Genomic DNA, 72,089 nt, shown 5'->3' with positions numbered 1-72,089 from the left:
ATATTACAAATCATACTCCCATTTAAACTGTGGTCCTAAATTCACTTTTCTCTTTCCCTTCTGCTTCTGTGGGGTGAGCTTGAATCTGCGCAGGGCTAAGCACACCACAGCATAGCTTGCCTAGGGCTGTGTGTCAGTGGTTCTCGTGTGAAGGATTAATGCTTAAAAATGTAACCAGAGTGTCACTTATAAACACATTATTATGAGTAATGAAACATTAATTGAATGACTGAAAGAATGATCAATTCCTAGTTCTCTTCTGGAACTTTGTTTTTTTCCAGCAGGTTATTTTTGACCATTTTCAAATCCAAGATCAAAGTGTCTTTCTCAAAGACACATAGAAATTTTAAAATTCAGTGAAGTAAAAGAATGTAAGTTTGTTTATGTCCTCTGGAATGAGCCAAACATTATTTACATTAAATTGTGTGTATGTCATATATATGTATTAATTACACGTATTGTATTTGTAGTAAATAATAATCCCCTTACAAGTACTGTAAAATCAAATAGAAGCATTAGTCTCCAATAAATACCTTAAATTCTCTGCATCGATCCAGTTGGTTATCAGAAAATAATTTTTAAAAATTGCATTATAAAAAATACATTTACATGGCATCTTACCCTTCAAAGCAGCAAATCTCAATGGAGGGCAATTTTATTTCCCCCTTCCAGGGGACATTTGGCAATATCTGAAGACGTTTTTGGTTGTCACAACTGTCATCTAATGGATGGAGGCCAGAGATGCTGCTAAACATCTTACAGTGAAAAGGACAGCCCCCCACAACAAAACATCAATAACACCACTGTTAAGAAACGCTGCTTCTTAAATTTTACTGTAAATGATACTTATGGTGACTGAATACTTATGAATTTGGAAATATCTCTGGGAAAAGTGGAGTTTTGTTTCTGTCATATTGGAATCTATGTTCTTTGAATAATTGGTGGGATAGAAAACATTGTTTGAAAGTTATTGTTCAGTCCATCTCCATTTTACAAATGAATAAAATATGAAGACCAAAGAAGTTAAATGATTACTCATATTACACAACTACTAGTTAGTTGTAGAGATAGGTTTAAAACACAGATTCAAACCTCTACTCATTATATACCTTGCTTTCCCTACCCAAGGGAGATGGTATAATTCCAGTTCAGTTTGAGGCCAGAGGATCTGATCACACCTGAGTACTTATTGGTGGTTGCCTTGTGTGAGGTCCTGTGCTGTTTCCTGTTGCTGTGACTTTCAGAGTTTGGTGCACTCAAGTTCATGGATCTCAGAGAGGCTTAAACTATTCTGGGTCTTGTCAAATGGTGCACACTTGCAAGCCCTAAAAAGTCCTTGAATCTCAAATGTGGCTCTGGGACTTCAGTTATCTTTTTTAGGGGATGGGAATGTTGGAGTCTGATTTATTGAAGACATTTTTCTGAGTTACCACACAGTATACTAGCAGAAAATAGAACTGAATCCGGCCAGTTGGAGAGGAGAAGATTGGATTTGGGCTGCTGTGAGGCTTGGTTTAAGTAAAAAAGAAAAAACCCTCTGAACTCTTTTGTCAAGTCTTTCAAAAGAATAACAGTGATGCTCACTAGCATTTCTATAATTAACAAGCTGTCAACATTTCTATTACCACCACAGAAGTAAGTCTATTACAGACCACAGAATTGTGATAAATGTTTCTTTAGGTCTGAAATGCTAGCCTTCATCTTCTTTTCAGCCTAAGGGCAATTTTTGAAACCAATTTTGTTTCAATCATTTTGGATCAGTTGTGTGGTAATTTTGGAAGTGCAGATGCTCTAGGCCCACCTATTGAAATAAAGATTTTTAAATGGAAACACACAGAGGAGTCTGCTTAAGCCCCAGTAGGGACCAGCTGCCAAGCTCTGGCAGGGAATTACATAGGCAGACAGTGGGAGTAGATTTAGACAAAATTAAGGGACAGAGAAATGTGTGCATGTTTCCTTTAACAGCAAATTTTTTCTCTCAGATCCTTCAAACTATGGAATTTTAATCCTCCCTTTTTTCTGTTTTGTATTTTGTCTATTATTACTTTCTCTATTATCCCTAGGTTTTTGTGAAATTAATGAAAAAGAATTTCTCATAATAGCAACTAAAATTTGGAGCTGAATTAATTTTTTTGAATTTTAATATTTAATTTTTACCCTTCATTTAGTTAATTTTTCTTTCTACTTCTCTCATCTCTTTTCTGCTTGTCTACCTTCTTGTCTTAATCAATTCTTTTTGTAGACTCTGAAAGTTCATATTTCCCAAAGACTGTAGTTCTCTGTATTGTAATAATTTGTATTTATTTCCTCTCTGTTCTTTTCTATTTGTTGTGACTCCATGACTTCTTCCTTCTGCTCCCCATTTTCCATTGCCAAATACCTCCTCACTAAACTAAACTTTGTTAAAATTGTGGGGTAGACAAAGACAAACTGCTCACTCCTGAAAGTAGGTGGGGGATGAGAGTGGTTCTCAGTGAAGATGAGTATAGTGTCACTATCATGATGTTTTAGAACAATGATGCTTCTCAAACTAAACTTTATAGAAAGAGATAAAATAGTGGAAACAACGAGGACTCTCGATAATTATGCTAACTGCATGGTTTTAGGCCCCAGTTTCCTTATCTGATAAATAGTAGAATATTTATCATACAGAGTAATATAGGGCTTAAATGAGATTATGAATGACTATTCCTTGCATAGTGCCTGGCTCAGTAAATTCTCAATGAGTATTAGTTCCCCTGTTGTGGAAAACCATCCACTTAATCTATTAGTTCAACACTCTGTAGCAGTGATCGCTCACTTTCCATCTGGTCCTTGGTCTCATAATCCTTTGGTGTTCTGCTTAAGTTTCTTGAAACTGTCCAAGAAATAGGTTCTTTGGAAATAGGCCTGCCTGTTCTGTGGACCACTGTTCTTACCATAAGTTAGTCTAAAGAAGTCAATAGGTAGCTTACATGAAATTCCCCAAATGCTTACTGTATTAGTTTCCTGTGGCTGCTGTAACAAATTACCACAAATCGGGCAGCTTAAAACAACAGAAATCCATTGTCTCGCAGTTTTGGACGCCACCAGTCTGAATCACGGTGCAGTGCTCCTTCCAGAGGCTGGGGCGGGGGGTGGGGGGTGATGATGATCAGTTCCCTGCCTCTTTCAGCTTCTGGTGGCTGCCAGCATCTCTCAGCTTCTCAGGCCACATCTCTCCGATCTCTGCCTCCTTCTTCACATAACCTTCTCATTCCTTCCCTTCCCTTCTCTCCCCTCCCCTCCCTTCTTTTCTCTTCTCTCTCACTGTCTCTGTGAAAACTCCCTCTGCTTATATTTTATAAATGCGTGTGATTGCACTTAGGGCCTACCTGTATAATCCAGAATAAGCTCCCTCTCAACATCCTTAACTTAATCATATATTTTTTTTTTTTGCCAGATAAGGTGATATTCACAGATTCTAGGGGTTAGGAAGTGACTATTACTTTGGTGGGGTTTTGTTTCACTCTTTTATATGACCAAGGTATAGTCTCAAATGTTTCTTGGGAGTAAATCGGAAGAATAAAATATTGTAAGTGGTCAGTCCACAAGTAGGAAAATAATTCTTTTGGCTTTATTTTTATAAATTATAGACTTTTCATCTCAACATTATTTAATGTAAAGATTGGCAAGATCTCAAACAAAGGCAAATTTTCATTAATTTCTTCATTTTCATATTCAGCTTTGCTTTTAAAGTTTCCCTTGGGATGTTAACTGAAATGAACAGCTAAAATAGTAGATTTATGTCATGGGGTAAGATAAAAGAGAAGATTTCATCTCTTCTGCGTGTGTTTACTGTAGTACAGAGTGAAGACATATTATGCTATTATGTTGAAGTACAATTCACAGAAGAAATTTGCAGTTTATTTGTATTGTTCTTCATTTCAGTGAGTTGAAATAATAATTTGGAAGTTCTGAGTATTTTCTAATGGTTATCTTTCCTTTCCCTGCTCTCTTAAGTGTTACATATGACTCTACAATTGTTTATAAACAAGACACTTAATATTTCCCCCATCAAGATGCATTGTTTTTCCTACCATGACATTACTTTCCCCAACTAAACAGGACTTTAGAGTGTTTTCATTTACCCACTTTCCTCCTCCTCTGTCACCCCAATACCAAAGTTTTCCGAAATGGTGTAGTACCTAGAGTTTTTCTTGTAGTGTGTTCCTTCTATTTCAACAATACTTATTTAACAATACGTCACACAGTTCTAGACTGTCTATTCTTATTACACACACACAGACAGACACATACATACCTCTTCACTTTTCCCTCTGCTCTGGTTCATTTATTGATATTTAGATTCTTTTCTCATGTATTTTCCTCATCTGTAGTGCTGGGATTTTTCCTTACTGGAAATATCTTTTGTGTTTTGCTCCTTATAAAAACAATACATGCTCATTGCAATAAATATCCATATACGAAGGTTATATGGAGTCAAAAGTGAAAGTTTTTTGTAATACCTTTATTCCAGAGATAATTGCTGTTAGCGTAGGTACATATCCATATAGACCTGTTTTTCTACACACACAAGTGCACGTTTTTTCTCCTTTTGACAGAAATGCCATCATATTATCCATACTGTTTTATAAACTCCTTTTTCCCATAATGTTTTGTAAACATTTTTCCTGATAATAAGTACACGTTATCATTTTGAGTGGCTGCATTGTATTCCATAGCATACATATCATAACTTATTTAATCAATCCCTATTGATGTTTGTTTAAGTTGATTCCAGTTTTTAACCATTATAAACAATGAAGCAATGAATATCTTTATGCACAGTACAATTTTTTCCTTCAATTTCCTGGAAGTTAAATGAATGGGTTAAAGGGTTAACACATTTAAAAAATTGATAACGTATTTCCAAATTATCATCCAAAAGGATTTTTACCAATTTTTGCCTCTACCCAAACTGTATGAGTGTGCCATTTCCATCTACACCCTGGCCATTATTCTTCTTTTAAATATTTGCCAGCTTCTGGGGCCGGCCTGGTGGCACAGCAGTTAAATGCACACGTTCTGCTTCTCGGCGGCCTAGGGTTCTCCAGCCCAGATCCCTGGTGCAGACATGGCACCGCTTGGCAAAAGCCATGCTGTGGTAAGCGTCCCATGTATAAAGTAGAGGAAGATGGGCACGGATGTTAGCCCAGGGCCAGTCTTCCACAGCAAAAAGAGGAGGATTGGCAGTAGTTAGCTCAGGGCTAATCTTCCTCAAAAAATAAATAAATAAATATTTGCCGGCTTGATAGGTACAAAGTGGTTTCTCATTTTTAAAAATAGACATTTCTTTGATTATTAATAAAATTATGTATTTTCACGTATTTATTGGTCATTTATGTCTCTTCTTTTGAGAATTTCCCAATTACATCCTTTGATTGGGATCTTTGTTCTTTTTATTCATTTGCAATATCTCTTCAAATGTTAAGGATTCATTTTGTCCTGTGAATATTTCTTCCTAGTTTTTCACTTGCCTTTTAACTTTATGGTGTTGTTTGGCTAACAGTTTATAATTTTTACATAGTCAAATCTATGGAATGTGGTCCTGTTTTGGGTATCACACTTAGTACAGTCTCCCTTTCAAGTTATAGAAATAACCGCATTTTCTTCTCCTGGTCTCCCTAGATTAGAAACATTTTAAAACTTTTTAATCAATCTGGATTTATTTTGGCGTCTCATGTAAATTTGGAATTTAACAGATTTTTTCCCCTTTGAATCACTTTTTAATTCTCCTGCTGTTATTCATTGATTGGTACATTCTTTTCTCATGCATTTGAAATGCCACCTTTATCACATACTAAAATTCTATGTGCACTTAGATATTCTTCTGGACCTTCTATTGTCTTTCATTGATATGTCTGTTTATTCCTATGGTTTCACTACTGTAGTTCAAATACATTTTAATATATGATAGGAAAGTTATTCTTCAGTATTTTTAAGGAAAATTCTTTGGCTGTTCTGTGAATATTTTCTTCCAAATAAACTTTAAGGTCGCTTTTGTCAAGTGTCTTTTTCACCACCCCAAAGAGTCCACTGGGAGTTTTCATGGAATTGTGTTGGTTTGCAAACTGACCCCATACATGAGGGCAGAGAGAAACTGAAGAAAGAGGCAGACCACTCTAGATTGGTAGGTGGCAGGTTTAATAAGCAAGGGAACTTACTTATGAGGCTTGTCTTGGGCAGCTGCAAGATGAGCAGATCTGTGCACCTGCCTACCAAATGTTAAACTTTATATAGAGGCCTTAACTAAGTTCAGTCACGTATTCAGTCTAGGTGGTCTCAACAACACCTTAATCTCTCAAGGTTACATCCTTGAAAGTGGCTCCTACTGTGGGTATGGCAGGCAGAGTGTACATTTCAAGGACAGGGGATGAGGTGAGGAGCCTCCGATTGCCCAGGTCCAGCTTGCAGGTCAACCAATCATCAGGTCCTCTCCATGACTCCTTCAACACTCCACTCCTGTGACCAGCTCTTACAATCTTACACAACCGTCTCTTCTGCAGTGTGCCCTGAGTGGTCAGTAAGGGGTTTCACTAGCATGGAAGTGGCTAGTTTGGTGGTTGTTTGGCCATCCCAGTGGCACATCCCATTGCAAATTCCAGTAGATGTCGCCTTTCCCAGGCATGGTGGAGCTTTGGTGTTCTCAGCAACATAGCACATTGATGTATGGTGAGAGTCTGGGCAATGGCTGTTTCTCGAAACTTCTCTATCTTAACGGTATTGGGTGTCTTGGCAGGGGTCTCCAGTATGGCATATGGGGCAACAGACCCTACTGGTTGATCATTCAAAGGTATTAAAGCCTAGGACAGTAACTTAGTCCACCTGGCTAAGGTGGTTTTACCTGTTAGTAATTTAATCTACTAATTAAATATTCTATTTTTCCTTTCTACCAATCCTGCTGCTTGCAGGTTATAGGGGAAGATTGAACCTCCATTCAGTGTCATGTTCTTTTGCCCAGTCTTGCATATCCTGAACTTTGAAATGTGACCCTCGGTCACTGTCTATTTGACAAGGGTATTTGTACATGGTACTCTGCTTCTCTAATCCCCTATTGGTGACAGCCAGGTTTGTGTGGTGACAGGAGAAAGCTTGGGTTAGGCCTGACTCAGTGTCCACACAAACCAAGGCATATTTAGAACCCTTACTCAGAGGGAGGGGGCCAATATAGTCAACTTGCCAATCACTCACCAGTTGGGAACTCCAGTGGATGGCCCCCATACTCCTTTGACAATCGCCTTGTGTGTTGTTTAGAACACATAGGAATGTTATTACTACATTAACCAAATCACTGTATTTCAAGGGCAATCCAGCGTCCTTGGTAATATGCCATCCCACCTGAGTGCTACAGTACCACTCTTTCCATGCGCCCAATCTGCTGTATCTACTAAAGAGTCAGTTGCCAGGGCTTGTACCCAAGCTAGGGCATCAGCTTCCTGATTGCCAGAGGGTGTCAGCATCTTATGAGCTGGGGCTCGAAGACAGTGAGGACTGCCTTGGGCTCTTGCAGGTGAACCTGAATGTCTTTCCACATATCCTGACCCCATAATGGCTTATTCATGCTCATCTGCCCCTCAGCTCCTCATTGTCCAAGCCATTGGGTTAATCCCTTTAGAATGTGCAACTGTCACTGCAAAGAGTTAATAGCCAGGACTCATGAGTGAGACCAGCCAAACTGCTCTGAGTTCAACCCACTGGCTGCTGTGATTTGTCCCTGTTTCTAGACATCTGTATACCAGGCATCAGCAGGTGTTTCCCCCATTCCCTCTTTATGGACTCCAGAGGCCACCAGAGGATTAGGGGAAGGGGTATTTGGAAGATCTACATACTCTACAAGACTTAGTATCACCTGCATTTCTAGATACAGTGGGCTGGCAGACAGGGTGCTCCTCTGCTGCAAACAGCCATGCCGCTTAGTCAAAGTGGGAGTTTGAGCCATGGCAGAGGTGAGTCAATGGAACATATTCTCCATCCACCCCTTAATAGCAAAGGAAGTTCTTACCATGATATGCTGTTCCTTCATGATAGGTTCTACCTGAAGGAGCACTGGGTACACTGCCAGGAACTGTTGCTCCATGGGGGGGTATATTGGGTTTCTGCCCCCTTCCACAATGAAAGCTATTGTAGTCCCTCAGAGCTGGGACCACAATCCTAGGGATACTCTCTCATTCTGTTGTCTCTGCCACAGTACCCAGCCCATCCCATACCTTCTGGAGTCATAGACACATCTAGTTCAAATGGCAGCCCTGCTTGGGAGATGCTCAGAGCTTTAATCTGCTTCAGTAGTATTTTTGCCCTTTCAAGGTGGCTTGTGGCTCTGGTCCCCAGTCCCACATATGCCCTTTCTTCACCAAATGATATAAGAGACAGAAGCACTGTGCCAGGTGGGGAATAAAAATCCTCCAAACTCCCAAAATCCCTGCAAAACCTTGCACCTCTTTCACATTCTTAGGGGCTAGGTGGGCTTGCACCTCTTCAATCACAGCTTTTGGGACAATGTGTACCTTATCCGACCAAATAATTCCCCCAAACTTTATGGCAGTGCCTGGGCCTTGAATTTTCTGTGGGTTCACCACCCATCCTCTCCCGCACAGATGTTCCAGCAAAGTCTGCAGAGGCTCCTGCAGCAGAGGTGAATCTTCACATGTTAACATATCATCAATGTCATGGGCCCATTTTACTGATGTGAAGGAAGGAGAACAGGGACAGGTCTCAGGCTACCAGCCTGTAACATATTGGGGGGCTGTGCAGGTAGCCTTGGGGAAACATTTGAGAGGTCTTTTAATAGCCCTCCCACATGAAGGCAAATTGATCTTAGCTATCAGAAACCTGTACTTGTCAGAGTCTTTTTCCATAGATCTCTTTGAATATGAAGCACTTTTGCAGGAACACTTCTATGAATAAAATATATTTATACAAAATAATACAAATAACCTAAAGAAAGTTTAACATCTCTTCTTATTTGACAATGATTCTCATGTAATTTAACATATCAGTAAGCCTAGTTAGTTTAATATCTCTCTTTTATAAGGTGAGAGAACACATCTTTTGAGATATCCCAGGGGCCCTCTTGAAAATCCGAAGTTACTTCAAGGTCAACAAGACTTCATTTAGAATTTGATTTTTTGGAAGTTTGTCAAAAATATCAAAAGGTTTAAAACTCTTGATTAAATAGGATCATAGGTTACTGTGAAGCAATACTTAGTTATCCACTTAAACATAGTGACAGCTGAAGGCTTCAAAGGTAAAAACAGAAAGTTACATAGTTTTAAAAAAAACTTAGCTTTTTAATAAAGAAAACTTAGTTTTCTTGAGTAATCAAAGGCCTGATAAAGACAACATGAAGCATAGGAAATTATTTTGATAAAAGGTAGAATCTTTGTTTTCTAGGTAAATTATTTAAAAGGTAAAGAAAAACAATCCCATCAAGAACAGACCAATAGTCCAAGAAAAATCTGTCCTTTTATCAGATGAAAAAAAGTTGTTTCAGTTTCACATAAGTACACTATTGGTCAGAAAGCCTATTTTTCTTTAAAGCAATTAAATAGAGCTCTTTTACAAGTTAACTTTGGCAATACCCTCTAGAGGTAGAAAAACATCACATACGCATAACATATATTTTATAGACATATAAACATACAGACATACACAGAGACCTCATAGCTTTAATTCCAAAACTTTAGCTATGAATCAGGCATAACAATATAAAACTCACTGCAGTCGTGTGCTGCATAATGCTTCAGTCAATGATGGACCACGTATATGACAGCGGCCCTATAAGATCACAGCTTTAACTTGAGTGTGGATGAAGATGACATCGAGGAGCTGCTAGGAGTGGTTCCTGAGGAACTGACTAATGAGGGGTTGTTGGAACTGGAACAGGAACGCATCGCTGAAGAAGCAGCAAAAGAAAATGAAACTGCAGTAGAAGAAAAAGAACCTCCAAGAAAATTCACAGCAAAAGGTTTATCAGAAGCTTTTGAAGACCTCCTCAAGGTCCTTAAAAAGTTTGAAAACATGGACTCTAGCACCAGAAGGTTTTCGCTAGTAAAGAGGAATATTCATGGTGCATTATCTGCTTACAAGCAAATCTATGATGGAAAAAAAAACCACACACACAAAGAAACCAAGCAAACCACATGGACATATATCTGGAAAGACTGACACCTCTTCAAGAAAAGTCTCAGGTAGGTCCTTCAGGAGGTATTCCAGAATAAGGAATGGTTATCATAGGAGATGACAGCTCCATGCATGTTATTGCCCCTGAAGACCTTCCAGTGGGACAAGACGTGGAGGTAGAAGCCAATGATGATGATGATCCTGACCCTGCGTAGGCCTAGGCTAATATGTGTGTTTGTGTCTTAGTTTTTAAAAAAAGTTTCAAAAGTAAAAAAATAAGCAATTTTAAAAATAGAAAACAGTTTGTAGAATAAGGATAAAAAGAAAGAAATTTTTTTTTTTTTAAAGATTGGCACCTGGGCTAACAACTGTTGCCAATCTTTTTTTTTTTTTCCCTGCTTTAATCTCCCCAAACCCCGCCTGTACACAGTTGTATATCCTAGTTGCTTGCAGGTCCTTCTAGTTGTGGGCTATGGGACGCCGCCTCAACATGGCCTGATGAGCAGTGCCATGTCCACGCCCAGGATCCGAACCCTGGGCCGCCGCAGCGGAGTGCGCGAACTTAACCACTCAACCACGGAGCCGGCCCCGAAGGAAAATATTTTTGTAAAGCTGTACAATGTGTTTGTGTTTTAAGCTAAGTGTTATTACAAGAGTCAATAGTTAAAAAAAATTTAAAAATTTATAAGTAAAAATGTAACGGTAAGCTAGGGTTAATTATTACTGAGGAAAGAAAAATATTTTTTTTATAAATTTAGTGTATCCTAAGTGTACAGTATTTATAAAGTCTACAGCAGGGTATAATAATGTCCTGGTCCTTCACATTCACTCACCACTCACTCACTGAGTCACCCAGAGCAACTTCCTGTCCTGCAAGTTCCATTCACGGTAAGTACCTTATACAGGTGTACCATTTTTATCTTTTATACCATATTTCTACTGTACTATTTTGTATGTTTAGATATACAAATACCATTTATTACAATTGCCTACAGTATTCAGTGCAGTAAGATGCTTTACAGGTTTGTAGCCTAGGAACAATAGGCTACAACATATAGCCTAGGTGTGTAGTAGGCTATACCATCCAGGTTTGTATAAGTAGCCTCTATGATGTTCACACAACAACAAAATCGCCTGACAACACATTTCTCAGAATGTATCCCCATTGTTAAGTGATGCATGACTGTAATTTATAAAACAGTTGAATCCAAATGTGTCTCTGGCAGACAGAACAAGTTAAGATTACCCATTCACATGGCTACAGCTTTTTGCTAGTATTTGTGGGGAAGACTTTTAAGATTTGTTTTTGCCCTTTACCAGTAATCTTATGGAGGCTGTGGACTAGATTTTGGGCAAGGGAGCTTCTATAGCAGCCCATACTTGAAGAATCTTCTTTTCTCTTTTTTCCTTCAGTCGCAGGCAATCATGGGCAGTGTTTTAGTTATCTCTTGGGGTGTTTACATTTCAGACATGATAAGAGTTACAACTTCAAGGGATGGAGAAACAATGAAAGTTTTCTCCTAGGAATTTTGGGGTATATTTCTTTATTATGAGAAGTCTAGGGTAATTGCTATTTAAATTTTCCTTTGTATTAGGGATTGGACAGCATGGGGCATTCCATCCGTTTCATTGTCAATTACCACTCTCTTTTGCTCTCCTCACTTTTCCAGGGATTCTATTTCTTAGCCTCCTAATCAGGCTTTGCCACAAGCACCCAGACTTTTATCCATTGTCACTTGTGACCTCCTAGCTTTGCAAAATGGCATGCTAACGTTTCCAACTTATTATTCTGTTCTTCCATTTTGTCTGCCCAAATCTAGCAGCATAGTGGACTTCTGCATGTCCTTCTCTGACTTCAGCTCTTCTTCCGACTTTCTAACTGGAGCTTCAGCCTCTAGTTGGGCATCAGGGTCTAACCAAATTGCCCACAGTAGAGGCCAGACCACTGTGGCAGCCATTCGTTTCCCTTCTTTGCTGCAGTGCGCTATGCAGAATTTCTCAAACACATTAAAGCAGCCAGTGCTTTGGGGGCATCCCCTTACTCACATGGCAGTCGGTGGCCAGCTCGGGATTTCCCCTGTGGATGTCTCTTTTCTAAGGCCATTTCTTTGATCTCCTGGCTGCCTTGCAGACTGTTGGTTTTCAAACTGGCCCCCATTCACAGAGGGCAAGTCGAGACTGTAGAAAGAGGCAGACCACTCCAGATTGATAGGTGGCAGGTTTAATAAGCAAGGAAACTTACTTATGAAGCTTGTTTTGGGAAGCCACAAGATGAGTAGATCTCTGCACCCACCTACCAGATCTTAAAATTTATGTAGAGGCATTAACTAGGTTCAGTCATGTATTCAGTCCACGTGGTCTCAACAACACCTTGCTCTCTCAAGGCTATGTCCTTGAAAATGGCTCCCACTCTGGGAATGGCAGAATGTACATTCTAAGGACAGGGGACGGGGGGAGGAATCTCTGATTGCCTGTGTCCAGCTCACGGGTCAACATGTGGTCATGTCCTCTTGATGACCTCCTCCAACAAATTGCATTACGTAAATAGATTAATTTGGGATAAATTATATCTTTACAATGTTGAATGTTCCCATTCAGGTACCTGGAACGGCTCTCATTTATTCAAATGTTCTTTTATGTCCTTCAATAAAATTTTATAGTTTTCTCATGTAGGAAAAGCAGACATGAGAACTGAAAAAGCATCATGGTTTGAGATTATGATTGTAAAGGTTTTAAGTCCTATACAACACCGTTGATTTTGAAGGCATCATTGTATTACAGCATGGTACAATAATTAACATTTACTATTGTTTAAAATGAATGAGGAAGTTTTTCCGTTGAGTCTCCCTGAGTTGGTAGATATGGATAATTGGAGGGGGAAGAGGAGCAGAAAATGAGGTTAGAGCTTGAAGAATTGTCTAGAGCAGGGCCATGATAATTGGCTTCTTCTTTCCCCCCTACTCCTGTGAAAGCACCCGGCTGAAGCCTAAGAAATAGTCTTTAGTGAAATTGAGTGATTAGCCTGGGAAGGTATAGGTCTCTCAAAGTGGAGTGTTTGTGCTCACTCTGGGCTTAGAAATTACGCTAGTGCAGTCAGCAATTAGTAAGGAGCCTGAGGGGATTTAACTTATGGTGAAGAAACTTATGATTCTTCTGTAGTGGGGGGAAGTGCAATTAGAAACTACAGAGAAAACAAAACCTGCACAAGAAATCATGGATCAAATATAAAACAAACTAAAACATGACATGATTATAATCAATTGACAGAACTAAACAAAGAAAATTTAATTGACTTTGATGCTTGGAAATTTGATGCAAGTAAATTTTCAAATGGCATGTATAGTGACACAAAATTTCATCATCTCTCCTTTTCTACATTTAAAAGGATTCCATAGGTGCAGACAATATAAACCTAACTTAGACTATCTTGAATTAAAAGGGAATCTATTGACTTACAAAAGTGAAAGTCCGGGGTAGCCGACTCCTCTATATCCTGCTTCTGCTTTCATCTGTGTTACCTTCATTATAGGGCAGGTTTTTCCATATGATGAGATAGTTAACAGCTGTCCCAGTCTTAGAAGGTTTTTGGAGTTCAGTGGCTCAGGGAAACATTTTTCTTCTACCATTCTATGCCTATCGTTTAAGAAAAGACTGGCCTCAGAGATGGAGTGCAGTGATTGGCCAGGCCAATCCTGGCATGGTTCACACGTCCATCCCTGAGATCAGAGCCCTGTGGGAGCTAGATATGTGGTGTTGTTGGTTCCTATTAGGAAAGAGGAGTTCTGTTGTCTGAGAAGGGACTCTTGAACGTCCCGAGCCCTTATTTCTCTATAACTGGTCTTATTATTCTTGTAAGCTTCTACCCTGCTGCATAGCAGGAACCATGGAGTATGCAGGGGGCAACTTTAAACTTCTGAGAGATAACTTAGTTACTGCCATTTTAAAAGTTTCTTTTAGATAACTCAGTCTTTTTCAGATAGATGCCAAGTCTTTTAGATTTTCTCTGCCTTTCTTTGCCTAGCTAAAACGGCATTTTTACATTTGGAGAATGGGGCAAATGTGTCTTCATGGTAGGGTAGTTAGGATTTTGGATACATTTCACATTCTTTGGATCCTTTCTGGTCTCTGCTATGGAATGGATGGTTTTATAGTATGGATTGGCCCCCATATGACCTTTGGAGTGTTGTGTAGGCACCTATTGCTAGAATCTGGGCTTCTAGACATTTACCTTCAGGAGTAAAGTACTACATACTTTGTCCTCTGCCCATACCGCCATAAGTAGTCTCTTCACTAAAGTCTTATAACTTGAATCATCTGGGGTGATTTTGTTTCCTACTGGGATCCTGACTGATACAGAGTTGCTGACTGACTTTGATCTAAGGTCACTGAGGTCATTGATTTAATATCCCCAAACTATTATCCCAATCGTATATGTATATCTCTATTATAGTATTCATAACCATCTCCACTGTCAGTTGGTGAGGTTTTTTTTTTAAAGATTTTATTTTTTCCTTTTTTCTCCCCAAAGCCCCCTGGTACATAGTTGTATATTCTTCGTTGTGCGTCCTTCTAGTTGTGGCATGTGGGATGCTGCCTCAGCGTGGTTTGATGAGCAGTGCCATGTCCGCACCCAGGATTCGAACCAATGAAACACTGGGCCACCTGCAGCAGAGCATGCTAACTTAACCACTCGGCCACGGGGCCAGCCCCCAGTTGGTGAGGTTTTTGAGAACAAGGACTTTCTTCATCTTTATAATCCCAGTGTTTAGTGTACTATGTAATTAAGTAGTACACACAGTGCCATAGACTTCAGAGAAAAGGGATATTTATAATAGTCAGGCTAGGTTTCCTGGGTAAGTTAGGACTTAAACTCTGAAGAATGAATAGATCTTTTCTGAGTCAAGAAGAAGAAATTTTCCAATTGAGAGGAATGTTGAACACTAAGCCATGGAGCCTTAAATAAGCATAGCGTCTTTGTGGATCAGTGAGGGAACTGGCCTGTAAAATGGAGAGATTTTGTTGGGAAATAAAGTCGAGGTCAAATTATAGAAGGTCTTAAAAGAGTGTAGAGGCATTTCTATTTGAAACAGAGGAAAACATAATCATTAATTCTTTTGAATTAGATGAGAACCATGATGAAACAGATGTAAGAAAAATCAGTATTGTTATGGATGGAATAGGAGGAATATAGGTTAGACCAAAGGGAAAAGGTTGTCCCCAGTCTGTTACAGGAATCTGGAAATGAAATGATATAACCAATTTTAAGCATTTCTCATTCATTCATTTATTCATTAATTAAAGAATCTGTTGAGTTTTTATCATGTGTCAGGCACTTTCCAAGGAGCTGGGGATACAGAGATGAGCAAAAAAGGAAGAAAATTAAAGAATTTTATGACATAAAGGATAAAATAATGGGGAGTAAATTAAAATTTAAAATCTAACTTACTAGGATTGTAAAAATATGTAGACATATTGGAGGGAAACAGGCTCGCACCAAAAACAGAATCAAAGGTACATGAACAGTAATCCAATGGGGGGGTCATATTAACATTAAATGGTGTCCGCAAGAACAAAAATGTCTGCTTTTTTCCCCCATTTTCCAAATATTGTTTGCACACACTTAGAAGGAAACCTGCTAGCATTAGGATTATTCTCAAGAAGAGTAGCAGAGCTGTCAGACAACTACCTATATTTTAGTGACTTGGTAATTCAAGGAAATGATGAAGGTGCAAATTTAATTTGGTCAGGAAAGTTAGCAACACTACTTCTAACATGGGGGATCAAATGAGGAAACAAAGAAGGAGTTTTTGTTTTAACATTAAAATGTAAATTTAATAATGTGCATTTGAAAATCCTGGCATATTTTAAGCCTGCTGTTTTTCCCACTGACCTGATTGCCATTTATGTAAATACACTCGTGTTAGCAGATTCACATTTCTTCACTTCCTTTCCTATGACTGTTTTTCCTATAAGGACTGTTCTTAGAATGACATGGCATTTATTACCTTGGAATTGCTTGTGAATTGAATTGAGAGTATAGTCATTGTGGCAAACTACTGCTGTAACCTATTCATTGTGGCTGCCAAAGTGTTTGTGTGTGTTGGGAGCAGGGACATAGAGGGGGTTAGGTCTGTTCTCATAGAACCTACAGTATAGTGGATGACATATTTATACAATAATTACACAAGTAATGTAGAATTATAACCCTGTTAAAGGCTATGAAGGATCAGTACAAGAACTTTATAGTGGGCATTGCTGACGCTGTGATACTTGAGGTTGGGTTTGAAGAAGGAGCAGGAGGTTATTAAAGGAAGAAGGATAAGAGCATTCCAGGCTGAGGAGCCAGCAAACAACATCTCTGTGATGGAAACGGCATGTTAAGAATGGAAAGAAGGTCTGTAAGGCTGGATTGCAGGGAGGATAGAGTTGGTATAATATGAAGAAGCAGAGTAAGAATTTTGTCCTTTATTCTCAGAACAATAGGAAGCCATTAGAGTGTTGTACTGTGTGTGTGTGTGTGTGTGAGAGAGAGAGAGAGAGAGAGAGAGAGAGAGAGAGAGAGAGAGGGAGGGAGAGAGAATATTAAATTTGCATTTAAGAATCACTCTATTGAAGGATGGATGGAGAAGGGACAAGAGGGCCAGAATAGATATGCAGCAAAACCAGTTTGGAAGCTATTACAACAATTTAGGTGAGAGAATGATGGTAACTTGGACTAAGATGGTGGCAATGGAGATGGAAAGAAAAAGGTGGATTTGATAGATATTTAAGAGGTAAAATTGGTAAGGCGTGTGATGGATTAGATATGGGAGATGACAGGAGAGGAAGATTGTCAAGGATGATGCCTAGGTTTCTGGTATGTACAAATGGATTCTGGTCCCATTAATGAAAAAAGAGATAATGAAAAAGGCCCAGCATTAGTGGGGGAAAAGCATGAGTTGTATTTGGCTTATCATGGAGGCAATTAGATAGGTGGGTCTGGAACTCAGAGGATATGTATCATGGAAAGTTGCTATTATTTTTGACTTCCCAGCACTTAAATCCACTTCCTGTGTTTGGAGAATTTCCTACCTTAGCAGTCTGAGAGGAAGAATAGATGGAACATATGACCACACTTCTCCAATCAAATGTGCCCATCCAAAAATTTGAGTAGGGAACAAGTGACACAAGGAAGTGTCTAGGAAGAATCCCCTCTGGCAGTAGTGGCAGTTAACATAAGATCAAATCTGTAGAGCAGTTGTGGTAGTGGTGGTAACCGAAGCATTTCATGCTGGTGGTAGTAGTGTGAGCTGCAGCTCTTGGTTGTGGGTATGGTGCTTTGACCACCAGTTCTATGATATAAGTTTGGGCATTGCTCCTTGCTCTGTTGCCTCTGAGCCTGGGGATTTTGTAATAGCAGTATCCTTTTAACAAATCTGACTTTTTTCTTAAATCAGCCAGAATCAACTTCTGCTGTTTCCCACTAAGGACTTGGATTGATATGAGAAGTCTGGGCTAGAGATATACATTTATGAGTTATCTGTATACTGATTGTATTGGAAGCTGTGGACAGGAATGAGATTACTTAAAGTTGGAAGACAAAATGAGAAAAAGGCTAGGATTCAGCCTAAGAAATTTATAACATTTAATAACTAAGTAGAAGAAGATGAACTTGAAAGAGGAGATATAAATTATTAGAGAGAGGAGAAAAATCAGGTAAATACTGTATCTTAGAAGCCAAGATGATGTTGATTCTCACTTTACGTTTGAGGAGATTGAAGCTTAGGTTAGAAATTTGCTCAAAGTTTTGACTTAACAAATGACAGAACCAGAAGTTGAATTTGTATCTGACTAAAAGACTGTTTATAGAGTTGATTGGATGTATACAAGGGATGTATCAAAGAAAAAAATCAACAAGACTTTGTGAATAATTAGTTATAAGAGATGAAGGGAGTAATGAGTCATATAAGATACCAACTTTTCGTGTATTTATTTTGGGAGAATTATTTGTCACTGAGACAGGTATGTTAGAGGAAGAGGAAGAGATAATTTTGCATTTGGATCAGATTGAACCCAGGTTGATGAAAAGCATGTAAATATAAATATTTGGATAACTCTCAGATAATAGGATAGGACTGTAAATATGGATTTGGGAGTTTTAAATGCAGAAGTCATAACTGAAGTCATTATGGATGTAATATCCGAAGAAAAGAGTATAGAGAAGGGTAGAGTTAAAGAAAAAGCTTTGATACGAATCCATACTTGGGTACTGATGGTGAGAGGGAAAGAAGTAGAAGCCAAAATCAGGAAGGCAGGTAGGAAAAGTAGGAGAACTAGAACAAGTTTTGAAAAATGCTGAAGGCAAAATTGAATTTTGGTGATTGACGCGAGTGCTTTTTACTACGACGTTCAAGTTAATATTAATTTTATTGCTGTTCTCCAAAATACTTTTTAAACTCTTACGTTACAAGAGGAATGAATAGTCAAAAAACACTTGTCTTCGACACAACGGGAGAGCACTGGCGAGGCTCGCTCCTCCCGTCGGGGCCGTGCTGTGCCTCCAGGGCCCGCTCGGGGTCGCGAGGAGCGGTGCCGGCTTCCCGGCGGGAAGGGGCGGTCCCCGCACGGCTGGTCTCGCGGGGAGTTAGATCTCGCTCTCCGCGTGATCTGCCGCTCCCGCCGCGGGCGTCGCGTGGCCGAGGGGGCGTCGGGCCGGTCAGGGTCGGGACCTGTAGTCGCGTCCCCTGAGGTCGGGACACCGAGTGGAGGGAGCCTGGGAGGGCAGGGCGTGGCCGTCCGAGTCCCAGAGGGGCGGTGAGGTGGGACAGGGAGCTGCGTGTGGCGGTTGCTCCCTGGGCAGGGGCTGTGAGGGGCTGGGGGCCAGCCGGCCGTGTCCCTATGGAGGACGGCCGCAGGTCGCGCGTTCTGGGCGCTTCCCGGCGCGTGGCCTCGTCGTCGGCCACGCGGTCCCCCGAAGCTGTGGGCGCCGCCGTCGCGCGGCTGGGGTGTTGGGGGCGGGCTCGGGCGAGGGGACGCGAGTAGCTGTGGAGTGTCGTCCGCGAGCGAGCTGCCCGCTTCAGAGTGCGCGGGAAGGCCCCGCCTCGAACCCGCGGCGGCGAGCGCTCCGCGACCGGGCGGTCCTGTGAAAACTCCGCTGTCTGGATGTTTGGCGGTGAACTCCTAAGTGTACAGCTGCGCTGTCCCTGTAGGGTTTACCTCGCTGTGGGGGTAGGACTTTCTTTACAATCTTGCTACGCCGAGAAAGGACCATTCCGAGTGGTCTTCATTTTGAAGGGCAGATCCTCTTGGGAAATCTGGGCGTCTGTGGAGCCCGGACTACGCGGTAACATTGCAACACCACGTCCCCGCCCCCAGTCTCAGCCGGGCCGCGACGAGTTTAAGTGGGGACCGCTGGCCCGCGCCGGAGGGCCTCCCCCTCCCGGCTCCCCTCCCCCTCCCGGCTCCCCTCCCCCTCCCGGTGCCCCTCCCTCTCCCGCCTTCCCTCCCCCCTCCCCCTGCCGCTCCCCCCTCCCCCTGCCGCTCCCCCTCCCCCTCCCCGTACCCCTGGTCCCCCTCCCCCTCTCCCCCTCCCCCCTCCTGGCCCCGCCCACGTGCGTTTGCAGCGGCACCGGGTTCACAGGGTGGGTGGTGAATAGTAGCTGCTGTGCGTACAACTTCAGAAAATCCTTCCTTATAATTTTTTTTTTTAAACATAGTATCCAAGATGGATGACAACCTATTTGTCAGTTTGGACAGACTTTTGCTAGAATTTGGTAGGTATGAAAAGAAAATAAAGAAATAGATAACTATTTGTATTATCACTTGACATTTTAACAATGAAGTCACAAAAGAATTATTTTAGTTTTCCAGTATGAGCAAGATATAAGTACTAAAGAAGATATGATTCAGCGAATTAATAGTAAGTAGTTTTGCATGATAAAGGTATTTTAGTTTTTAAATTATTTATGGCCTATAAGATAATATGCAGTTGCCTTGTTTAGGGCAACTTATCGTTGGTGTTATAACTTCTGTGCCAGTTCTATCCAGTGACTAATAATGAGCTATTTACCCTATCTGTAGTTTTTCAATAATCAATTTTTGTGTTCAGCATTTAATTATTTTATGTTGAAGAATTTTGCTTTAAGCAGAAATGACCTCTTAAGTGCAATTGAGAATGTTATTTTTCTCAAATTACGCAGATTATTTCAAACATTTGAATAAAAATTTTAAATCTTTTTAGAAATCCCCAGAGGTCAGGAGCCGGGATTGATGGAAGCCACATTTTCAGGAATAATAATTCTGAAAAATAATATTATGAGTGAAATGGCAAAGTATATTACATATTACATAGTTACAAATTATGATTTCTACCTGAAGAAAATAAATATTTCTTCTTTCCAGAATGTGTTGAAGATATTAAGGAAAACAAAGCAACTATTTGTAAGATACATGAAACTATAAATACAACAGATGAAGAGATTGGTCATTACTGTAAACATAGTAAGGAGATCAAAGACAACTGTAGTAAGTAAGTATTTGAAAGAAATGAGCTTTCGGTAATTGTCACTAGATTCTTTTATTCAAGGTTTCTGAGTTTATAGTTGAAGACACTGTTGCTTTAAAGTAGAATTTTGTATTAGAAAAATGATGAATCAGATCTTCAGTTGCCGTGTTACGTGCCACTGTGGAAAGGGATCCTGAGAGGTTCAAAAGAAAGATAGAAGTGAGTACTGTATGATCTAATTCAGATCCAATTAGTCTAAATACATAATTTTGAATAATCTGGACTCAGTATATAAAATTCCTACTAAATAGATAAATTTGAAATAATTTCTGTCTTCGTATTTTCAAGATCTTATTTTTGTTTGGGGAATCTAACCTAAAATTAGTAGCTTTTCAAAATAAAAGTTTTCAATATGTTACGAATTCTTTCAACATGGCTTCAGCTTCTGGATTCTGCTGGTTAAATCTGTTATAAAACAAACACATTTTGAAACAAAGACTTGTTAATGTAACTTTATTGTATATTACAGATACTTAGAAAAATAAAACGTGGCAGTTTTCTATACTTAATTTTATGTGGACCATTGTCTTTGTATTTAGTACTATACTTTAGAATCATACTTGTTTCAAAATATTTTTTTACTCTAAATTTTAGTAAGCCTTTTTGGCTTTTCCCCATTACCTTTTTTATACTGGTTTAAAAATTTTATAAAAGTAGCACATACCTAGTATAAAAGTTTAAAAACTATACAAATATATGGAGTAAAAAGCTTTTCCCTGACTGCAATCCCCATCCCCACCCTGTCTTCTTCCTTAGAGGTGATCACTCTTAATGGTTGTACCGTTTCAGAACTTTTTCAATGAATATTCAACACCATTATTACATATACTTATATACACATCTATTTACATAGCTATCTTTCCTTTTTACCAAAGTGGGATCATACCATACTTATTCTTCAAATTGTTTTTTTAATTTAACAATATACAATGTAAATGATACTGCATGTATAATGATTATGTATAGATTTCATTCTCTTTTAACAGCTCCATAGTATTTTATTCTGTTGATGTATCGTAAGTTATTTAACTTTGCTCTTATTAACAGACATTTAGGTTGTTTCCAGTTTTTCCCTGTTATAAGCAACATGTACAGGTAATCCTTCCACATTTATAGACCTGTTGCTACAGAATGAACTCCTAGAAGTGAAATTGCTAGATCAAAGAGTATGCACGTTTAAACATTTGATAGATAATGCCAAACTGCTCTCCAAGAAGAGCATACCAATTTATAGTCCCACCAACAGTGTGTGTTCCTATTCCCTCACACCCTTGCCGACAATGGAGTTATCAATGTTTGCATGTTTTGGGAATCTGATCAACAAAAAACTATATATTGTTGAACTTTTCCTTTTATTTTCATTTAGATTTTATTGTAGTAGGTTTTACTAGTGGTTTCTCTCAATTAGCTGCATTGGGTCCTGGAAAAGTACTGATGGTTTCCACTTAGAACCTGCTTTGTCCAAATGCACTGTACTTTATACAAGCTTAATCTCTGCTGGGTTCTGAGGACGGTTAGTAGGATCTGTTCATTTTAATACCACGAATAACTCTAGTTCATGATTTCAGCATGCTGATTAAGAGATTTAAATGAGAAATATGGATTTATGAAAGTACTAGAGGAAAATATAGGTGACTATATAATTTTTGAGAGGAGAAGGCCTAAGTATGTCACCAAAGGTAGAAACCACATAGGAAACTGGATAAACACGGCTATATACAAACTAAACAGAAAAACATCCCAAAATGATATAAAAGGCAAAATGATAAGGTAGGAAAAATGTCAAATAAGGGCTAACTTTTAAAAATATAAAGTACTGGTGGAAATTAATAAGAAAAAACAAAAGCCCCATTAGAAAAATGAGCAAAGACAGTAAACAGGTAGATACCAAAATGAAGAGATGTATGTCTAATAAACATGTAAACCAATGCTCAATCTTAAAATCAGACACCCAAATTAAAGCAATAATAAAATGCTGTTTTTTTGCCTTTAAGTTTTGCAAAAATTTAAATTAAGATAATACTCAGTGTTGTCCAGGGAGTAAGAAAATTACCTCTCTCATACGCTGTAGGAATATACAGTGGTGTAGACTTTTTGGATGACATGTCAGTATAGTTTTTAAAAAGTTATAAAAAATAAGCATGACTTTTGATTAAATGGTTTCATTTCTGATAATTTTTCCTAAGGAAATAATTAGGCATTCTCTCAAAGATGTAATGTACAATAAGGTATTTGTTTCAGCCTTTTTTTTCTGATAGGAAAACACTGGCAGCATCTCTAATGTTCAACATTAGGTGATTGGTTAAATGAATTTTGGTGTATCAGTATGAATAAACAGTAGGCAGCCAATAAAATTATGATATGTCTATATTTATTGACATGGAAAGATGTTAACAATATATTACAAATTGAACAAAGCAATAAAACAACATTCATAGTATGAGCCCAATTTAGTAATTGTATATTTATATATAATTAGAAAAAGTCTAGAAATATGTATATCAAAATGCTTACAGTGAATATCTTTTCAGTGAACATGTATTACTTATGGAATTTTTTAATACTCGGAATATATGTATGTATAACCTTTGACCTTACAATTCCATTTTTGGGGAATATTTTCTAAGGCAACGATTAGATTAGACAAATATTTAAGTTCTGTTTACAATAGAGAAACTTAGTTTAAACAAAAATGGCCAAGAATAGGGCCAGCCCCAGTGGCCTAGTGGTTGAGTTTGGTGCACTCCACTTTGGCGGCCCAGGCCTGGTTCCCAGGCGTGGGCCTATGCCACTCATCTGTCAGTAACCATGCTGTGGCAAGGGCTCACATACAAAAAGGAAGACTGGCAACAGATGTTAGCTCAAGCGAATCTTCCTCAGCAAAAATCAGCAAAACAAAAAAGAGGCCAAGAATATGAGTATGGTTAGATAAATTATGGAACATAATGTATTTATTAAAACCTTTACAATGAATTCTTAGTGACAAGGAAAACGTGTATAATTTAAAAGCAAGTGATAAAGGAGGCTATATTGTTATATGTGAATATGATCTCAAAGATGTTAAAGTATATACTTATAGTAAAATCTGGAAATAATTTATTAAAACAATAGTAATTATTGTTTAGTGTTGAGAATATGGATGATAGTTATTTTCTTACGTATACTTTTCTGTGCTTCCAAAATGGGCATGCATACTTTTTGAATCTGAAAAAGTTAAAAAGATTAGAAAGGGCTAGAGGAAATATTTGAACAATATTTAGAATGGAAGCTGCCATGGTGTATGCTAACTTTAGATTTCTTACATTGGTAACATTCTTAGAGTCATAAAATGAAAAATGTATAAGATGAATCTTCGTTTTATTTTTACTATCTGATTTTATAATTCATTTTGGCCTAGTTTCTTTCTTTTAGTTCAGGACGGTATAACAACCTAACTTTCTAAGTTTCAAAGGAGAAAAAAGCCTCTCTTTACCTTTATCCTAACTCTTTGAATGCTTACTCCAAAAGAATTTCTTAGCCAAGATCTTAGAAGTAAGATGAGAAAGAAAGCCTGATGTTGGAGTGTTGCAGAGTATAGTCTAGAAATGCCATAGCAATGCACAGTCCAGCCATGCCACATTTATTTCTTTCCTAATCATGATTCCAAAGCAGGTTTTATGCAAGAATTCATGGATATTGATATTTGAGCATATGTATGATTGCGTGAATGGTGGTAGTGGTAGTGATGGGAGATGGGAATATTTTTCTTGATGTAAGCTTGTTTACTCCAGGAAGAGAAAGATGTGTTTATCTTTAAATGGTTACATTCATTTTTATCTCTTAGAATTTGTTTATCATTCTGAGATGCTAATTACAATATTTTTTTTTCTGTAGCTGGAAGCCAACATGTGATGTTTTTCATAAACATGAAGACTATGTGCAGGACCAATTTACTATTTATCAAGAAACTGTTGAAAAAGACAAGTACAGTACATATATTAATTTAAACTTATCAATTCTATAAGTTAGTATTAATAGGATATGCTTTATAAAAATGTTAATTGAAAAATGTAGAAATTTTGTACACTGAGGGAGTGTTTTTGTTTTTTGCTTTTGCTTTTTAAAGTAAATCCAAGTGTTTTGGACTCTTTGGGTGCTGTTGGAGGCCTACTTATTTGTTATACAGCTCCAGCGAACCCTGGATGTGTTTAGATATGTCCTTAGATAGAAACTGTTTATTAGTAGCAATTATTATAGCAGAGTACTTAAATTAATAGTCTTCATGACTTAATTGTTATAGACAAACTTCTAGGGGAACAATTAGCTGTAGAATTACCTTATGAAAAATTTTGATTATTGACTTTTGAAGGTTGTTTTATATTAAACTTCTGTTTTTCAGAGTGCAAATTTAGTGAGGTATTATATCCTGATGGAGAAATACCTATCTTTGGTTTGTTTTATTATGTGTAAAATCACCTGGTCTTGGGGAATAAACATAATATAATGAATAAATATATAAACGAATATAAAATAAACAAGTGAATATAATGAAAGAAGGGGAAGGACTTTGAACACATAATATAACATTATAATTTCACTTAATTTAAAAAATTGAAATGTTTTTATTTTTAACGTAATTGGACAAGAGCAGTATCTACTTTTATTTTTTATTGTATTTTTATTTATTTATTTTTTACTACTTTCCCCCCAGCTTTATTGAGATATAATTGGCAAATAACAGTGTTTAAGTTTGGTGTACAACAGGATGATTTGATACGTGTATATATTGTGAAATTATTACCACAATAAGGGTTAAGTAACACATCTATCACCTCACATAACTTCTATTTTTTTTGTAGTGAGAACATTTAAGGTTTAGCCTCTTAGCAACTTTCAAGTATATGATACAATATTATATTCACCATGCTGTATATTAGATCCCCAGAACTTATTCACTTTATAACTGGAAGTTTGTGGCCTTTGATCAACATCTCCTCTTTCCTCCACTCCCCAGCCCCTGGCAACCACTGTTCTACTCTCTATTTCCATGAAATTGGTTTTTTTTAGATTTTACATGTAAGTGAGATCATATGGTATTTATCTTTCTCTGTCTGACTTATTCACTTAGCATAATACTCTCAAGATCCATCCATGTTGTCACAAATGGTAGGATTTCATTCTTTTTTTGTGACTCATATTCCATTGTTTATATTTACACCACATTTTCATTATCCATTCATTTGTTGTTGGGCACTTAGATTGTTTCCATGTCTTGGCTATTGTTAATAATGCTTCAATGAACATGGGGGAGCAAATATCTCTTTGAGATTGTGATGTGATTTCCTTCGAATATATGCCCAGAAATGAGATTGATGGATCATATGGTCATTCTATTTTTAATTTTTTGAGATATTTCCATACTGTTTTCTGTAGTGGCTGTACAAATTTACATTCCTACCACCAGTGCACAACGGTTCTCTTTTCTCCACATCCTTGCCAACACTTATCTTTTGTCTTTTTGATAACAGCCGTTCTAGCAGGTGTGAGGTGATAACTCATTGTGATTTTGACTTGCATATCTCTGATGATTAGTGATGTTGAGCATCTTTTCACTTGATTTTTGACCATCTGTATGTCTTCTTTGGGAAAAGGTCTATTCAGGTCCTCTGTCCATTTAAACTTAGATTATTATCTTTTTGCTATTGGATTGTATGAGTTCCTTAAATTCATTCCTAAATATTTTATTGTTTTTGCTGCTATTGTAAATGGGATTGTTTTCTTTATTTCTTTTTCAGATGGTTCATTGTTAGTGTATAGAAATGCACCTGATTTTTGTATGTTGGTTTTGTATCCTAAAACTTTAGTGAATTTGTTGATTAGTTCTAATAGTTTTTTGGTGAAATCCTAGAGTTTTCTATATATAAGATTATGTCGTTTGCAAACAGACACCATTTTACTTCTTTTTTTAATTTGGATGCCTTTTATTCCTTTTTCCTGCCTAATTGCTCTAACTAAGACTTTTAGTACTATGTTGCATAGGAGTAGTGAGAGTGGAACCCTTGTCTTTCCTGATTGTAGAGGAAAAGTTTTCAGCTTTTCATCATTGAGTAGGATGTTAGTTGTGGGCTTGTCATATATGGCCTTTATTACATTGAGGTATGTTCTTTCTATACCCAATTTGTTGAGAATTTTTATCATGAAAGGGTGTCGAATTTTGCCAAATGCTTTTTCTACATCTATTGAGAGGATCATATCATTTTTATCCTTCATTCTGTTAGTGTGGTATATCGTGTTTATTGATTTGTGTATGTTGAACCATCCTTGCACTCCAAGGATAAATCCAACTTGGTTATGGTGTATGAGCCTTTTAATGTGCTGTTGAATTCTGTTTGCTAGTATTTTGTTGAGAATTTTTGCATCTATATTCATCAGGGATATTGGTCTGTAGTTTTCTTTTCTTAGCGTCCTTTTCTGACTTTTCTTTTCTCTAGTGTCCTTATCTGACTTTGATGTCAGGGTAATGCTGGCCTCGTAAAATGAGTTGAAAAGTGTTCCTTCCTCTTCAGTTTTTTGGGAGAATTTGGGAAGAATCCGTATTAATTCTTCTTTAAATGTTTGGTACAATTTATTAGTGAAACCATCTGGTCCTGGGCTTTTCTTTGTTAAGAGTTTTTTAATTACTGCTGCAATCTTCTTACTAGTAATTGATCTTTTCAGATTTTCTATTTCTTCATGATTCAGTCTTAGTAGGTTGTATATTTCTAGAAATTTATCCATTTCTTCTAGGTTATCTAATTTGCAGTCATGATTGTTCATAGTAACTAACCTCTTATGATCCTTTGTATTTCTGTGGTATCAGTTGTAATATTTCCTCTTTCATTTATAATTTTTTTGAATCCTCTTTTTTTTCCTTGGTTAGTTGAGCAAATTTTATTTATCTTTAAAAAAACCCAACTCTTTATTTCATTAATTGTTGTTTCTATTGTCTTTCTTGTCTCTATATTTATTTCTACTGTAATCTTTGTTATTTCTTTCCTTCTGCTAATTTTCAGCTTACATTGTTCTTTTTCTAATTCCTTGAGGTGTAAAATTAAGTTGTTTATTTGAGATCTTTCTTTTTTTTTTAATGTAGGCATTTATTGCTATAAATCTCCCTCTCAGAACTTCTTTTGCTGCATCCCATAAGTTTTGGTATATTGTGTTTTCATTTTCATTTGTCTCAAGATATGTTTTGATTTCTCCTTTGATGCAATGTTATTCAGTAATGTGTTGTTTAATTCCTATGTATTTGTGAGATTTTCCATTTTCCTCCTGCTATAAATTTCTAGTTTTATATCATTGTGGCCAGAACAGATCTTACTATAATTTCAATCTTCATAAATTAGTTAAGCCTTGATCTGTTGCCCAATATATGATCTATCCTGGAGAATATTCCATGTGTACTTTAGAAGAATGTGTATACTGCCGTTGTTAGATGGAATGTCCTGTATATGTCTCTTAAGTCCATTGGTTTATAGTGTTATTCCAGTTAATTATTTCCTTATTAATTTCTGTCTGGATGATCTTTCCCATGTTGAAAGTAGGGTATTGAAGTCCTCTACCATTATTGTATTGTCTTCTATTTCTCCCTTCAATTCTGTTAATATTTGCTTAAAATATTTAGGTTCTCCAGTGTTTGGTACATATATATTTGCAATTGTTATATCCTCTCAGTGATTTGACCTCTTTATCATTATATAGTGACCTTCTTGGTCTCTTGTGACTGATTTTGACTGAAAGGCTCTTTTATCTGATATAAGTATAACCACTTCTGCTCTCTTTTTGTTACCATTTGCATGGAACTTCTTTTTCCATCCCATCATATTCAGCCAATGTGTATCCTTAAAGCTAAAGTGAATTTCTTGTAAGCAGCATATTGTTGGATTTTGTTTTTTTAATCCATTCAGCCACTCTATGTCTTTTGAATTTAGTCTGTTTACATTTAAAGTAATCATTGATAGCTAAGGACTTATTATTGCCATTTTAGTTGTTTTCTCATTTTCTTTTTTAGTTCCTTTCTTTCTCTGTTGCTGTCTTCCTTTGAGACTTATTTTTTGTAGTGCTATGCTTTGATTCCTTTCTCTTCATCTTTTGTGGATCTACTATAGGTTTTTTTTTCATAGTTACCATGAGGCTTACATATAATATTGTACAGATGTAACAGACTGTTTTAAGCTGATAACAGCTTACCTTCAATTGCATATAAAAACTCTACACTTTTATTTCTCCTCACCCTACCTTGTATGCTGTTGATGTCATACTTTGCATCTTTTTATATTGTGCATCCATTAAAAAATTATTGTTGCTATAGTTATTCTTTATATTATTGTTTTTATACTTTAATACTAGAGATAAAAGTGGTTTACATCTATCATTTTTTATATTATTGTTTTTAAACTTTTATATTAAAGATAAAAGTGAATAACACAGTATCATTACAGTATTATGGTATTCTGGATTTGACTATATATTCACCTTTACCATTGAATTGTTTACTTTTATATGTTTTTGTGTTGTTACTTAGCATTCTTTCCTTTCAAATTGAAAAACTCCCTTTAATATTTCTTTTGAGGCAGATCTAGTGGTGATGAGCTCCCTTAGCTTTTGTCTGGGAATGTCCTTATCTCTCAAGGACAGTTTTGCTGGGTATAGTATTCTTGGTTGGCAGTTTTTTCTTTAAGCACTTTGAATGTATGATCCTGTTCTCTCCTGGCCTGCAAGGTTTCTGCAGGGAAATCTGATAATGTTATGGGTGTTCCCTTATTGTGATGAGTCATTTTTCTCTTGGTGCTCAAAATTTTCTCTTCATCTTCGACTTTTAACATTTGGATTATAATGTGTCTTGGAGTAATCTTTGGGTTGATCTTGCGTGGAGTCATTAGAGCTTTCTGTACCTGGATGCCCATCTCTTTCCCAAGATTTGGGAAGTTTTCAGCTATTATTCTTTAAATAAGTTTTCTGCCTCTTTCTCTCACTCTTCTCCTTCTGGGACTTCCATGATGTGAATGTTCACTCATGTAGCAATGTTCCAGAATTCATGGAGATTTTCTTCACTCTTTTTCATTCTTTTTCTTTTTGTTCCTCCAACTGGCTAATTTCAAATGAACTGTATTTGAGTTTACTGCATCTGTCTTTTGCATAATCAAGTCTGTTGTTGATGCTTTTTATTGAATTTTTCAGTTCTATCATTGTATTCTTCAGCTCCAGGATTTCTGTTTGGTTCTTTTCTATGGTTTCTTTTTTTTTTTAGTTAAACTTCTCATCTTGTTCATGCATTGTTTTCCTGATTTTCTTTAGTTGTCTGAGTTGTCTTCCTTTTATTGAGTTTCTTTAAGATGATTATTTTGAATTCTTTCTAAGGCAAATTGTAGAGCTCCATTTCTTTGTGGTCAGTTACTGAAACTATTACTTTTCTTTGATGCTGTCCTGTTTGCCTGATTCTTCATGATCTGTGTAGACTTGCATTGATGTCTGTGCACTTGAATGAACAAACACCTCTTCCAGTCTTTAAAGACTGATTTTGGCAGGTAAAGACCTTCTCCTGTTGGTTTCCTGGGCTGGTGGAATTACCTCTCGAATTGCCGTCATGCTAGGTTGAAGCTGGTTTTGAGGCTGTTGCTGGGTCTGCAGTGGGATCCACAGTTCGTGTGCTTGTAACCAGCGGCTCAGGCAGGTATGAATCCTGTCTGGTCCCTGGGTAGATGAGACTGTGTCTAGTACCTTGGTTAGTAGGATAGCACTGGGACAAGCAGACAAGGGTTCCATAGTTGAGTCCTCAGTTAACAGGCCTCTTACCAAGTGTGTGGACAGGTGTGGCTCCCATCGGGTCCCTGGAGGGGCTTCTGCCTGGTCACTGGATGGGTCCATGGGTGGTCAGCACTGGCCCTGGACTGTGGCTGAGAGGGGCTTGAATTGAGCCTGAGGGCTGTTTCAAGTTCCACAATCAAGATTGAGGCCTGCAGTCCTGGCTCTGGAGGCACAGATAAGAATATCTCCCACCAGGTCCCTGGGCAGGCTGGGCTGATCCCTAACAGCAGCTGGAGGGGCTGGAGCCAAAAATAGGGCCTTTTTGAGATCTCCAGGGGTAGATATAGGAGTATCTCCTTCAAGGTCCTTGGACCAGAAGGTCTGCTGGGGGCCCTCAGCAGTGAGGGGCCTAGAGCCAAGGATAGGATCCTGCAGGATCTGTGGGGGTGCAGATGGTAGTATCTCCTGCTGGAACCCTGAACCCTCAGTACTGCTGACAAACCATAACTGTTAGGGGCTGGAACCAAGTATAGGCCTTTTTAGGATTTTCAGGGGCAGAGGCAGGAGTGTCTCCTGCTGGGTCCCTATGCCAGCAAGACTCCAGTAACTGTGGCTGGGTTGGGCTGGAGCCCAGTTACAGGACCCTTTCAGAATCTACAGTCTGATGAGTTTGCAGGCTCACCTCTAGGGGCTCCCAGACTGTGGCCACAAGGGGCTGGAGTCAGTTCGTGGGCCACTTCAGGGTCTGCAGCCAGGACTAGGGTCTGTATGCTTATTACCTGACACATGGGTGGGTATGACTCCTCCCAGGTCCCTTGATGTATGGTGCTAGTGACAGACCAAAGCCAAATGGGACTGTAGCTGAGTTCTCTGGGATACAGAGCTGTTTCTAGGTCTCTAGCCAGGACCGTAGTCAGTGAGTTAGCCACCAGGATGCGAGCTTGCCTTCTCAAAATGGCTCTCCTCAGTCTGGGACTGTACCAGGGTTTCACAGTCTCCTACCTGGATCCCAAAGCTCCCACAACCTTTTGTCCCTGGATGGAGGCCACATTATTATTGTTGATGGACTGATATGCACAAGCAATGTTTTATTCTGCCATTTTGCTGACATCACTTCTATTTTTATATTTTAATTAAAAACACACACACAAAACTTAGAATGCAATTCTCTTTATATTCAAAGATGGGTCTTAAGAGAAGGTAGGGACTGAAGGTATAGATTTGGGCTTCATTGGCATTTGAAATCATAGAAATAGATGAAATTCCAAGGGAAATGTATAGAGCAAAAAGAAGTAGAAGCTAGAGTATATAATCATCCAAGGAATAGGCAGAGGGTGGAATTAGTGAAGGAGACTGTTACTTTGTCATTATAGACCCTGTTCCAATCCAAAAAAAGGATTCGAGATGATTTGTATAAATAATACCGTAGTGTTAGCAGAAAACTAGATATAAAAATCAAAGCTACAGGGAAGTAAGGATAATATAGGAAGATGAAGCCTTTGCTTAGGATAGAAATTCATACTGTATGGTCTTGCACATTTGTTGGACATAGGCACAAATTAGGCTTTAAAATTCCTCGTAGTAGACAAGGCATTGTGGAAATGTGATAGGTTTGAGATTCAGAGTATTCATGTAAAAAACAGTTCAATTGCTTAAGATAAGCAGAGGTTTTTCCTGGTACTGAGACTTGAAAGAAATTTCTCCCATGAGTTCCTCACAAAGGGGAACTTATGCAATGTGGTAGTGAATATCTGCAGTGGCCTCCCCCAAATAAACACAATATATATTACTGCTTCTTATAATGTCTCTCAATGCAAGCCATGGCTATAAAATATTGTTTAAAAAATGCTTCTATGAAGGACTCAAGCAAACCAGTCCAAATACTACCTCTCTGATAATGTTTTTGTGGATGACTTAGCCAGAGGTATTAAGGTGAAAACAGCTATATCTTTCTTTTTTAAATTAGCCATGTATCAGTTGATTGACTTGATGATGAATACCAGGCATTTATAAAAGGAAAAGTGTCCATTTGTTGCTATTATAAGTAATGAAGGAGGTAGAAGTACCAGCTACTTGTTTTTGCTAATCTCCCCTTCCTGTCGCAGGCATTTGCAAAGACTAGTATTGCTGGCCACAGATGAGATAATAGTGGTTCATGACTTGGCTATGCTGGGATCTGCCAAAGTTCGTGTACAGAGTATCTTAGAAGAGAGGGCGTGAATATACAATAGGAACAGGATAGATGTGGTATGCTAATCTCATCTGGAACTGGTGACCCAGACTTAGTTTTCTTATATTTATTTCCCTCCTCCCAGGACCATTTCTTCAAGAGGTGGGGGCTTAATTAGCAAATATACATTAGAGGAATAGGAGCTTGTTTTGGGCTCAACTGCCTTATCTTGCTAAAGGGGACAGAGTTTAGTAATATTAAGAAATTAAAACATTCTGGGGCCGGCTCTGTGGCCGAGTGGTTAAGTTCGTGTGGCGGCCCAGGGTTTGGATCCTAGGTGTGGACACGGCACCACTCGTCAGGCCACGTTGAGGCGGCGTCCCACATCCCACAACTAGAAGGACCTGCAACTAAGATATACAACTGTGTACGGGGGTGGTTTGGGGAGATAAAGCAGGAAAAAAAAAAAGATTGGCAACAGTTGTTAGCCCAGGTGCCAATCTTAACAACAACAACAAAAAAATTAAAACATTCTTAAGATTCAGACCTGCTGACCAATATAAGGTTGTTATTCTTACTTTTCTTCTCCCTCTTCAGGCAGTTTATTAATACTTCTTTTTCTTTTCTCGTCTGCTAATGAGATAATCATTACAGTATCTTTTAAGAAATTCCTCTATATAGTATGGCTTGATTTAGAAAATTTATAAAATTTTGAGGAACATAAGGGCTGTATATTATTAGAAAAATTTCTATGAATATTATTTCTTGAAACTAAGTATTTGATAAGAATTGGGTAAAAAGAGGATCCAAGAAAATGTTTTCTATGGTGAACCTGGCTTGAACATTTTCAGTGTTGTAGACCAGAATTGGCAAACTTTTATAACAGGTCAGATACTAAATATTTTAGGCTCTGTGGACTATACAGTCTCTGTTGTAACTATTCAACTCTGCTATTGTGTTGCAAGAGCAACTTTAGACAATACATAAGTGAATGACTGTTCCATTAAAACTTTATTTATGGACATTACAGTTTGAATTTCATGTAATTTTAATGTGTCGTGAAATCTTCTTCTTTTGGTTTTTTCAATCATTTAAAACTGTAAAAACCATTCTTAGCTCATGGGCCATACAGAAACAGGTGGCAGGTTAGATCTGGCCCTTAGGTTATCGTAACTGACCCCTATCGTAGATCAAGCAAAGGTCAAATGAGAAGGAAGAATTAATATCTTTTTGCAAAAGAAAAAATTAACCATCCCACTCAAGACTTGTGCCTAAGTAGACGACCACTCACCTCTACGTGAGTTGAACTGGAGGAGTTCCTCCAAACAGTGCTGAAGTTTTCTTCATAAAATACTTACGGGGTGTACAAGAATGATTGTGAACTCAGAGTTCTAACACACAGAACATGACTTCATGTGATAATTTTAGCGTAGAAAATTGAAGGAGATTTAAGAAGCATAGTTACAGAGGTTGCTGATCTGGGGAGAGTAGAGACTCAGAACTCAGGGAAGATAGAAATTCAAGAAGTGATGAAAAGAACCAGGTTCTGCAGTGTCAGTTAGGATGAGAACTAACAAGAGATCACTGAATTGGACAAATTAGATCATAGGTGACCTTAGGAAAGATAGTTTCACTAGAGTGGTGGGAGTGGAAGTTAAATGAAGAGGATTAAAGAGTGAATAACTGAGATAGTGAATAAAAACAGTAGAGAGTTGAAAAGTGTGATGGAGTTAAGGAAAATCTGAAGGGCAGACAGTATTGAGGGAAGCAGGGATAAGTAGATATTTGACTTGTCTTTTATGCTTAATTTAGTAAACTTTAACAAGTGCTGTTTAGAAAGTTTTAAATATACTCTTCTTATAGTTCATCATTTATTTTAATTTTAACAGAAAAATGTACCATGGTTATATATGTCAGTATAAAGATGTTTTGAAGCAATACCAACTAAAATACTCAGAAACACCCTTTTCACATGAATATTATGAGAAGAAAAGAGAACATGAAGAAATTCAAAACAGAGTGTTGGCATGTACTGAACAACTAAAAATGAATGAAACTATTTTTATGGAATTTCTAGGTATTAACATTTTTGTTATATATTATTTTAATTATGGCATTTTTGTAATGAAAAGAATATAATAAATCAGTCTAAAATATAATTTTTTTTTCAGTTCCTGCTCCCTTTCCATCACGTACTAAATGGACATTACATATGTATCCACAATAGTATTTCTACTTAAAATTTTTATTAGATAAGTATTATTTCTGTATTGTGTTATTGTGTTTCCCTGGTGAGAATCACATGGATTTGTTTTTTAATTCAAAACTTTTAGAGGTTACTTTAAAGATCATCTGGAATTAGTTTTCATATATGTGCATGTGATCAGAAACAAAGCAATTTTAATGAGGTAAAGTGGTATATGGATCTGCCTTTAAGTGGCATGTCTTAGCAACCAAACCAATGAAAAAGTCATCTTGCTCTGTCTTACCAAAGAAAGAGTACCAATTAAATCAATTGATCATTACTTGTTAGGATGGAAGGTGGTGAGGTGAGTCACAATTATTCATTCATCTATAGAAATTCATTGGGTACCTACTTCGTGCCAGGCAATACTTGAGAAGATACAGAGCTTTCTTGCAAGGAGCTCACAGTTTAGTAGAGGAGACAGACATGTAAACAAGTAATTCTAATACAGTGGCATTGTATTAGATGCTTAAGCAATTCTTAATTGGTCTTAGTCTTGTCTCTTTGTCAAGAAGATCTTCCCTCATGATGAACTTGGAACTTTAATCCTCTTGCAACCGCCACAATCCTTCATATGCTCTCCTATCAGATTATAACTCCACAGATTGCACTAAATCTTCTTTATCCCTGCATTCTACCTTGCTTCATTCTGCTTCATCCTAAATCATCCTTTTAGCTCCTTTGCTGCTTGCTCTCTCGATGTTTGGGTTTTAGCTTATTCTGTTCTTAGTTGTTCATTTGCTGCCCACCTGTATTTTAACTTCTCAGTGAAAAGGGGTAGAGGCTGGTAGATGCTGAAGGTACAGCAGGGGTTTAGGGAGTTGGATGTAGGATGGGATGAGATGTAGGATTGTATGACAAACAAGAGGAAGTGAGGGAGATAGAATCGAAGATTAGAATTTAAATGTCTATGTATAAAAATTTAAATTGATACTTTTGATAACAACATAGCATTATAAATAATGTTCATCTGAAATTTTATGTCCTAGCATATAAATCACTTTGTGAGGCAGAATAGGAAAGGTCTGATAGGTTTTGTCTGGAGATTTTCCACTAGAAGATCACTACCAGTATCACTAGAAATAGTTCAGTAACCTATTCATTTTCAAGTTCTCCTAAATGGATTGTAGAGTAACCTGGGAAATTGTAGTAGCTAATAACCATGCAGGATGTCTGTTAACAGCTGAGAAATTCTCTACTTGAAGTTCAGTATAAATCCACTTTAAGCAGAAAGTCCAGATGGAAGATCTAGCTGTCTTCTGAGTTCTGCAGGGTGCCCTGAATAATCTTACACAGCAAGAAAAGGGAAATTGGGTGGACTTTTTATGTTGATTTTGGAACAAATAAATGATGGAAACACAAGGAGTTAAATTTGGACCTGAATTGATTATGTATTATTAGTCATACCAAATGACTAATAATAGCAAAAAACTACCCTATGAAAATATTTAACTGAAAGAAAAAATCCAAACAAATATTTCAGATGAAATGTTATTTTTAAGCTCAACATATAACATAGATAAACAACAGATTGTCTTTGTCAGTTTGCCATATGTTTATATTAGCTTTACTTCTGTTTTCAGATACTGTTGTTATTATTGCTTATTGCTTATGTGGAAAACATATAAATAATGTTTCATAATATTATTTCTGATAAAGTATATATACTATAAATGTAAAATTTACTTGTGGAACAAAGTTCCTTAACATAAAAGTGTTAATTTGAGATATAAAACACAAGATATTCTTAAACTTGCCAACAATTTTTCCAAAAGTTCATCTGAATTGAAGAAAGAAGTAGATGAAATGGAAATAGAAATTAATTATTTAAACCAGGTATATATATTGTTACATGTTTCTAGTATTTGTATTAATGTGTAAGTGTAATGATATGTTAGTTGACTGTCTGAGAAGGGCTATTCTAAACAGCCTGGATATGGAGGAAAGCTTATGATAATTTATTTGTGTCAGATTACCTTTGGAGCCAAAATGTGTCTTAGCTATTGGGTATACTCAACTCTTGAGTTTTGGGGAATAGTTTAACTTTATTTGGGGGCCAAGGAAAGAAGATGAGGAAAGAACAGCATGTTGCTTAATAATAGGAATTTAAAGGCATTTAAAAAGCTACAACAGTGTTGTCATGAAAGAGAACAAGACTGTAAATGGTTTCAAGAACTTAATCTTGAAACGTTATGACTTTAATCTTTATACGACTAGGCTAGAACTAATATAGCCTTTAAGATTGATACTACATGATATTTTCTTGAATATATTTTTAGTTCATCTATTGAAATGTAGCTTTCATTGACAGGTATGAGAACCCATCAAAGTCACTTCCGAATTTTGAGGAAAAAACAATAGCTAATTTTCTAAATTTTTTGAAAATTGTGTTAAAGATGATATATTCATCATCATTGGTGTGAGGTTCCAAACAACAGTAATAGCATTTTAGTAATGAGAAGAAATTATACTTCCTTTAAAATATATGGTAACTAGGTCTCTATGTAGGAAATCAATGCTACTTGGCTTCTATTGTGTTTAAAAAAGAGGATGGAAATTCATTGAAATCTAGGTTTGCTAGTGGTGTTGTAAGGAAAAGTTAAAGGAGTATGACTTATTGTTAATTTTGACTCTGTTAATTGTTAATTTATTGTTAATTTTAGCAACTTTCGCTGAAAGCTAGCTAATACTACCAGAAATATAAACCTAGTGATTATATAGAAAAAATCATATTCATTAGTTAAGATAAAGCATATATTCCTTAATGCTTTGCAGATAATTACTTTGTTTTGCTTTGTCATTTTTCTTTTTAGCAGATTGCAAGACTTTATGAAACTAAGAATCTCTCAGAAACTTTGGAAGAAAAAAATAAAAATATAGAAAAGAAAAAGGAATTGAAAGAAAGGTATAGGTAAACTTTAAAATGGGATTTTATGTGAACAGGTATTCTGCATCTAAAACTTTGATTCTCTATTCTAACCCAAGCCACTAATATTTACACAGCATCAATATACATTTTTTGTGCAGGCTATTTTCTATTTATTTCTTAAGAAAAAGATTAATTTATACCTTTAAGTATTATGGACTAATATTCAAATCTGCTTGTTATTTAATGAGGCCAAGCGTAATGTATAGAGAGAAATAGGGTAGCAGCAGCACACTTGCTGTTCTGTAACCTGTCGGTTGTACATCTCATTCAGTTTTCCATGATGGGTCACCAATAGGAGTAAAATAAGAGAACAATGGTAAGAACAGCCATGTGTTTACCTTTTGATCACCCTGTCACCAGCTTGACCAGTTCTTCCTTTGCCTCAGAGAGTGAATGAGACAAAATGCTCCTGAATCTGTGGCATCATATGTTTCTTTGTCTTTCATCCTAATGATGATGAAATAGACATCAGTGGTGGAGACATTTTTTTTTAAAAAGGTTGATTTTGACTGTTACTGTGTGACAGAAAAATAGATGTATCGCTGTTGTTTCTGATAAACTTTCTACTTTTTTTCCTTCTGCCTATACCCTTTTTCATTCTTCTTAAATTCCTCTCCTCAGGCTCCATTGCTCTTATCCTCATTTTTCAACATACTCTCCCAAGTTAATTTCCCTGATCCCACTTCCTTGGATCTGTTATTTTCTTGATTCCCCCACTCCCACTTCTCACATCCATGATAAGATGTCTTTAATTTTGCAATGAAATTGATTAGAAAAATAGGTAAATGTACAGAATTTCACTTTGTTGACAACTTTTTAACATTACAAAAATTCTGTATATTGAGAGGAATTTATATAACTAGTCATTTTTACTTAGTATGTATTTTGATAGTTATTATCAAATAATATCATTATTTAAATTATTTAACTATGAATAATTAAAATTATTCCTTTAATTTAGAAAGAATTTAATGAAATTATTCTTCCAGTAAAAAACTTAAAAGACCCATTTATGATTGTAGTATTGCTTTAATGATTTCTATGTTCATGCTAGTTGAATAAATCTTTTTAAAGTTGGAAGTACTCCAAAATCTAAGGTATGCTATTTATGGATAAAGTTTTGGTTTAAAATGTTTTTGACATATTTAGAACATCTTTTAAAATGATTATATTTTAAAAATGAGAGTGCAGTATACTGAGAAGAGCACTGGGCTTAATCAGGAAAAGTGTGTCTTAGCTGTGACACTAGTTAAGTAATTTAATAATATTGGGAAGATCTGTTAAATTCTTTCAAACTCAGTTTCATTATCGGCAAAAGGAGGAGTTTTAACTATATATTAACTAAATATTTCTTCTAGCTTTAAAATACATTTTTTACTTAGCTAATATTTAATGTAATTCACTCTTCTCTTTAGAATTTTTGAAAAAGATGAACAACATATACTTACATTGAATAAAGCCCCTCAAAAAAGTCAATTATTTCTTCCATATGAATCTCAGAAATTGGTCAGACCAATAAAAATGCACTCTTCAGAACCAAAAGTTATAGGTACAGTATCTGTTTATTATTCAAAAACTTGGTTTTCTTTGCAAACACATAGAAGAAGAAATAGAAAGAAGCAATTTTAATTATTATTTGGTGTAGACAAGAACAAACTATACTGAAGAATATAGACTGGGGAAAGTGATTCTTTGTGAGAGCAAACAAGATATGCCTTCTATATTTAAGTTCTTTCTCTTTAAGAGAGAAATTACTCACATGGTATTAAAAAGTGTTGTGGTCTGGTTACACAGTTGTCAGAGGAGGATGAATAATAATATATTTTTCATTTGAGAAGTTTTATTGTCAGTGTGATTAAAGTGGGTAGGAGACTTGTGTTAATGATATTTGTGATTTAGTCACTGAGATATTTGAATCATGTCTCATTCAGTGAATCTGCAGATTAGATTAACGACATTGTATTAGAGTAACTACATTGGCTGGTTTTTCCCCCTAGTCGTTAATAGCACCACTCTGTCTTCTTTGGTTTCCCATTATAAAGATGTATTTTTGTCAGCTGGTTTTCATTTTACATCATAGTTATTGTAATAACTACTGTATAGTAAGGAATTAAGAGTTATGTAACAATTTCATAATTCTGTGTTTTAAATTAAATACTCATATGACTTGATTTTTTAAATTACAAGGTTAAGTTAAATATTGGGTCATGACATTTGATTCTGTCTCTGGAATTGATTTGAAGTTATATAATTTAATAACCTAGATAAAAAGGAAGAAAGTTCTGTGAAGCAGTCAAAGCTTGCCAATATTGACTTCAGACAAAAAGAAAATGATACACAGGTAGGTATTTCTCTTTTAATAGTATAAATTAAATACTTTCTTGCATTAAATGAGGTATTGAATGTACCGCATTTAGGACATGGGTTTGTGTGTGTGTGTGTGTGTGTGAGAGAGAGAGAGAGAGAGAGAGAGAGAGGGAGAGAGAGATATGTTAAATCAGCCGTCAGTACAACCACAGGACCTAAAAAAACTTAAAAGAGTTTCAGTATGGCAGCCTGAGCTTTCTCATTTACTTCTAAAAATGATAGAAAAGATATTTTAACATACCAATCCCTGTACCCAGTAGACCAAAAACTGTGAGACATTTCTAAAGGAGGAAAACAAGATTGGATTGAAGAGGGAAATTGTGGTCCAGGACGTGCATAGAAGAATACTCATTGCAGGGACTGTGAATAGAGTAATTGTTTGGGTTACTTCAGTGGGAGTTAGTTTAGTTAACACCTATTCATCTCATGTCTACTCTACCTTTGGCCAGGCATCAGCAACTGGATGACTGTCTCCAGGTGGAAGCAGTGAGTATAGGAGCTTGGGTTAGAGAGAGAGATGGAACTCTGGGGGTTCATGATGCTCATGAAGAACAATGAGCATACCACCCTGAAAGCTAGCTTCTGCTGTGGCAGATCTCTGTCTTCCCCCATTCTTCCTGAAAATAGTCCAGAGGGAAAATTTCTCAATGAAAAATATAATTGCTTCCTATTAATTCACAATTAATACAGCTATGGGGTAGTGGAGACCAAAGTAACTAGTGAAACTTATTAATTCTAAATATGTATTAATTATAAAAATTTTAAAATCTGATACTAAAATTCCAGATGGTATCAACGTGGGATGAAGGTGGGAAGATAAATGAGGGAAACAAAAGTTTACTCAAGTACTTTTTCACTTGGGGGTGGAGGTAGGGAGAAGATATGAATACTGATTAACTCTCTAAATTGTTGGAAAAATGTAAATTTATGCATGTATGTTGAACATTTAAGGATAATCAACGGAAGAGAATTTAATGTTAAGTTTTAAAACGGTAGGAAAAAAAAGATGAAACAAAGAAAACTTAGTCCAAGAAAAAGCAGGAATTGGATGGGGCAGGGAATAAAACAGTAAGAAAGCATTATAAATAGAAAACAAATAAGATACCAGAAATAATTGTGAACAAATCAGTCAGTAATCATAAAAATGTGACAGAGATGCTTCTGTGGGATATATAAACAACATATAGATATATACTATTAGAACAGCTGAAACAACTGGACAAATGAAGGCTGAAAATAAAAGGATGGGAAATATGTATCAGACAAATGCAAACAAAAACAAAACAGATAGAACAATACCATATAAAACAGAGTTCAATATAAAAAATGTTAATAGGGATAACATTAATAGGATAATATTAATAGGGAAAATATTTTATGTTTTTCAAAAGAATAATTTCAAGAGCTGGCCCCGTGGCCGAGTGGTTAAGTTCGTGCACTCCGCTTTGGCAGCCCAGGGTTTCACCAATTCGGATCCTGGGCGCGGGCATGCACCGCTCATCAGGCCATGCTGAGGCGGCGTCCCACATAGCACAACCAGAGGCACTCACAACTAGGATATACAACTATGTACTGGGGGGGTTTTGGGGAGAAGAAGAAAAAAAAAAAAGAAAAAGATTGGCAACAGAGGTTAGCTTGGGTGCCAATCTTTAAGAAAAAAATAATTTTAAAAGAATAATTCACCAAGAAGTCATAAGAACCATGATGCACCAAATTATACAGTTTCAAAATATATAAAGCAAAAATTGATAGAATTCCAAAGAATCGATTGAATCCACAGTTAAAACAGGATAGCTCTCTCAAGAAAAGTACTGACCCTCAGTTTGGGGATTGAGTTTGGCTACAAGTGAAACAATACAAAACTGAAGCAATGAAATAATAGCATCTTAAACAAGATAAACACTTATTTTTCTCTTACTTGCCATGAAACTCTAAAGTATGTGACTCAGGTTCACTTATCAGGGTTGACAGCACCATCTCCACAGTGTCATTATTTCTCAGATGCCATCTATGCTTTCTTTTCCTGCTATCTTAATGCTAAACTTTCACCTCAAGGTCACCTAATGGTTGGAGGTTAACCATTGCAACTTTTCCATCATATCTGCCTTCCCTGCATGAAAAAAGAAAAGGAGGAAGGCTAGCTGAGTCAGCCTCATTTTAGAGGATCTTTCCTGGAAACTCCTTAAACAATTTATGATAATGATTCATCAGCTGGAACTTAGTTACATGGCTGCCTCTAACTGTGGAGAGGTTGAGAAATAGAGGGAAATATAGTTTTTTTGTTTTAAAAGTCAGAAAACAAAGGGAAAGTAGATTTTGGATGGGATAGAAAACTGGCAGTTTCTGCCCGAGAAACAAATCAAGTAGATGAAAAATAAGTAAGGATGTAGAGAATCTGAATAACACAATTAGTAAACTTTTTGCCAAACATACACAGAATTCAGTTAAATTTTTATTTGCTGTATTCCCCAAAATTGATCATTTACTAGAATAAAAAAAGTATCTCAACCAATTCTAAAAAGTTGCTATCTTCACTTACCACAATGTAAAAAAATAGAAATTAAACAATAAGATAGCCTCTCCTCAAAAAACTATGGCTGAGGAAAAAGAAATTCACATACTTTCAAATTACTTTTGGGTTATAGAAGAAATCAAAATAGAATTTAAAAAATATTTAAAAGAATACTATAAACCAAAACCTGTGGATTGTAGCCAAATTGGTCCTCAGAGAGAAATTTATATTTGAAGACAAATATAATTTTCTAATTATATATGTTATATACATTATATCTACATATCTATATATTATCAATATTATATTATAAATATATTTAATATATATTCATTTGGTTAGAATATTGTGAATATTCTAATAGTATTTTCTAATAAAATTAAAGTTAGCTGAACTTTATGAAAAGCTCAACTCAAAATATGAAAAGAACAAAATAATAAATGCAGACAAAGTAGAAATTAAGAGAGAGAAAAGCATAAATTAATGAAATAAAAAGTTGGGTTAATCAATATAGCCAAAAGATAGTAACTTCTAAATATCAATAAAATTTCAGCAAGTATAAAGAAAAAAAGAGAAGCACCCCCCAAAAGAAAAGAATAAAAAGAGGAAAAAGTTCATTTTGCTACACATATGGAAGAAATCTTTTCAAAGTCCTAAGAGAATACTATGTAAGACTTTATACCAATAAATTTGAAAATTTAGGTGAGATAGACAGTTTTCTAGGACAATATAAGTTGCTGAATAGACTGACAAAGAAAAACGTGAATAGATCAATAACTTAGAAGAAACTGAAATGTAATCACCTATTTCCCTCTTTCCTCACTTACTTCCTTCCCTTCTTCCTCTGCCACACACACACTCTTCAGAACACACCAGACTCAGTTTTTCAAGTGAATTCTACCAAACTTTTAAGGATTAGATCAGAGTTTCTCAACTGTGACACTATTGACATTTTGGACCAGATAATTCTTTGTTGTGGGGTCATCTTGTGACCCAGTAGAGGACAGTAGCTCCTCACCCCCAAGTTATGACAATCAAAACTATCCCCAGACATTTTCAAATGTCCCCCAAGAGATAAAATTGCCCCAAGTTCAGAACCACTGAATTAAATAATCTTTTTTTCTTTCTTTTTTTTTTTGAGGAAGATTAGCCCTGAGCTAACTACTGTCAGTCCTCCGCTTTTTTGCTGAGGAAGCCTGGCCCTGAGCTAACATCCGTGCCCATCTCCCTCTGCTTTGGGTGTGGGACGCCTACCACTGCATGGCATGCCAAGCTGTGCCATGTCCGCACCCGGGATCTGAACCGGTGAACCCCCGGCCGCCGAGAACGTGCGAACTTCACTGCTGCGCCACCGGGCCGGCCCCTAAATAATCTTTTTATATAAACAATTCCAGGGAATAGAAAAAAATTGAACACTAGCCAGAAAAGTGTATATGCCTAATCCATTAGATAGCAAGGACAAGAATAGTGAAAGAAAAGAAAAATTATATGTTAGTCTCAAGAATGAACATGGATGTAAAAATCCTAAATAAGTCATTTGCAAACCAAACTTGGCACCGTAACATTAAAAGAATAACGTATTATGACTAACCTTGGTTTTCCCAAGGAATGCAGTGATGCTTTAGCTTTGGAAAAATCTGTCAATATGATTCACTACATTAACAGATTAATAAGTGATTTTAAATAGAGATTTAAAATAAAAGGTTTTTTAAAAGAATATTAGGGAGATTCATACTATTAGATGTCAAAGTGTTTATTTTCTTACTTTTGTTATTAAGATATAATTCACATATCATAAAATTCACCATTTTAAAGTGTACAATTCAGTGGTTTTTAGGTGGTGTAACCATCACCAGCTTCTAATTCCAGGACATTTTCATCATCCCTCAAATTTTTAAACATTACCAAAATGCAATAATTATATCAGTGTGGTGCAAGAAAAGACAAATTGATCAATGGACTACATAAAAATAAAAAATTTCTATGTGATAAAAGACACTAACAAAGTTAAAAGACAATGACAGAATGAGCAGGGGATTGGTATTCAGAATGTATAATAAAGAAAGATATAATAATTCTTGCATATTAATAAAAGAGCAATAAAAATGGGCAAAAGATAAGGCAGTTTGCAGGAAGGGAAAGACAAGGGGTCATTAACATAACAAGATACCTGACCTCAGGAGTGCAGGGGAATGCAGAGTAAACCAATGAGATACCTGGTTTCACCTATCAGATTTGCAGACATTAAAACGTTTGATGATATCTAATGAGGTCAATGATAGTGGAGTGTTATTTAGTACAACTGCTTTGGAAGACTGGTTCACAAGTACTTATTAAAAATAAAGTGCACATACTCAGCAATTTCTCTTCTTGACATCTACTCTAAACAGATACTTGAAATACTTGTACAAATACTTGTACCAGGAGGCATATTCAAATGTATGTTGTTTAAAACATACATCAAAACAGTGACAACACTTGTTCTTTAAGGAACAAGGTCTTTTTCTTATGATCTAAAAGCACAATAAGATGACAGAATTAAGGCCAATGGCTGTTATAACAGAAATAAATAGGATAAACTTTCCTATTAAAGATATTTTCATTTTGGGTCAAATAAGAAAAATCAGGAACTCTTCAAAATGAGTCACTCAGGAAGAATGAAAGACTTGAAACAATGCAAACATTAGTAAAGCAGTGGTTTAGATATTAATATTTTTAGAAATTTAATTAAAGTTAAAAATGAAATATTAGCTTTTTCATACAAATATAAAAAAGAAAATTTCAGGCTTTAATCTTTTAACCCAGTGTTTTGCTTTCCTTTGTTAGTTTGAAAGGTTATACAGGATAGATACAGAAATCAGGTAATCAGTTGAGAAAATGGTGAGATTCATTTGATTAGTCATGAATATGGGATAACATTTTAAAAGGTTTATCTTAATTGTAGAAATACTACCAAGCGTAGTTAGTATACTTGTCAAAAAATCAAATTCCTTGAGAGTCTTAAATGTTTTTTGTTTCCCAGTATTTGACTTAGTGTTTTGTGTGTAGTAGTTTCAGTTCATGTTTGTATTTGTTGTTGATATTGATGATGATGATGACGAGGATGACGATGCTCTTGGAGAGCCTTGAGTGGCCTTGGCAAGCAAAAACTTTTTATTGTTTTGTGTAGCCAATTCTAATGCTTAATTTCTTTTGTTCAGGTATTTAATGACTCTACTGTGAATAACCATTCAAAATGTTCACATGTTGCAGCTATTAAAAGTTCACAAAATTTTATGCAGTTCAGGTAACTTAAAAAATAAGAAAATGCTTTAATTTCTGAAATAATTTAATTCAGAATATTATATTAAAAAATTTTTCATTATATTTTAGATTGTTAACCCCACAGAAACAATCAAATTGCAATCAATGGTTTGAAAAAGGAGATACAGGTATTTGCTGTTTATAATTTTCCTAAGAAGTGAGAGTAACAAATGGTATCAGGCTTTTATGCTATTCAAATAAGTTATTTGGATTGTTTGCATCTCTAGTAAACTGACAGTGCATGCCTAGTTTTTAAATACATTTTCCCCTAAACATAAAACAAGTACATTTCATTGTAGAAAATTTGGAAAACAGAGAAAAATAGAAAAGAAACAAAAATACCACCACCCAGATGTAACCGATATCATATGTACTGGTGTATATTCTTGTCTTTTTTTTCTATGCATAAGTATGTTTTGTTCTTTTATTTTTTCCCCAAAATTTTAAGCATACTATGTATATCATTTTGTATCCTTTTCTTCCCACTTGATACACCGTTGAGGGTATTTTTCCATGCCATTTAATAGATTTTATTTGTAATGACTGTATAATATGCCGTTGTATGAATTTGTTATAATTTATTTAGCCATTCTCTCACATTGAATATTTGTTGTTTTCAGGGTTCTTTGCTATTATAAATAATGCTACTATATTCTTTTACATGATTCTCTTACTATCTTTGATTATTTTTGTTGAATAAAATCATAGAAAGATCACAGGATATATATGTGTATGAGTTTGTTGGAACTTTGACACACCCTTGAAAATATTCATTCTCTCTCTATGTATATATGTATGTATATGTGTACATGTATGTATATGTATATATAAAATATATAATATATCATACACACGTTATGTACATATTTTGGTAACCCAGTAATGAATAACAATTATTTCACTCATTAGGCTACATAAAAGTCTTCACTTCTTGTCTGTAGCATGTGGATTACTGACTTTTATTTTGAAGTTCTAAAAATGGCTCATTCTTGCAGTATAAAAATTCTGTAAAAATATGCATATTCAGAATGGTCATATAATATACTGTGAGTCTGTTTCTGCCACTCTCAGTATAGGATTCAGCCAAGACAATGTGCTTATTCCACACAGATGGATTTTCTTCCTGATTTCTTCTGGAAGAAAGAATTTTATTTGCACAAGTGATCTGTTCCACCTGTTTATAATCCTCTATAGATGCCAAGCTGACAGAGTGTTAAGCAAGGGAGAAATGGCTGATTTCTAGGAACAGTACACCCCTGATACAGCTATGTGGGGAAATACATATATCTGGCATAGTCCTAGCTGCCATTGAGCATATATGGTGAGGCTTCATATCCGAGAAAGCATATAATTATCTTAGAAGAAAAAAACACTCTTTTCAACAATCTCCAAGACTATCTTTTGAAGAAGTTAATGTGCAGTGAAAATAATAGCTGTGACTTAAATGCAAGAGTCAAAACTATAAAGCTTTCAGATGATCACATAGGAAAACATTATTCAAGATAGGAAAGGATTTCTTAAATAAGAATTTAAAAAACCCAATCATCAAAGAAAGATTGATAAAATTGGCTGTATTAAAATTAAGAATTTCTATTCATCAAGAGACACTATAAAAATAATGGAAGGCAAAAGGATGTATTTTCAGTACATAAAACTGTTAAAGGACTAGTTTCCTAAAATTTATAGAAAATTTCTACAAACCAAGAAGAAGACAGACAACCCAATTAGAAATATGCACAAAATACATGAATAGGCACTTCAAATACAGAAACTTTTGTAGCAAGTAAACATATGAAAAGGTGCTCAGCGTGATCAGGAAACTGAAAAATAAAATCATAATGAGATATCATTACACATCCACCAGATTAGCAAAATTCAGAAAGTCTGACACTACTAAGTGTTGATGAGAATGGAGGACTATAGAAACTCTCATAACTGTTGGTAGGAACTTTCGTTTATAAATGACAGATGAGATTATACCTAAATTACAATTGGAGCTAGTAATTTTGTCTGGGGAAATTGAATGATTTCCTAGGGTAGCTCAGGATGGCTAGTTCCCACAACAAAAATTGGTAAATAGTTTGGAAACTAAACCTTGGAAAATAGTTTAACATCTGGTAAAATGAAAGATACACATACCCTATACCTCATAATTTCACTCCTATCTATATATCTAGAGAAATACAAATATGTACAGACAAGTATATATGTAAAAAAATGTTCATAACGTCATTGTTTGTAATACCCTCAAAGCAAAAACACCCGGAATGCTCATTTGTAGTAGAGTGGATAGATATGTGTTTGTGCAGTCAACTGCCTTACATCAGTAAGAGTAAGCAAACTGTCTATATGCAATAATACAGATAAATCCCACAAGCATCTACTAAACAAAAAAAGCAAGATCCTGCACATATATATTATTATTTCATCATATAACATTTTAAAACAGGAAAAATAAACTGTATTGCGTAGGTGATAAAACTATATAAAGCAATCAAGGAAATGATTATCACAGAAGTCAGGATAGTGGTTACCTCTGAGGACATGGATATGGGGAATATGAGGCTTTTGGAGTACTCATAGTGTTCTGTTTCTTTACCTGAGTGGTGGTTACATGGGTGTTCTCTTTACAATTTTGTTTGTTAAACTTTTCATATAGGTTTTATTCTCTTATTGTTATGTATTGGATTGACCTATATGAAATTGCCATTTTGTTAGGTCAAAAAATTTTAAATATTAGCAGTTTCATGTGGTTCACCTGATATGTTTTATTTACAATGAAATTGCAAAAAGAAAAACAATTTTTTGTTTTCACATAACAAACAGATGCTGAGTGTGGAGATAAAGGGACAGTAAGACAATTAAGAGAATCAAAATGTGCTTCACAAGTAAGTCAATGTTTGCTTTCTAATTTCTAAGCAAAATATTCCAATTTAAAATATTATGTTTTCATTTTAATTTCAGATTTAGTATAATGAAGATTATTTATCTGAGTTCTAGATGTTATTAGTTTGGTAGTTGGGTTGCTATGGTGTTACAGATTCTATCCCTTAGAGAAGTTTTAGATTAAAAAATGAAGCCACAAAAAGTTTACATGAAAATATACAAAAAGAATTGTCTTTAATAATTGACTATATATATTGACACCAAAACTAAATCATCACTGAAGAAAACAATTTTGTTTGGTAAGATTGAGTGATTTGCCAAGCAAATTCAAGATCAGTGTTTGCCACAAAAATATCTCTGAAATATTTTTTAATAGTGGAAAGCTTTAATGATGATAGATATAGACAATGCATGTTGAATTTACCATAGCTACTAAGGGTTAAAACAAGAGAAACAACATAGTAGTATTCTGCTGTAAAAAAATTCCGGTAAAAAGCACATTTTAATTATTTTGGTAGAGGGACCCAAATTGTTTCTGTAGTGGGATTTGGTATAACAAACATATTTGAGAAATCACATTCCTAGCCTACAAAATGATATAAAGAAAAATTAGTATTCAGATTTTCAATCTTTGCAGAGAAAGTAGTATAATGAATTTATAAGGGCAAAAAAAAAAAAAAAGGCAAAGAACATAACCAGTGAGAGCAACATTGCTTAGAAATAAATTACTTTTCTCTTTCAAGAGATATCATATACAATTCTTGACCCAGAGCATGATGTGGAAATTTTAAAAGAAAAATAATTTCTGACCATTTTCCATCAATTTTAGTATGTTCTGGTTATCATTTTCTTTTTCAGGTATGGATAGGGGAGGTGGATCTGGGAAGAAAAGAAAAATTAGATAATTAAAAATTAATTACTTTTCCCCTTTTTTGGCAGATATGTTTTGGTATCCCTTTCATCAATTATTCTTATTTTGCCTAGTTTGTCTATGAAATGATAACATCATTAGTTAAAATGGTGTTTTCCACCTCATACATTTTTACGTATGTGAGTTTATTAATGCACTAGCACTCATTTATATAGTCTTCTGTTACTTTGATTTGCAGGTTCTGTATGCAGAACATTTTGGAAAGCCAATAGAAGATAATAGTGATGAAGTAGAAGAAAGGGCTGAGAATTTTCCACGAACTCCTGAAATTCCTTTATTTTTAAGAACTCCTGAAGCTGTGAAAACACCTGAATCCTTGGAGAAATTAGTGTTCCCCAAAACTCCCACATTTGAAATGTAAGACTTTAATTAATAATTATAATTAAAGAATCTGCATATTGAGTTATATAGTATAAATAATCAATAGGAATAGTAAAATGCTTAAAACTGGTAACTTTAAAAAGTTTTTACTATGGAAAATTTCAAATATACAGAGGAGGGAGAGACTAGTACAATGAACCTCCATGTGCCTATCACCCTCTTTGAACAATTATTAATATTCTGCCATCTTGTTTCATATACCCTCTTTCCCATTTTTCCTGCAGCATTTAGCTGAAGATGACATAGATTCTGAGTGCTTATCCAGTGCGATGATGTACAGATTTATGATTTTCAAAAGGATAAAAAAAAAGTATGAAAAAATTTAAAATGTCAAGCCAAAAAGCTACTATCACCTATGGTAGATTGTGGGCATCATCAAATAATGTTTCAGCAGTTACTTTTCCTGATGTTGTAGTGTCTAAAGCAAGAATTGTCATCTGTTAAGTAACCTCAGTAGGCATAAATATCTCTAACATGATAATTTAACTTTGGAAGCCACAGGTTGGTAGTTTGCAGCCAAGAAAATAGTGCCACATTTATTTAACCTTTTTGTTTAGTTAAATCCGTTCCTTAATGCTGAAACCTTGAGATTCCTCTAAAACATATATCAAATAGATTTTACTTTATCAGGGATCTCTCGCCTGTCTTCTACTTCTGCATTTTAAATTAGTAGTAAGAGTTTTATATATATGAATGTCATGCTTTTGACTCAAACACAGCATGTGCAAAGTGGAACTCACCATCAAATCTGAGAACGGTAAAAGGATGTGGCAGTCATATGCTAAAATCTCTCTTTATGGATGAGAAAAGTGATTTGTAAAGTTAAATGACTTATTAATGGTCATGGAGGTAGTTATGGAAGTATCTTCAGACTTCCGTTATATTTAACAAATGCTTATGTAACACTATGTCTAAGCATTTTATAAATATTGCTTATTAAATATTCACAACTTTATGAGATGCAAGTACATTATTATTCTTATTTTATAGATGAGTAAAGAGAATCACAGGTGATAAAACTCGTCAGTGATGGAGTTGAGATTCAAACCCAGGCAGTTCTGCCTCCAGAATCCATGCTTTTGACTACTGTGTTCTGTACTGTCTTGTCTAATTACTTTTCCCACATCATCTTATAGTTTCACTCTCTTTTGCAACAATCTGTAATGGCTGGCTTCTTATCAAGACTAAAATCTTGTGACTGGCTTTCACGATCTTGTGAAAAGTATAGCGTCAGGGTTAACAGCTTACATTTTGAATCTGGATTGCTGCATTCAAATCCCAATGCTGGCACTTAAATTCTTTTGAGTAAATCATTTAACCTTTCTGTGCTTCAAAATCCTCTTCTGTAAAACAGGTGATAATCATAGAACCTATTTCATAGGGTTATTATGATCAATAAGTAAGTCAATGCCAATGGAAATACCTGGACTAGAGCTTGACAGTTTATTCTCAATAGGAATTCATTATTATTATTCTATAATTGATTGTTCTACTTTACTTAACGTTATTCTCCACCCAAAACCATCTTTTTCTTCATAGGTTTGTCACTTCAGTAATTACATCCTCCTTATCCCTACTCTCCTAATTCTTACCTCTATGACATTGCTTATGGTGCTTACGAGTCTGTAGTATTTAATAATAGATTTTTAACATCTTGATGATTTCTTATTTCTCTATAACAGAAATAGAAATACAATACCTGAAGGTCAAACACAAAAGGAATCCCCTGGATTTTCTTTTATTATGAGTTATACTTCTAGATCACCTGGATTGAATTTATTTGATTCTTCTATATTTGATTCAGAAATCTCATCAGACCAGGTAATATGAGAAGCTAAAGTTTTATTTCTAAAAAATTGTATACTGGAACCTCAAGTAATTTTAATTCTTTTGTACCAAACTGTCTTGGGGGAGAGTAAAAAACAGGCAATTTTTTTTTTATTGAGTTATTGATAGGTTACAATCTTGTGAAATTTCACTTGTACATTAATGTTTGTCAGTCATGTTGTAGGTGCACCACTTCACCCTTTGTGCCCACCCCCCACCCCACCTTTCCCCTGGTATCCACTAAACTGTTCTTGGTCCATAGTTTTAAATTCCTCATATGAGTGGAGTCATACACAGATTATCTTTCTCTTGCTGGCTTATTTGACTTAACATAATTCTCTCAAGGTCCATCCATGTTATTGCAAATGGAATGATTTTGTTCTGTTTTGCAGCTGAGTAGTATTCCATTGTATATATGTACCACATCTTCTTTATCCATTCGTCTGTTGATGGGCACTTAGGTTGCTTCCACATCTTGGCTATTGTAAACAGTGCTGCAATAAACATTGGGGTGCACAGGACTTTTGGGATTGCTGACTTCAGGCTCTTTGGATAAATACCCAGTAGTGGGATGGCTGGATCGTATGGTAGCTCTATTTTTAGTTTTTTGAGGAATCTCCATACTGTTTTCCATAGTGGCTGCACCAGTTTGCATTCCCACCAGCAGTGTATGAGGGTTCCTTTTTCTCCGCAACCTCTCCAACATTTGTTGCTATTAGTTTTAGATATTTTTGTCATTCTAACGGGTGTAAGGTGATATCTTAGTGTAGTTTTGATTTGCATTTCCCTGATGATCAGCGATGATGAGCATCTTTTCATGTGCCTATTGGCCATCAGTATATCTTCTTTGGAGAAATGTCTGTTCATGTCTCCAGCCCATTTTTTGTTTGGGTTGTTTGATGTTTTGTGATTGAGTTGCGAGAGTTCTTTATATATTAAGGATATTAAGCCTTTGTCAGATATATGACTTGCAAATATTTTTTCCCAGTTAGTGGGTTGTTTTTTTGTTTCAATCCTGTTTTCATTTGCCTTGAAAAAGCTCTTTAATCTGATGAAGTCCCATTTGTTTATTCTTTCTATTGTTTCCCTTCTCTGAGAAGGCATGGTGTCCGAAAAGATCCTTTTAATACTGATGTCAAAGAGTGTACTGCCTACATTTTCTTCCAGAAGCCTTATGGTTTCAGGTCTCACCTTTAGGTCTTTAATCCATTTTGAGTTTATTTTGGTGAATGGTGAAAAAGAATGGTCAATTTTCATTCTTTTACATGTGGCTTTCCAGTTTTCCCAGCACCATTTGTTGAAAAGACTTTCTTTTCTCTATTGTATGCCCTCAGCTCCTTTGTCAAAGATAAGCTGTCCATAGATGTGTAGTTTTATTTCTGGGCTTTCAATTTTGTTCCATTGATCTGTGCACCTGTTTTTGTACCAGTACCATGCTGAAAAACAGGCAATTTTTTTAAAAGATACCCATTATCTTTTTTGTTTTTATTTATTTTTTTGCTGAGGAAGATTCACCCTGAGCTAACATCTGTGCCAATCTTCCTCTTTTTCGTATGTGGGATACCTACAACAGCATGGCTTGCCAAGCAGTGCCATGCCCGCACCCGGGATCCAAACTGGTGAACTCCGGGCCGCTGAAGTTAATGTGCTCACTTAACTGCTGTGCAACCAGGCCTGCCCCTCCATTTCTTTTTATAATAATCAATCATACTTGAATAAATACTGTTATGCACAGATTTACATTTCTTTGACAATTAATAAGGAAAGCTGTTTTTCCCAGAGATTTTGTAAGTCAGTTGAATTTCTTTTTCAGTGAATTATCTATTCACCAAATGGACTTTTCCATACCTCTACTGAGGCAGTAGTTTTTCTTATTGGTACATATAAGCTCTTTATATATTAAAGATATTAATTCTTTGTCATTACCGCAAATATTTTATATTACTATCATTTTGCTGTTAAAATTTTTTTAACATTTAGAAGTTTAAATTTTGTATGTAACCAAACCCAAACTCCAAACTCTTTTTTTTTCTTTTGGCTCTTCTTCCACTGTTTTTATGCTCAGAGAATCCTCCTCTTAAGAACCAGTAAATATTCACCTGTATTTCCTTTGAAATATCTTATGGTTAACATTTTTAATTTAATACATCTACTTGTGTACAGTGTTGAGTGCCTAATTTATCCCTATTAATTTGTGGTCCCATTTTTATCACATTCCAAATTCTTTTGTTTCAAGACCTGCTAGCTCATACCACTGGTTAGTCTATCAATTCGTGTATCAGTATCACCCTACTTTGATTGCTCTAGGTTTACAAGATGTTTTAATAATTAGAAAGTGAAGTCCCCCCTCGCCAGTTTCTATTTCATAATATTCTCATATTATTAATGTCTGTAGGATCCATAATGATACCAATATAGGTATCTTTCATTCCTAATATAGGTAAATTGACTTATCTTTTTCTTTGTCAGTCTATGAGAAATTTATAAATCTTGTCAATTTTTTTCAAAGAACAAACTTTGGCTTTGTTAATTTTCTCTCTTCTTTGTTTTCTGTTCATTGATTTCTCTTATTGTTTCACTCTACTTACTTTGTTTACTTTGTTCTTCTTTTTCTTGTTTTTCAAGGTGGAACCTTGGGTCACTGATTTTAGGCCTTTCTTCTTTTCTATTATTTAAATTACTAATTAAATTACTTAAAGCTGTCATTTTGTTCTGGTTTTGACAGCATCCCATAATTTTTGATATGCTGAATTTTCATAATCATTCATTTCAAAATCTTTTCTAATTTCTCTCATGATTTCTCCTTTGATCTTGTATGGCCTAAATATTTAGGATTTTCCTAATATCTTGTTATTAATCTCTAATTTAAATCTATTGTGCTCAGAGAACATACTCTGTATTATTTTAATCCTTTTAAATTTAGTAAGTCTCCTTTTATGACCCAGAACATGGTCGTTCTTGGTGAATGTACCATCAGCAGTTGAAAAGAATATATATGCTGCAGTTGCTGGATATGGTGTACTATAAATGTCAATCAGGTGAAGACAGTTGGTGGTGGTAAAGATCTTATAAAAGATCTTTATTGATTGTGTTGTCTAATTCTATCAGCTGCTGAGAGAGGGGTATTAAAAATTCCAACTATGCTTGTGTTTTTGTCTATTTCTCCCTTTAATTCTGTCAATTTTTGTTTCTGTATATTGAAGCTATTATTAGGTGCATACACATTTGTCATTGTTAGATCTTCCTTATGAATTGACCCTTTTATCCTTATGCAGTGTCCCTCTTTATCCCTAGCAACATTCTTTGTCTTGAAGACTACCTATAGCAATACCAATATAGCCACTGTGACCTTCTTATGCTTTCAGTTTTCATGACATATGTTTTATCCATTTACTTTCAACCTGTCTTTGTCTTTATATTTAAAATGTGTCTCTTGTAGTTGAGTCAGGCTTTTTATCCATTCTTACAATTACTGCCTTTTAATGGAGTGTTTAGCCCATTCATGATTGATGTAACTCTTAAAAGTTCATATTTTAATAATGGTTTACTATTTGTTTTCTGTTTGTTCCCTTTGTGTTTTGTTACTGTTTCTTCTTTTCTGCCTTCTTCTGGGTTAAGTATTTTTTAGAATTCCATTTTAATTTATTACCAATATTATTGTTGAACATTTGTCGATTATTCTTGATCAAGAAACTTAGTAATTATTTGCCAGTCTCCTTCCCCAACCCCACCACTACAAAAACAAAACGAAAAATTAAAGATAAACAGTGTTGTCAGGATTCCAACTAGATTTGAATTGGATTACATTTATAAGTTATTTAGAAAAGAAATACATATTTACAATATTTTCTTCCTATACAGTTCCTTCATATACCTTTCTTTCTATGCAATAATTTTTTAAAGTAATTTTTGTAATTTTCTTTATCCAAATGTACATTTCCTGTTAAGATTACATATACGTATTCTGCATTTATATTACTATTGTAAATAAGAATTAAGTAACCTTAGTCTATTTTTTCATGCCCAGGATACACCTTCCAAGAATTATCTGTCTTTGAAATAAACATTTAAACAAAAATTGACAAAAGCTGAAGACATGAAACACTATGAAATGTATATGGCACTACACTATCCGTCAACAAATTTCTAATTTCAAAAATTTAACACAAGCTGTGGGATGCAGGAATAAAATATTCCAGTTCACATAACATTGACTAAATGTGACTAACTTCAATAAGCAATAACAATATAATACCTATGATATTACATCACATTTCTACTTATTACAGTGTTAAGTGGTTAGAACTTTTCTAAGTGCTCTACATACACTCATCTAATATTCACAAACCCTAGGGTAAAAATTATTTTTCCATTTTACCATAAGAAACAGAGTTACATACCCCAAATTCCACATCTAGTACACACCCAAGTAGTCTGGCTTCAGAGCCCCGTCTTAATCACTACACTATGTTGTCTCTACTGATCAAATACAGCATGTCTTAATTTTCAGTTTCAATTGCTAAATACAGAAATAAGCACTTCATCATGATTTCTATCACTGAACAGGGGAAATCACTAGTAGAAGGAAATTCTTTAGGGCTTTTGAAACTAACCAATGATAATGCTGCTATGTACACACATGCAGATGAAAAGACCAACTAATAACCTGGAGCATTTTTCACACTGAGAATATGTAGAAGTTTGTTTAGAAGTTAGACATGTGAACTATGAAGCCAAATAAATTTTTTAAGTGCCTTTAACTGCAATTTAACTCATCCCTATAGTGAGATTCTTTTTTTATGAATAGATGTCAATTTAGGGCACCTGAAGTTGAAAACAAAAAAAATAATGGGGAGAGGGCTGGCCCTGTGGCCTAGTGATTAAGTTCAGCATGCTCCACTTTGGCAGCCTGGATTTGGTTCCCAGGCATGGACTTACACCACTCATTGGCAGCCACGATGTGGCGGCAACCCACATATGAAAAAGAGGAAGATTGTTAGCTCAGGGCCAGTCTTCCTCAGCAAAAAGAGGAGGATTGGCAGCAGATGTTAGCTCAGGGCTAATGTTCCTCAAAAAAAAAAAGGAAACAACGTAAATATCCAAAATAAAAGAATGATTGAAACTCCATGGTATGTTCATATGGAGGACTGTTATAGTGCTATAAAAAGAATTAGATTTTAGAGTAGTGAGAGAAAAATGTTCATAATGCAATATTAAGAGACAAAAAAGAAGACAGAAAACTATGTTGTCATGATCCTATTTTTCTTAAAGCCTGTTTACAGAGAACACAGACTCTTTTGGTAGCAAAACTTGGTCTGAACTGACATGAGGCTATCGTACTTCCTATTACTCTTATAGTCAAGAAAACAGTACCAAGGACCTGACTTGTAAAAGAGCTTCAGAATAAAGCAAAGGTTATTAGAATTTTAATTGTATTAATATTCCAAAGTAGGAACCATCCTTAATACAATATATATTGCCTATTAATCTTACCTGTTACCAGAATCAAATCAGTAAGCCTTATTTTAATATAAGTAAATGATAGGTTTTGAAGATAGATCTCTTTTTAAATACAATAGTGTACTATGTAGAGTGTTGCCATTTTGTCTGCTCTAATTATGCTTATTAGAACTAAACTTTAGATTCAAATATAAATGATATATATTGAGTCTACTGATTTCATGAGTAATATTTAATGGAAATTATTTTTCAGTTTAATGAACATTCTGCAGGAAATTTAAATCCTCTCTCATCACAACAAGAAATTGGTAAGTGATTTGAAGTTTCCTGCATATAAAAACATGCCCCTTTGTATTTAGTTTCTCACTAATTGATTTCCTTAGGCATTCAGTTTATTCTTTAAAAATTATTGTTACTTCTGCACTACTCATTGATTGTTACTATTTTTTTAGCAATTAGCTTCTTTTCTCACTGTTTAACTGAAACTTGCTTTCTCTAATATTACTAATGACCTCCCAATTATCAAATGTTATGGGTATTTTGTACTTAGCATATTCAGTCTTTTTGCAGCATTTGATATAGTTGACTATTCCCGTCTTCTTTCTGGAGTTTTTGGGTTTCCTCCTCTCTCTCTTGTGCTTATTTTTTATTGAATCTTCTTTCTTCTTTTATCCCTTGGTGAATTAATTCATTCAATGTATAAATATATATGTGTGTATATATAGTATATTTTATATCAGTTACTGCTTTTGGCTCTGGCTATAGAATAGTGAACAAGAATGCAAAGTTCTTAATAAAGTTTGTGTTCTAGTGGGAGAGACTGAAAATAGACAAATGATTATATAATATATTAGTGCACTAAACAACAGTTGATAGGGTTTGAATTTTTAATCTAATATTAGGCTTACTTAGCTTTATAGAAAGATGCAAGATAGGAGATAACGGCATGTTATCTTTGTCTCATTGAGAGGCCCACTAGCTACCCAAATAATAAGCTTTCTTTTGCCACCTCACCTATGTGGGACATGTAAGACTGATAGGCACAAAAGTCATTGTGCATGTGGGTTACCTTGACACGCAAAAGCTGCAACGTCAGTTTCCACCAGTGTTTTATATCATTCTAATCATGAGGCCCAAGGCCTGTGTACTAACTTGTAGCTCCTCTAATTCAGGTGCAGTCCCACACAGTAGATTAGGCAGACATATTCTACATTTACCTAAATTCTGTATTTTCTAAGAAAGCAGTGTGATGAGAAGTCAGCCCTCAAAGTCATTGTTCCAGGTGGGCCTGGATCAGCGCAGGCTTGATGTTAACTCTTTATTCACTGGTGGTAAGTATTATGAAGAAAACTAAAGCAGAGTAAGGGAAATAGGGAGTACTTGGGTTGGGAGGGTGGTTGCTGCGTTATAAGGAAGTCAGGGAAGGTAAAAGGCAACATTTGAGCAGAGACCTGAGAAGGTGTGGGTCCAAACTACTGGGATAAGTGTTCTGGGCAGAGAGTGCAAAGGCCTTGAGATGGGAGTGTGCTCAGCATGTTTCATTGAACAGTTGGTAAATTGGTATGATTGGGATCAAATAAGGGAGGAGAAACTGGTAGGAGATTAAATCAGAAAGGTTGGAGGGGAAGCAAACCATAGGGGGCCCTTAGACCATTAAGGACTTTGGGGTTTTTTCTGAGTGAGATGGGAAGCCATTGGAGTTTTGAGCAAAGGACTGAAGTGATCTCACAGATTTTAAAAGAATTACTTGGCTGCTATATGGAGAACAGACTGCGTGGAAACAAGGATGAAATCAGGGAGATTGATCAGGAAGCTATTAAAATAATACAGGTGAGAATTGATGACGGTGAGGATGGTGGAATTGGAAGTGGCGAGAAGAGGCCAGATGTTGATCACTAAGTTTTCTGAAGATAGCGTTTTAAGGATTTGGACTGAATGTAAGGATTAAGACAAAGAAACAAGGGTGATGCCAAGATTTTTGACATGAATAACTATAAGAATGGAGTTGCCATTTATTGGAATATGGAAGGCTATAGAAATTATTTTGAGATTGACAGGAGCTGGAGGTTAGTTTTGGAAGTGTTATCATTGAAAAGCCTGTATTAGATATCCAAATTAGAGTAAAGTAAGGCGCTGGCCTTGTTGCCTAGTGGTTAAGTTCTGTGTGCTCTGCTTTGGCAGCTCTGGTTCAGTTCCCAGGTGTTGACCTGCACCACTCATCAGCGGGCATGCTGTGGCAGGGACCCACATACAAAATAGAGGAAGATTGGCACAGATGTTAGCTCAGGGTGAATTTTCTTAAAAAAAAGTAAAGTAAGAAATTATATATATGAATCTGGAATTCAGTGGGGTAGAAAAATTTTGGAATTGTCACAACTGTTGTTTAATGCTGTGAGATCAAATCAAATCTATCAATTGTAGACATTCTTTAAATATTCATCATCTAAAATGTTAAATCTATTTACATTCTCTCCTTTGATGCTCTCATTCATTTAACACTCATTCACTTCAGTGCATTCAAATATTATAATACAAGTAATGACCAGATTCATATCTTTCCTCCCTGACTTCTCCTAAACTCTGGGACCTTATTTCTGATGATGTAATTGATATCTCTTTATATCTAAGACATCTTTTGACATTAAAAACTCAGAATATCTGAAAACGAACTTGTTCTCCTTCTGATATACCTAATGGCATTTCCATTATTCTAGCTGCCAAGACTCAGAACATCAATGATAATTATAACTTCTCTCTGTGCCTGTGACCACATTCAGCTAGTCATCAAGTTTTATCAGTTCTCCCTGAAATATTTATTTCTTTTTCTTTTCTATTTTCGTTGAAACCATTATATTTCAAACTCTTATTACCATTCACTTGGGCTATTACAGTAACATCATAAGTGGTCTTTTCATCCTTTCAGCTTACGTATAGATCACAGTCCAATTAATCTTCCTTTTGCATAATGTTGGCCATTTCACTCCCCTGGTCAAATTCTTTTAGTACCTCCCCATGGAGTATCAAATTATGCTCCTACTTTTCTAACCTACTTCCAATATACGTTTTAAACCTTTTCTCTTATAAGAATATCCTATGCTTGTCCAGACTGAAGAACTCATTGGATCCCAAATATGCCTACACTTTCTTACCTGCTTTTTTCTTCCTGAAATTCTCAACTTCCATCTCTTTCTAACCATCTTTTCAAGACCAAGTTCTCTTCCATAAATCTTTTATTTCCCCCTTCAACCTTCCATTCCAAAATGATTGCTTCCTCACTTTTCTGAATCTCTTCTTTTTTGTTCTTTTTTACATTCTACCATCTGTCATTTATGAATATATATAAAATCTCTTCTAGTTACAGGGTCTTTTCGGGAAGGGACTCTGTTTTATTCATGTTGGAATTCTCCACAGCACCTAGACTACTGCCTTGCACAGTAATTTATTATTTTATTTAAAATGAGCATAGGAGTTTTATGAAGACTTGTTATGAACCTTCTTTTCTTCTGAAATAAAAAGTCCCATCAAATTCATTTATTCAAAAGGAGATTCAAGATTTTAGTTTTCTCTGGATCTAGAAGCTATATTATAGCTATTTTCCTTTGTTTAAGTCTTATGGACGTGTGCTTAAATCAATGGAAAAATAAAGTGAGAAAGAGCGAGAAGAACTTAAGTCTCTGGTAATCATTCAGTCCATCCATCTGTCCATCCGTCCATTCATCCACCCACCCACCTACCCTACTGCTGGTTGGCTCAGCTTTATTTAGGGTGACATAACTGAGATGTTTAAAAATATATGAAATTTCAAAATGGCACAAAGTAAATTCTTTTGCTTAATGTACTACTTGAATTAGCTTTCTATGGAAAAAATATAGATGTGTTAAAAGATTTGTTTCAAGTAAGTCTTTGGGTTACTGTATATTTTTAATTGTTTAATAATAATTAAAAATTATAATTAAGATGTTAAATATATTTTTATATTTAGAGTCTTAATGAATGAAAAATAATATTTTTTCTTAATGGAAATTCTGAGAATCATAAGCTAAGTAATTCTTTATGTAAAGTGGATTTCAAAAATTCCTTTTAAAACTATAGAACTCTTTTCACTGTTCCTTGAACAGTGCCATGAACAGTATATTGTAGTTACTCAGTAAATAATAGTTGAATAAGTTTGACTTATGCTGTATCTCTCAGATCCAGCATTTCTTTCTCCATTTCCTTTGCTACGACTGTAGGTAAGGCCAAACTTTCATCATCCCTTTTCTGTTATCCCCACTTCTGGATACTCTCCTGTTCCAGACTTTCTACACATTCTCTCCTGAATAATCCTGATAAAGCAGTTCAAATCCTGCCATATCTCTGCTTGAAAACTTTTAATGGCTTCCTGTTAGCTACCAAATAAAGTCTAGATTCTGTAGTTGGACAGTCATCAATCTTTCCAAGCTCATCTTCATTACTTCCCTTTTAGTAACTCTATTATTTCTCAGTACTCTTGACGAGCTCAGTTGGTTTCTGTTGCCCTTATACCTTCTGTGCACACCTGTTTCTTGCTTCTGTGCTGTTCTCTTCAGTTGAGGTGTTTTACCCCTCTTTCTACCTTGTATACTGGTTCTTTTTATACTTGAGTTCAAATTACTTGTAAGTACAGTTTAGGTTTGAATTTTTTAACCTTCCATAGTACCAAGGACAATACTTTACACATAAGAGGAATATAGTTAAATATCTTCTTAATAGATAAATGATTCAGTGTTCCCCTATTTATTGTATGTAGTATACTGTAAATCAGTAGGTTATGTAAATTATGTAACATGAATAGCATGATATTGTAATATTTATCTTCCTCAGGAAACTTATTTGGGAAACCAGAAGGAGAAGATGGCTTTACATTTTCTTTTCCATCAGATTCTTCAACTCATACATTTGGAGCTGGAAAAGATGATTTTAGTTTTCCATTTTCATTTGAACGAGATCAAAACTCAACACCTTCTTCTGTCAAAGGTTTTTCATCTTCCTCACAAAATACAACCCAATTTACTTTTTTTTGAACTAGTTACTAATTTCTTGAATTATTTTACTGCTCTGTAATTATCTAGGGTATGAATTTATGTTACTTAAGATATGAAGGCTACTTTCTTTTGTTGATTAAAGCATAATGGCCTTCCATAGTTGCATTATTTGATTATATTTATTTAAATATTGAAAGAAATTAAGCTTATATCATCTAATTTAGTTTCTGTGTGTGGCATTAGCTATCATTATTCATTTTGGTTTTGATTTTGCAAGCCATATTCAATCAGAACTTTTGTTAATCTTAATAGAATTTGATGCTTTTCCTATTAATCTTTATTGTAAATGTCAAGCCTGCCTCTTCCCAGAACGTAAGTTTAATTCTGGTAGTAATTTAGGTGCTTTGATAAGAACAAGAACTCCTTCTGGCCCTGAGAAGACCTTTTAGCAGTAACTGTGCAGAATTACTATGTACTTTAATGAGGTGTACTTTGTACTTTAGCTGCTAAAAAATGCTTTTAAAATTATTGTGTTTCACTTGTGCTTCATTTTTGCAGTATGCGGAGTGTTACTTTAATAATAATCTCAAAGGATTTATGTTACTGATAGTGAATAAAATGTGTTATTTTATTCTAATACAACAAATGGTAAAATTCTAATTTTATTAGTTATTCTAATATCTTTGATGGAAGGAAATTAAACATGAAGGGCTACTGTAATTTCTTAAAATTGGATTGTTGTATTAAAGATGATAACTGTTAAATATGTGTTTTTGCTTAAACTTTTTTGAAGAACATTTGAAATTTTGTTTCCTGTCTTCAACAAAAATATTCACATTTTTATTTTGTATGCAGTATTTTCCTGTCAATCAATTATATAGCTTAAATGAAGATATTTAAAATTTGATGAAATTATATAAACATATTGCTCAATATCTTTGTATTTTGTGCTTTTTAAATTAGTTGTAGTCAGTTATCAAGTAATAAAGAGTCTGACTCTGTATTTTGGTTTGTGATTTCTGACAGATTTTAAGCCTTACTTTCTTTTTTCCCCCGTTCTGCCCCATGTCTGGTCAAGCTGATAAGAAAGCCCACATGCTCCCTTCTTTGGCACCAGTGGGACATTCAAACCATGTATAGGAACTCTTGCCCTGGCTCCACTCCTCACCACCATAAAAACCCAAAGCCAGTCTCCTTTCTCTGCTCTCTCAAGCCATCTTCAGCCCAGCTTGGGAAGGCTATCCTGCTCTCCCCAGAAAACATTATTATATGAGTAATAAACCTTTTAATATTCTTTTTGAGGGGTATATGGTGTCAATCAGTTTCAATGTCCAAAACAAATTTGAGGTGAGAGTCTGTCCTCTTCAGGGTGTCCACAACATATCACAATTGTATTAAATTAAGCCTTCCCAAATACTTTGTAGAAATCAGAAGGATGAACTAGCTAATGATAGAATTTAAGAAAACTTTGGACTGTGTTTTTTAAAAAAAACCTTCAACAACTAGTCAAAAGATGAAAATTTCAGTTAAAAAGCTGGAGTTTTTGTTTTTATATCGAGTGTTTTATTGACCCTGTGATTGAATTAATTGGTAGTTTTGGTATACAGTCATGCACAACATAACATTTTAGTCAACGATGGACAACATATATGACAGTGGTCCCATAAGATTAGTACCTAAGGGTATAGTAGGCTATAGCATCCAGGTTTGTGTAGGTACACTTTATGGTGTTCACACAGTGACAGAATTGCCTAATAACACATTTCTCAGGGCGTGTACCTGTCTGAAGTGATGCATGACTATAATAAAGTCATTGACTATATATGAGAAAGGAGAAAAATGTTGTAATTGGTTTATTTGTTATTAGAAGTTAACTGATTTTAGCCTTAAGAGATCCAGTGATTACTTAGTTTATTTTTACTTTAAATAGAGACATGCCTAGCATACCAGTATGGTTAGATTTATCGTATATCAATAAAAGGTAAAATAAAGTATTTTAAAAATATTTACAGTGTACATGGCATTTTGAGGGCATATAGAAGAGCTAAAAGACATAGTGTTATATTCAAGGAGCTTATAATTTAGTTGTTAATAAACCAATTACATTTTTTATAACTTATGAAACAGCAAAAACTAAAATGGTTTCTAATCAAATTCTATCGCTTATAACTTGATTTGTGGTAGAGAAGAGATTGAGTGCTCTAAGAATTAGAAGAAGATAAGTCATCATGGACTGGAAAGCATGGGAAAGAGTCACTGAAGAGGGAGGATTTCAATTAGGACTTTAAAGTTGTTTAGATTGTAAAATTCTTGAGTATAATCCTGATGCCTTTTTTGGCTTTGCATTTTTTATTGCCTAACTGTAGTGGCTAGTGTTTTGTAGTATTTCATTGAACACTTATTGAATTAATTGAATTAAACAATTGGTAAAGGAGGCAAGGAGGGCTTTCTAGGTAAGGAGAACAGTATGGGCAAAAGAAAAATGCAATCATAAATTTAGTATGTGTGGAGGAAATTCAAGAATAGGCCTAATTGGAGTGGAGAGTAATAGTAGGCATTTGAATTTAATATATATGGTAGGACTGATTTATAGAGGATCTGTAAGTGTTTTGATTTAATTTCTGAGCCCAGTAAGGATCTTGTGTCTTAAATGCCAGAGTTGCAAGAGAAAAGGAATGGCTAAGAAAGATTAAACTGCCAATACAGTCAGAGGTGGGAGAAATTAGACTTAGATAAACCAATTAGGAGGCAATTGCTCTGGTCCAGGTATGCCGTGATAAGCTCCAGGTGATAACAACTAATTGTCTTGTGGTTTGATACTGCTGACGGTCAATATTGGGAAAGTCTACCTCGTCTAAAAGAATTACATTTGATTGAATACCATCTGGGTATAAGATAAAAGGAGAAAGGAACCAGAGTTATTTGGTGGTGTTTGAATATCATAGGTATTGTGCATGTGCAGTGTTTGTAATACAGATCACAAAAACAAGGTTGTATAATCAAATAGCCTTCTAAAGATAATTTTTTAAAGAGCCGTATTTCCCTAAAGATAAATCAAATATGCTGCTATCTTCAAGGCAGGAATTTCTCTCTACTTCTACTCAGTAAGATTTCAGAAATAATGGGGTCTAGTCCCAAAGCCCTCTGTTACATTTAGAAGAAAAAGTAATACTGCCTATCTAATTATGTTTAAGAAAAAAGCTATTTTAATGTGATTAGACTAATTTTCCTCTCAATGATTAGGAATGGTATTCCAAGAATACTAGAGGAATATTCCAAAATCAACCAAGGCTCTGATTTATTCCCGAAGGAAGTCTAAGCACACAATAGCTGCTGGGCTATTACTGCTTCTCAGTGGACAGAGGTAGGCTCTCTCAGTAGACAGAGCTAGGAAATGTGTGTGTGTATACTAATCTGTACATACATGTGTCTGTCTATCTTATCTATCGTCTATATGTAAAACAAAACAAAAAACGTGAGCTTATACTTATAACTCCAGCAACATGAGGGTCATTTTAGTATTTATTCTCTTTTTGCTTCTTTCTGACTTCTTTCTCTGACAGTGAGAAACCTGGCTTTCGTTATGTACAATTTATTTACTGCATTGTTCAACTGTAGGATACATGTAAAGTAGTTTCAGAATTGTGAACCTAGATCCTGTAAGAAACACAGTTATCAATTTGGGTATATTAGTTTCCTGTGGCCACTGTAGCAAATTACCACAAACCTTGTAAATTGAAACAACAGGAATTTATTCTCTCACAGTTCTGGAGCCAGAAGTCCAAACGCCAAAATCAAGGTGTTGGCAGGACTGTGCTTTCTCCCAAGGCTCTGGGGTAGAATCTGTTGCTTGCCTCTTTCAGTTTCTGGTGCCTGCTGGCATTCCTTGGTTTGTGTCCACATCACTGCAGTTTTCAAGGTCATTGTATTAGTCAGGGTTCAGAGAAACAGAACCAGCAGCATCCATCTCTATCTATTGATTTGTTTTAAGAATTTGGGTGTCATGATTATGGAGGTTGCAAATCCGAAATCTCTAGGGCAGGTTGGCAGGCTGGAAATTCAGGTAAGAGGTGATATTGCAATCTTGAGTCTGAAATCTGCAGGGCAGACCAGGCAGGCTGAAAACTCAGGCAAGGTTTCTATGTTACAGTCTTGAAGCCAGATTCCTTCTTCAGGAAACCTCAGTCTTTGCCTCTGAGGCCTTCAACTGATAGGATAAAGCCCACCCACATTGTGGAGAGTAATCTGCCTTACTCAAAGTCTACTGATTTAAATGTTAATGACATTAAAAAACAATACCTTCACAGGGTCCAGCTGGTAGTGTAGTGATTAAGTTCATGTGCTCCACTTTGGCAGCCCAGGGTTCGCAGGTTCAGATCCTGGGTGTGGACCTACACACCGCTTGTCCCACATACAAAATAGAGGAATATTGGCACAGATGTTAGCCTAGGGCCAATCTTCCTCAGCAAAAAAGAAAAAGAAAAGAAGAGAGCGAGAAAGAAATTTTAAAAACCCACCTTCACAGGAACATCTAGAATGGTGTTTGACCAAACAACTGGACACCACAGCCTAGCCAAGTTGACACATAAATTTAACCATCACAGCCAGCATCTTTAAATCTCTCTCTGCTCTACCTTCAATTGGCCTTCTCTGTGTGTGTGAACTCTCCATCTTCCTCCCTTTCATAAGGGCACGTGATTGTATTTAGGGTCCACCTGGAAGGATAAGACAGATAATCTCCCCATCTCCAGATCCTTGACTTAACCACATCTGCAAAGACCCTTTTCTTGCCATGTAAGGGAACATTTACAAGTTCCAGGGAGTAGGACATGGATATCTTTTGGGGGATCATTTTCCAGCTTATGACATAGGGTATAGTATTTGTGTACTTTCTTATAGCCTCTAGCCTTAGAGTATCCAGTCAAAACACTGTTTCCAAAGTTACTTAGTGAAGCTCCTGTCTTCTGCACCTCCTTAATCATGATTGTGTCGCTCATTTATAGTACAGTTAGATTCATTTGAAGCCATCTGCATTCCATCTTGTGTTTATCTGAACTCCTGGGTAGTTTTTAAAAATTTGTCTGTAGTAAAATTCCCTCTTTGTGATGTGCAGCTCTATCAGTTTTGACAAATAGTCATGTATCCACCACTGTACTACCATGCAGAACAGCTCCATCACCCCCAAAATTCCTAGTGTTGACCCTTTGGAGTCAACCGCTCTCCGTGCTTCCAAAGCTTGGAAACCATCTATCTGTTTTCTGCCCTCATAGTTTTGTCTTTTCCAGAATGTCATATAAATGGAAACATACTGTGTATAGCCTTTGGGGTCTGGCTTCTTTCACTTAGCAAAATGTATTATACTTCATCCATGTTGTTGCACGAATCTTTTGTTCCCTTTTATTGCTAAGTACTCTACTGTATGGATGTAGTGCAGTTTGCTTATTCATTTACCTGTTGACAGGCGTCTGAGTGGGTTTTGGTGATTGTGAATAAAGCTGCTATAAACAATCATGTAAAGGATTTTATGTGAATGTAAATTTTTATTTCACTTGAGTAAATACCCAGAAGTGGAATTCTTGAATTGTATAATTAGTATGTATTTAACTTTATAAGAGACTGCCAAGCTGTTTTCCAAAGTGACTGTACCATTTGGCATTCCCACCAGCAATGTATCAGAGTTCAGTTGCTTCACGTCCTTGTCATTCCTTATGTTCCAGTTGCTTTACATCCTTGTCAGTACACGCCAGCTTTTAAGATGTCGTCCATTCTAATGTGTATGAAGTGGTATACCATTGTAGTTCTAATCTGTGTTTCTCTAATGTCTAATGATGTTGAGCATCTTTTCATATGCTTCTTTGCCATCTGAATATCTGTGCTTATTTTAAAAATTGGGTTGTTTGTTTTCTTATTGTTGAATTATGCAAGTTCTTTATGTATTTTGGATACAAGTCTTTTATTAGGGATGTGTGTGATTTACAAATATTTTCTTCTTGTCTGTGGCTTATCTTTTTATTTACTTAACAGCACCTTTAACAGAAAAAAGTTTTTATTTTTTTTCCAGTTTTATTGAAAAAATAATTGACATATATCACTGTATAAGTTTAAGGTATACACAGCATGATGGTTTGATTTACATATGTTGTGAAATGATTACCACAATAAGTTCAGTTAACATTTATCTTCTCATATAGATACTATAAAAAGAAAAAAAAGGGAAAAAAATGTTCTCCTTGTGATGAGAACTCTTAGAAGTTCTCTCTCTTAATAGCTTTCCTATATATCTTACAGCAGTGTTAGCAATAGTCATCATGTTGTACATTGCATAAGTTTTAGATTTGATAAAGTCCAATCTATCATTAGACTGTGCTTTTAGTGTCATATCTAAAAGCTCTTTGCCAAGCCAAGGTCATAAATTTTTCTCCTATGGTTTCTTTTAAAAGTTTTAGAGTTTTGCATTTACATTTAGATCTGTAATCCTTTTTTTTTGAGGATGATTAGCCCTGAACTAACATCTGCCGCCAATCCTCCTCTTTTTGCTGAGGAAGGCTGGCCTTGAGCGAACATCCATGCCCATCTTCCTCCACTTTATATGTGGGACGCCTGCCACAGCATGGCTTGCCAAGCAGTGCCACATCTGCACCCGGGATCTGAACTGGCAAACCCCGGGCCACTGAAGCAGAATGTGTTCACTTAACCACTGCACCACTGGGCCGACCCCTATGATCCATTTTAAGTTAGGTTTTGTAGAAGGTGGGAGGCATGTATCAAGATATATTTTTTTTGCACCGTTTGTTGAAAAGATTGCCCTTTCTCCATTGAAGTGTGTTTGTGCCCTTGGCAATAATCAGGTGACCATGTTTGTGTAGGTCTACTTCTGGGCTGTCTCTTCTTTTCCATTGATTTCTGTGTCTATCCTTTCACCAATACCACATTGTCTTGCTTACAGTAGGTTTATAATGAATCTTGAAGTTGGGTGGTGCAAGTCCTCCAACTTTGTTTCTTTTAAAAAATTATTTTAGGGCCAGCCCCAGTGGGCTAGTGGTTAAGTTTGGTGTGCTCCACTTTGGCGGCCCAGGTTCAGTTACTGGGTGCAGACCTGCACCACTCTGTTAGTGGCCATGCTGTACTGGTGACCCACATACTAAAAAATAGAGGAAGATTGGCATGGATGTTAGCTCAGGGTGAATATTCCTCACCAACAAAAAATTATTTTATCTCTTCTAGTTCTTTTGCCTTTCATATATATTTTAGGATCATATATATTTTAGAATAGTTGATATTTTAAAAAATCTCTGTGGGATTTTAATTGGGATTGCATTAGACCTATAGATTCAATACCTTCCAATCCATGAATGTGGTATATCTCACTATTTACCTACATCATCTTTGATTTCTTTCATTAGTATTTTATAGTTTGCCTAATACAGATTCTGCACATAGTTTGTTGGATTTATGCTTATTTTTCCTTTCTTCTTTTTCTGTTTTTTGATACTATTAGTATTGTTTTCCTATTTTTTATTTTTATTGCCAATTGTTTATTGCTGGCATGTAGAAATACAGTTGATTTTTGTTTATTAACCTTATATCTTGTGATCATGCTAAACTCACTTAGTAGGTCTAGTAGCTTTTTTGTAGATTCCTGGGGATTTTCTATATAAGCAATAATGTTGTCTATAAATAGAGACAGTTTCTACCCTTCCTTTTCAATATATATAACTTTTATTTCTTTTTCTTACATTATTTCATTGGCTAGGACTTCCAGTAGGATTTTGAATAGGGGTGGGGAGAGAAGATATTTTCACTTTGTACCTGATCTTAGGTGGAATGCATTCAGTATGATGTTAGCTGTGGGTTATTATATAGGTGCCTTTATCAGGTTAAGAAAGTTCCCTTCTATTCCTAGCTTGCTGTGAATTTTTAAAATGAATGTTGAATTTTGTTCAAATTCTTTTTCTGCATTATTAATAAGATTGTATTATTTTTCTTTTTCAGTCTATTAGTATAGTGAATTACATTGATTGCTTTTTAAATGTGGAACCAGCTATATATTCTCGGGATAAATCCTGATGTATTAGCCTTTTTCTGTATACTGGATTCAATTTGATAATATTCTATTGAGGATTTTTGCAATTTATGTTGATGAGAAATTTTGATCTGTAGTTTTCTTCTATTGTCTTTGTCTGGTTTTGATATTAGGGTAATGGTGGCCTCATTAAATGAATTAGGAAGTGTTCTCTCCTCTTTTATTTTCTGGAAGAGATTGCATGGAATTTTTTTTCTTAAATGTTTAGGAAAACTTACCAGCAAAACAATCAGTCTGGAGTTTTCTATGTTGGGTGATTTTAAATTATGAATTCCATTTTTTTAATAGAGGAATATTCAGGTTTTCTGTTTCTTCATGAATGAGTTTTAGTAGCTCGAGTCTCAAGGAATTAGACCATTTCACCTAGATTGTCAAATTAATGGTCATAGAGTTGTTCATAATATTTCCTTATTAATCTTTTATTGTCTATGTGGTCTGTAGTGATCACTTCTCTTTCATTTCTCCATTTTTCTGTTTTAAATTTCATTGATTTTCTCTTTTTTCTTTTTCTTTTTTTTGGGGGGGAAGATTAGCTCTGAGCAAACATCTGCCACCAATCCTTCTCTTTTTGCTGAGGAAGATTGGCCCTGAGCTAACATCTGTGCCCATCTTCCTCTACTTTATATGGGGGATGCCTGCCACAGTGTGGCTTGATAAGCAGTGCATAGGTCTGTGCCTGGGATCTGAACCAGCAAACCCTGGGCTGCTGAAGCAGAGCACACAGACTTAACCGCTGTACCACTGGGCCAGCCCTTTCTCTTTGTCTTGTTTTCAGCAGTTAGAATATGATACACTGGGGCTGGCCTGGTGGTGTAGCAGTTGGGTTTCATGTGCTCTGCTTTGGTGGCCTGGGGTTCACCAGTTGGTTCAGATCCTGTGTGCAGACCTAGCACTACTTGTCAAGCCATGCTGAGGCAGGCGTCCCACGTATGAGATAGAGGAAAATGGGCATGGGTGTTAGCTCAGGGCTAATCTTCCTCAAAAAAAAAATGTATGATATACCCAAGAGTTTTGTTTGCTTATTTGTTTGATGTTTACTCTGCTTGGAATTCTCTGAGATTTAGTGATCTCTTGGGTTTGTTATTATTAATTTTGGAAAATTTTTAGTCATTGTTTCTTCAAACATTTCTTCTGTTCTGTTCTCTTTCTCCTTTCCTTCTGGGATTCCAATTACGTGTATGTTAAGCCTTTTGATATTGTCTAGCTCTTGAATGCTCTCTTTCTCAACTGTTTTTCCTTCATGTTTTATTAGTGTAATTTCTATAGACTTATCTTCAAATTCACTGATTCTTTCCTCTGCAGTATCAAGTCTATTGATGAACCCATCAAAGACATTCTTCATCTTTGTTACTGTGTTTTTCTTCTCTAACACTTGCATTTGATTTTTTCATATAGTTTCCATCTGTCTGCTGAAATTACCCATCTGATCTTGCATGTTGTCTATATTTTAAATTAGAGTCTTTAACATATGATTCATTGTTAAATTCTCTACATATTGTTCTAATATCTGTGTCATATCTGAGTCTGATTCTGATGGTTGCTTT

General features: G+C 35.6%; 1 protein-coding gene across 6 annotated transcripts; it reads left to right on the top strand.

The window, feature by feature from the left end:
* The first annotated feature begins 18,629 nt into the window (after positions 1-18,629).
* C25H14orf39 (chromosome 25 C14orf39 homolog) lies at positions 18,630-63,463 on the top strand. 6 transcript variants are annotated; one of them, XM_070592874.1, is made up of 18 exons: positions 18,630-18,868; positions 19,836-19,892; positions 19,982-20,038; positions 20,521-20,647; positions 24,557-24,646; positions 34,508-34,695; positions 34,790-34,832; positions 36,579-36,699; positions 37,680-37,768; positions 39,208-39,341; positions 40,057-40,133; positions 45,872-45,957; positions 46,044-46,102; positions 48,801-48,862; positions 49,970-50,148; positions 51,855-51,993; positions 57,713-57,767; positions 62,302-63,463. In XM_070592874.1, the coding sequence occupies exons 2-18, from the start codon at positions 19,844-19,846 to the stop codon at positions 62,499-62,501; spliced, it is 1,755 nt and encodes a 584-aa protein (XP_070448975.1). In that variant the 5' UTR covers positions 18,630-18,868; positions 19,836-19,843; the 3' UTR covers positions 62,502-63,463. The 6 variants fall into 6 exon arrangements, with proteins under 6 accessions (XP_070448975.1, XP_070448974.1, XP_070448977.1 ...); XM_070592873.1 differs by having other exon boundaries at positions 18,758-18,868; positions 37,677-37,768; XM_070592876.1 differs by having other exon boundaries at positions 18,792-18,868; positions 19,971-20,038.
* The last annotated feature ends 8,626 nt before the right edge of the window (positions 63,464-72,089 follow it).

The sequence above is a fragment of the Equus przewalskii genome, chromosome 25 (genome assembly GCF_037783145.1).
Source record: "Equus przewalskii isolate Varuska chromosome 25, EquPr2, whole genome shotgun sequence".
Taxonomy (NCBI): domain Eukaryota; kingdom Metazoa; phylum Chordata; class Mammalia; order Perissodactyla; family Equidae; genus Equus; species Equus przewalskii.
This window is presented reverse-complemented; position numbering and strand designations above follow the sequence as displayed.

Bases quoted from the DNA above. Each gene is read 5' to 3' on its own strand.
- C25H14orf39 (XM_070592871.1), top strand. From the start codon at position 19,282: ATGTTTGGCGGTGAACTCCTAAGTGTACAGCTGCGCTGTCCCTGTAGG. The intron at 40,134-45,871 runs GTAGGTATTTCT...TCTTTTGTTCAG, and splicing joins AAAAAGAAAATGATACACAG to GTATTTAATGACTCTACTGT. The intron at 51,994-57,712 runs GTAATATGAGAA...ATTATTTTTCAG, and splicing joins CAGAAATCTCATCAGACCAG to TTTAATGAACATTCTGCAGG.